Source organism: Esox lucius, chromosome 17, assembly GCF_011004845.1.
Source record: "Esox lucius isolate fEsoLuc1 chromosome 17, fEsoLuc1.pri, whole genome shotgun sequence".
NCBI lineage: Eukaryota > Metazoa > Chordata > Actinopteri > Esociformes > Esocidae > Esox > Esox lucius.
This window is the reverse complement of record NC_047585.1, coordinates 11,426,451-11,498,539: the sequence shown is the minus strand read 5'-3', so window position 1 is coordinate 11,498,539 and position 72,089 is coordinate 11,426,451. Positions and strand designations below refer to the sequence as shown.

The window sequence follows — 72,089 nt, the reverse complement described above, 5'->3', positions numbered from 1 at the left end:
TGGTTGGGTGCAAAATATTGCAACATCACAACAGAATACTGATAATAAAATCTATTGTCTAACTCAGTGACGGAGGGATCAAATGGATAAGGTAGGCTGCTTCAAAGCAAGGTGGCTTACTAAGATATGTTTGTCTTTAAACATGCATAACTGGAGCTATAGTTTATGCCGAGCATGGAAGTTAGGGTATTAAAATAAGGGAACTATTACATGGCTACTGTTTAATAAAATGTCCAAGTATTTTGTGTTTTTCAATGGTTTTATATTAATTTCAACAGTGGCGGTGGAAAAGCAACTGGTGATGACATTAATGCTTGGGCTCGCTGTGTGTAAAAAATTAATTAGCAAGATAACTGGCCATACCACAACCTCTGTTGTTGAATTAGCAATGTAGTTAGTCTGTTGTCTATCATTATTTTATAGGCTATGAATCTTTTGGCTGCTGAAATCACATATCTCTCTTTCTCACCTCAGGCAATACCTCAGTAGCACTGGCACACACACGTATGAAATGAGTACACTCACAGCCATAGAAACTGACACACACCCCCCACACACATACAAAGTGAGAGATCTTGGTTGTGTGTTCCTCAACCCCTGTCTCCTTTCCAGAATCTATTGGCGGAAAGGGTCCTAATCTATAAATCCATGGCACACTTAGGCCATATTCACAATGTGAATGCCCTCTCATGGTATGAATGCCCTCTCTCCATTGCTACTCACCAGAGATCCCTCCTTCCCATTGTTTGCCTCTGTGTTTAATCTGTCTGGGTAATAGACTAAGCTGCTAGTTTTAGTTGGAAGACCTCTTGGTACATTATTTCCACTAAAATCCAGAAGTGCCAACATGACTGAACGGAAATCTACGGACCCAGTCTAGCGTTGGATTTGATGGAGATCCCTGTTTGCCCTGTATTTTTTACATTAACCACAGTGTGTGATGCTGAAACGAGGACATGGAGTAAATTGCATCAGATGCTATCATCAATCTCTATCTGCCGGGAGCTCCGTCTTATAAACTGACCAGAGCAACAACATGCAGGTTGAGGCTGGAGTGTAGAATCTGGCCCTCACTCTCACAGGTCCCCTTTAAAAAAGATTGTTCGTGTGACAGGCCATGAAAAGGCCTGTCTGATAGACCTTTGGTGTCTTGCAGGACTGGGCTTTATCTCAGCGGTGCAACAAAGATTTCAGTGCAGTCGATAGTCTGTTCAATTGCACTACAAATTCTAGTTTTTTTAAAATAGCAAAGAATTTTTTGATGAAAAGGTTAAAATGAAATACAAAGAGCTGTAGATTACACTCCTGTTATACCAGCAGTTCTCTACCTATTTTACTGAGACCGAAAAGCTTTAACAGTGCAACCACTGAACAGTTCAATAATTGACTATACTTTCAATGGAACAATATCAGTGTCTTGAGGCATGTCATTTCAAAGCCTAAGTACAAAAATATGTAACATCAGTTAAATGTCCTACAGAAGGAACAGCTCTGTTAATTCTGGATACCAATTGGACATTTCCATTTTTAAATTTGTAAATCGAATCAGAATCAGTATCACCTTTGCTTATTATGTATAGATTTAAAAATACTTTGAATGTGACTAGTGTAACGGTGCCACTAGTGGTAAAGAACATACAGGGACCAGTTGACACAACTGGCATACTAGCTGTATATACTTTGGTGCACATATAAGATAATGTAGGATGAGATAATAGCAGTGAGTATATAATCTACATGGATTTACAATTGATCTAGACACATCATCAGTTTAAAATCATCTAAATGCGGGATGTGCAGTAGAATGTAGGTATTTAGTGCACAGTTTGAAGTTGTTTTGATGTGGTGAGAATAGTCTTATTAGTGTCTATGGGACAGATGGCCGGTTGCTGAGGGCCACAGCACAGGGAAAGAAACTGTTCAGATGGAGGGATTTTGGAATCAAGAATGACCTGTACTGCCCACCTGCCTTCCGTCTGCTGAAGGAGAGATGAAGTCCTGCATTAGACATTTAGCAATCTGGGATGAGTGGCTTAAGCCTAAAGCCAGCGTCTTCGGGATGACTCTGGGACCGAACACACACCCAGGCAGACCGCGCTCATGCTCTCCATCCCAGAGACGTGTCACAGTTCAACAGCTGCTATCTGCTACATGGTGATATCTTCCAAGGATCAATATCCAATTCGGTCTGCATTGCCTTTACCCGATAACCGCCGTCCACACCGAATTACTCGTCCTAAAATCTGTCACACCTCCATAGCCTTTGTCCATTTCGGCCTTTTGTAATGAGGAGATTGCCTTGCGATAGCTCCTCCCACCGCCTCTTGGCAGTCACATTGCACAATTATGGTACGGAGGAACCAGCAGGTGTCCATTTTCTGTCAGGTGGCTCATTAAAACTCCATCATGCACAGGGCTACTGTTAGGGAAGCAATATCCACATTATAACGATATAGACCATACAAGCCTCGTGAACACACAGGGACTGTTCAAGGTTTCAAAGCTATTCCTCTCTTAATAACGTACACGCCATCCAGCAAGAATAGAGAATTTCTGGAATTCCTTTGAGCTTTCAATCAAGAAGAACAACTTAACATGGATCTCTAGGACTCAACAATGCCATCCATCTAATGATTCATTCACTGCAGCGGTTATTACAGACGAAGAACACACAAAGTTTACAAAGCATGTTGACTACAGCAGGGACGTGTTTTTTTTGTAACAGCCCCATATCCAACAGGATGGTAGTAATTACAACTAACTATCACCCCATGAGTAGAGTTTATTCTGACACATGAAACAATATCACATGATTTATTAACACAGATTTTGTCAGCGAACAAGCTGACAAGTCTTAAGTTAAGACAGGAAGGGAGTCAAGAGAATAGTCGTCTAAATGATTAATTTTAAGGAATGATGATAAATATGGAACATTTTGCACATAACACGAACACCACTTAAATTGTCTTACCATTTGATCAGTGGAGTAGTTGTTAAATGTGTTTCTTTTATCAGGCATTTAATTGGCTTTTGAATATGATTAGTGGATGGGTAATTAGCCAGAGATAATTGTAGGAGAACCCCAGTAGGCTGACTGATTAAACCCAGATGGAATCACCTGGTAATTGCTGTGATAGGCCAACATTAATGTAGTGTAGCTCAGGAAAGAAAGTGCACATACCTCTCAGCACATCTTTCAGGCTGCACCAGCTGTGTTCATCCTCTGCACTATATTCACAACCAATAAAAGAGACTAAATAAACGATATACCTTTTCTCTGTGTCATCACATTTATTTATCACTGATGCATGGCTCACATGCAGCCATTCAAGTATTTTGAGAAGTTAATTGTGAGAGGTTGATTGTCACAGACATCAGCTAAAATAATGCCTCATGTAATAACACATTCTGGAACTTTCATCCTTGTATCCCCTGAAGTCTCTCGATGAGGTGTTATGAAGAAACAAAACCATTTCCGCAGCTCAGTGAATCATCAATCAATCTCTGATTATAATTATTTTTTGTCTTCCTAAACCCTTGTTAGAAGCATTCATGTTTGCAACAGATGATTAATTAAATAGATAACTAGATATGCAATGTTTATGGATTGGAACGATGAACGTCCTTTACAAGTAAGAGCATATGAAATGTTTTAAATAAAATAAATTGTGAGTGCACACTACTCTTGGAACTTGCTGTAATGGGTTAAATACAATAAATCTATATATAACATATGTTTTATGTCATTAGTTCAAGTGCATGAGTCTCCCATACAGTTATAGGAGTCAGTTAGGAGTGGAATGATGGAATATATGAATGTTTCAAAAGGGCCATACTTTGTCTTCATTGTATTATTTAAACTTCAATGTTGCAGTATTCATTGTTATGGGATTTCTTTTTAAAAAAAACATTCTATTTTCAAAAATAATCTGTGGTTTTCTTGGAACGGCTGAGAATCATAATCAAAGATTATTTTGTTGTGGTACAACATTGAGCTCTCTAGAGACTTGTGTACAGTAACCCAACTGAAACAGTATTTCTCTGTTCCTGGTGATCATTTTTCTGCATTCTGGATGAGCACAGATGGCTGCAGTTTCTCCTCACCATGACTATAAATTCCCCACACAGGGATTGGATACGTGTATGTTTCATTTTACAACCTCTATGCCAAAGGTCAGCAGAGGCATGATTATTTTGTGGTCCCAACATTTTTCTTAAAAAATCTAAAAATAATTTAAATTGACAAGGATTTTGCTAAAACAATAAAACACAATATATTCTCATTTATAAAATATTATAAACCAATGTTATGTTAACAGATGTATACAACTGTGGCTCAATGTATGCTAATCAGCATGCAAATCTCTATTCCAGCTCACTTGTGAATATGCAGTTCTTGATCTAATTTCATAAATTGTGTTTTATAATATGTTCCAGTCTGCTGACCATCCGCTCAGAGAAATATTTTCCTGTGGCTGAATTTAGTAGCATGACCTATGCCATCTAGGGATTTCTAGAAGGATTGTGTGCATTAGTGTGGTTATCCAGCGAAGAAAGAAGGTGTTCTAACGGCCTTGTAAGGCTGTCACTTACCATTCCGTTTCACCTGACACTCAACCTTTCTACTCATCCCTTAACGTTCTTGTGACATCAAAATATATCTTACTACTTCACTTTTATCTGGACCTAGCAAGGGGCTCTTTAACAAAATCATTTCAATCATCACATTATCCTCCCATTTCATGTACATTCAACCTCTCAACGGATTAGTTTGCTTATGCTAATGTAGCTGGTTTGAAATGGTTTTATGATCTAAGCATGCTTTGGAGCATGATAACAGAGGAGCTACCTGGTTTCATGCCTATAATGCTAAGTAGGGGCCGAATAAACAGACTAATCTTACGCTGTAGAACTCTTTGGTTCTATATCTCTATATCATTCATTATATTTTATCCAGTGACCCCAAACTACTAAAATGACAAAATCCCCACTTCAGCTCTGTAAGAGAAATCTTAAAGTCAAAAGTCTAATGTTTTTGTCCTAAAGAGCCATGCTGCCACAGAGAGAATAAAACAGAGATTGAAATACATGTTTCATAATGCCGTATAATCCTCATTGTAGATTTATCGTTATCTTCTGGATTGAATAGGCTGATGACTTATTGACTCCTTTTGGCATTGAAGAACATGTGGCCCATCTGCAAAGAACTGTTAGGATGAGAAATCATCTTTAATCCCTCATTGCTCCTGATTTGAACATCTTAAAAGCCATCTAAGCTGACTGTTGTACAATGGGCAGGCACATATACGAGGAGCTGCATCTCTCTAGATTATGACCGCTGTCAATGCACTTTGTCAATGGACTTTTTGTCATGGATTTTAATCTTTCTAATGTGGGGCTGGAATGTGATGTGATCTTGTGTTACAGGCGTTCAGATATTAGTATTTTTTTACTGGCTAATGCAAACCTCTGCCAGTTAAACTGGGAGACTACAGTTTCTTGAACTAGTAATAATTGACCGTAAGTTTGAGCCACTAAATGTCTGTTGGGGGAGGAATATACTCTGGACGATAGGGTGCTAGCTGCGGGTCCTGGGTCTCACTACACTGCACTCAGCGTTTTAGCTGTGTGTATAGTATTTCAGTGTTAGATTGCAGCTGCTATCAGACAATTTTAATCTATTGCTACATGGCTAGGCTACATTTTGCACATGTTCCACAAGCATGATACACAGGCAGCTTTTCCTTGTGACCAGGTGGTGGGGGGTTACCGGAAGATTCAAGGTCTGTGACGCGGGACACAAAGAGACTGGACTGGTCATAGAGTGGTGAAGATCCAATGGACATTTTCGCATTACTTTTTAGCTTGTTCAAAATAAAATCATTGTTTGGTATACTTCAGTTTCTGCCTCCTGTTCGGTAACTGCTAACAGTGCTCTTCCCCAAACAGAAAATAACCTGTGCAGACGGTTTAAAAAGTTACTCAAAATTCCTAGGTTTCATAGTTCACATCTAGGTGGCGTTAATTCGCACTCAGCCACTGACCTGTTCATGTCATATTGGACAAGCCTTGTCCCCAACAACTGTACACAGTACATAGAAGAATGGTACATCAATCATTCAAATTTGGCCTTTAGTAGAAGTGAGCTAGAGTTTTATGGAACTGATCTACTACTAGTAAAATATTATCATCATTTCAATTTAGCAAAATGGCTCCCATGGTAGCTGCTTCCAATGGTAATGTTATACATCCAAGCATAAAGGGGCATTTCACCATAGAACTACTACTTAAATTAATAATGTTAGCTATGATAGATTTATGTCAGAAAAACACAAGATCTCCTCAATACAGTCTTTAACAAGTGAATTGGAGTTTTGCAGAGGAACTTCCTCTGGATTGGTCTTTTCATAAAATACCACAAGTTCCAGTATTCATAGCTAATCTAGATAATGTCTCGCTAAGAAAATGGCAGTTGGCTAATACATAATAATTTTTCAAAGATTAAAAATGTTTATTTCTTTTAGTTATTTTGCACATGTGGTGTTTTCTGCCTGTCTGTAATAATTACAAGCCAGTGCAAAAAGTACTCTTTCACGTTTGGTTGACTTGGTGCCACCAACAGTAATGCACACACAAGAAACTCCAAAAGAGCTCACTTCTAAACACCATATCTGTGTTTAACTCGCTTGTATAACATACCAGCAAACAATACCATTGATCATTTCCTTTTGACAAGCTAATTCTATACCTTTGTGGTTACTTGGCAAGCACAGGTTTATCAGTAGAAATAAGAACTTTCCACTAAATTTGGCCATACCTTGAAGGATGCCACCATTGTATGCAATAACAGTAAAGTAACCGTTTTTAGAAAGAGTAGGCATTGTACAGTAGATTGAAAACAACAGATCTCAATAATTAATTCCCATAGCTCCTGTATAAAATAACCAAGAATGCCAACAGTATGCAGTCTACTGCAGGATAATGTTTAAAATAACCTCTGGAGTGAAGGGGTGGGACTATGGCAGAGCAGGAGATAATGGCTTCAAAGTTTTAGTCATTAGAAAGTGGAAATGTGTTGACAACTTGAATATTTATCAATATACTGTATCTGGTGACAGGAACATTGCTGAAAGACATCGGATGTCTCTATCAATCAAGGACATCCGCGACTGCATATAAAATTTAGTCTTAGCGAAATAAAACAAAACTAAATGTATTGTTGTCCGCCCTTCAATCCGCAGAGTGATGCATTACTGTGGCCTTTTTGGTGCACAAAAAACCAACCTTACTCCTTCTGGACAATGCGTGAAACTAATCTCTGTGTCCAAAAAACTTTCAGACCTGATACACACCGCCTAAGGTCCCCCCAGGGTGAAATAGTTCCCTGCTCTGCTCCAGGTTTGTACAGCATGGAGTCAGCAGGCTCAACAACATAAGATGAACATAATGACAGCGGTGCAAGTGTATTTCTATGAAGGCCAAGTTTGACAGTGTTTCACCAGGGTGATCTACTTTAGAATGTTCTATAGAAATCTTCAATTCAGGATTTTTTTTTTTAAAAGTATAAAGTAAACGGCCTAGCCCAGTTGAAACAGGTAGTATTGTGATGCGTTGTGTATGCCTAGCCCATTTGCAACAGAGCAAGGTGTTGTGTATGCATGTTTTCAACATCCACCAAGCTTTGTAAGCACAAAATGTTCTTTTTGCAATGTAAATAGATTTTATTTACAATGTGGTGCCGTGGTCCACCGAATCAATCCCCATCTGACCTTCACCCCATGTCTCCTCTTCACCTGTATGCCTATGATTCCTGTGAAAAAAAGCCTTGAAAAAACAAGTGTGTGTGTGCACTGTCTTCTACATTTACATTTTCTCAACAACTGATGTATTGCGTTGTCAATTGTGTAATTGTAGTCATTTGAGCACTGATGTAGTCAGGACATGTATTAACAGGTCTGGATTATTGGGTTCGGGTCTGGAGACTGGCTAGGCCACTCCAGGACCTTGAGATGCTTCTTACGGAGCCACTCATTAGTTGCCCTGGCTGTGTGTTTCAGGTCGTTGTCATGCTGGAAGATCCAGCCACGACCCATCTTCAATGCTCTTACTGAGGGAAGGAGGTTGTTGGCCAAGATCTCGGTGATACATGGCCCCATCCATCCTCCCCTCAATATGGTGCAGTTGTCCTGTCCCCTATGCAGAAATGTGTCCCCAAAGAATGATTTTTCCACCTCCATGCTTCACGGTTGGGATGGTGTTCTTGGGGTTGTACTCATCCTTCTTCTTAGGGCCTCATAGACAACTATTACAAAAGACTGCACCCTGTCATTGATTGCTAGAGGGGGCAATACACAATATTATGAACTAAGGGTATGCAGACTTTTGAACAGAGTTTGAATTAATTTATTTCTTTGTTGCCATGATTTGTTTTATGATTACGCCATTCTGTTATGACCTACAATTGAATGTGAATCCCATAAGAAATAAAAGACGTTTTGCCAGCTCACTCATGTTTTCTTTACAAATGGTACATACACTCACCTAAAGGATTATTAGGGACACCAAACAAAAATTGTGTTTGACCCCCATTCGCCTTCAGAACTGCCTTAATTCTACGTGGCATTGATTCAACAAGGTGCTGAAAGCATTCTTTAGAAATGTTGGCCCATATTGATAGGATAGCATCTTGCAGCTGATGGAGATTTGTGGGATGCACATCCAGGGCACGAAGCTCCCGTTCCACCATATCCCAAAGATGCTCTATTGTGTTGAGATCTGGTGACTGTGGGGGCCATTTCAGTTCGGTGAACTCATTGTCATGTTCAAGAAACCAATTCGAGCTTTGTGACATGGTGCATTATCCTGCTGGAAGTAGCCATCAGAGGATGGGTACATGGTGGTCATAAAGGGATGGACATGGTCAGAAACAATGCTCAGGGAGGCCGTGGCATTTAAACAATGCCCAATTGGCACTAAGGGGCCTAAAGTGTGCCAAGAAAACATCCCCCACACCATTACACCACCACCACCAGCCTGCACAGTGGTAACAAGGCATGATGGATCCATGTTCTCATTCTGTTTACGCCAAATTCTGACTCTACCATCTGAATGTCTCAACAGAAATTGAGACTCATCAGACAAGGCAACATTCTTCCAGTCTTCAACTGTCCAATTTTGGTGAGCTTGTGCAAATTGTAGCCTCTTTTTCCTATTTGTAGTGGAGATGAGTGGTACCCGATGGGGTCTTCTGCTGTTGTAGCCCATCCGCCTCAAGGTTGTGCGTGTTGTGACTTCACAAATGCTTTGCTGCATACCTCGGTTGTAACGAGTGGTTTTCAAAGTTGCTCTTCTATCAGCTTGAATCAGTCGGCCCATTCTCCTCTAACCTCTAGCATCAACAAGGCATTTTCGCCAACAGGACTGCCACATACTGGATGTTTTTCCCTTTTCACACCATTCTTTGTAAACCCCTAGAAATGGTTGTGCCTGAAAATCCTAGTAACTGAGCAGATTGTGAAATACTCAGACCGGCCCGTCTGGCACCAACAACCATGCCATGCTCAAAATTGCTTAAATCACCTTTCTTTCCCATTCTGACATTCAGTTTGGTGTTCAGGAGATTGTCTTGACCAGGACCACACCCCTAAATGCATTGAAGCAACAGCCATGTGATTGGTTGATTAGATAATTGCATTAATGAGAAATTGAACAGGTGTTCCTAATAATCCTTTAGGTGAGTGTACAGTGGAGAGAACAAATATTTGATACACTGCCATTTTTGCAGGTTTTCCAACTTATAAAGCATGTAGAAGTCTGTAATTCTTATCATAGGCCCCATCCATCCTCCCCTCAATACGGTGCAGTCATCCTGTCCCCTTTGCAGAAAAGCATCCCCAAAGAATGATGTTTCCACCTCCATGCTTCACGGTCGGGATGGTGTTCTTGGGGTTGTACTCATCCTTCTTCCTCCAAACACGGCGAGTGGAGTTTAGACCAAAATGCTCTATTTTTGTGTCATCAGACCACATGACCTTCTTCCCTTTCTCCTCTGGATCATCCAGATGGTCATTGGCAAATTCAGACGGGCCTGGACATGCGCTGGCTTGAGCAGGGGAACCTTGCGTGCGCTGCAGGATTTTAATCCATGATGGCATAGTGTGTTACCAATGGTTTTCTTTGAGACTGGGGTCCCAGCTCTCTTCATGTCATTGACCAGGTCCTGCCGTGTAGTTCTGGGCTGATCCCTCACCTTCCTCATGATCATTGATGCCCCACAAGGTGAGATTTTGCATGGAGCCACAGACCAAGGGAGATTGACCATCATCTTGAACTTCTTCCATTTTCTAATAATTGCGTCAACAGTTGCCTTCTCACCAAGCTGCCCATCCCAGCCTTGTGCAGGTCTACAATTTTATCCCTGATGTCCTTACACAGCTCTCTGGTCTTGGCCATTGCGGAGAGGTTGGAGTCTGTTTGATTGAGTGTGTGGACAGGTGTCTTTTATACAGGTAACGGGTTCAAACAGGTACAGTTAATACATGTAATGAGTGGAGAACAGGAGGGCTTCTTAAAGAAAAACTAACAGGTATGTGAGAGCCGGAATTCTTACTGGTTGGTAGGTGATCAAGTACTTTTGTCATGCAATAAAATGCTAATTCATTATTTAAAAATCATACAATGTGATTTTCTGGATTTTTGTTTTAGATTCCGTCTCTCACAGTTGAAGAGTACCTATGATAAAAATGACAGACCTCTACCTGCTTTGTAAGTAGGGAAACCTGCAAAATCGGCAGTGTATCAAATACTTGTTCTCCCCACTGTATTTCACGTGACAGGACTAAATCTAAGGTGTGATTGTGGCAATGTGTTGACCTGAGTCATGTTGGATAAAACCTATTGAGTCAATTATGGCTTCAAAGGCTTTTTGAAGAGGATCGTTGGACTTTTCCATATGAATTTTTAAATCGCAAAAAATTTGAATACTATCTGCCATGACTACAAGGTTAGACAAGAATTCTGTAAACTCATTGAGGAACATTGTGTATGGCCCGGGGGGCGTATATATAGTAGCTATGTAAAAATTATTTATCGGCCTGGTAAACTTTCATGAGGAAAACTTCGAAAGAATGAAAATCAGTGATATGTTTGAGAGTAAATTTATATTTACTGTCATAAATATTAGCAACTCCCCCTCCTTTTCGGGATGCACGAGGGATATGATCACTAGTATAGCCAGGAGAAGAAGCCTCATTTAAGGCAATTAATTCATCAGGCTGTAGCTACGTTTCACATAAACCAATAACATCTAGTTTATGATCAGAGATTAATTAATTTACTGCAACTGCCTTTGGAGCAAGGGATCTAACATTTAGGAGTCCCATTTTGAGATGCGAGGTGATACAGTCATTTTTATTTTTATTTGTGACCGAGGTGGAGGAAGGCTTTATTTTAATAAGGTTGTTTTTGTTAGCACTACCTTGTTTAACGTTTCTCAGCCTGGAACGAGTCACAGTGGCAATAGGTAAATCTGTACTAACTACTCTGGCTATGCTATCGACAGACTCCACTATGCTAGCAGGCTGGCTAACAGCCTGCGGCCTGACCTGCACCCTATCTCATGGTGAGGTTAAAGGAGTGAGACTCCTGTCAATGTTCCTAGATAAAAGAAGAGCACCACTGGGATGGGGTCCGTGGCTCCTCAGGAGATCAGACCTGGCACTATTTCTGGGAGAGTCCCAAAAAGAGAGCTAGTTGTCTACAAACTCTATCTCATGCGACGGGTGAATGACAATATCTCTGTACTCTCTATACTTGCCAGTTTTAGACTTGGCTAGCACTAGCCCCAGATTTGCGGCTACGTCGGTGGCTCTGCACCCGGTAAACAGTGAGTAGTTCTGTTAATTGTGTCCAAAAAGAGTCCCGGTGTAGTTGGGTAAGAGGTCAACAGATGAAAAATATGGCGTTGGTAAACTAGTAGAATTTGACCAATTTGTTTATATAGAGTAAATTTGAAAAAAGTTTGGCAGGTAGCGTACAGCACGTCAAAGATCCCATGATCTTAGTTCTAACTGGTCGATTAAAGGCTATGTGCATTATATCATCATATTGCATGCACATGTGAATAAACAGATGAGCCCATCCATTTTTGCAATCAATTTGAAGGCAATACAAGTTATATTTGCTTCTTATTTTTATTTCATAAAAAAAATGATTCCAAATTTTGCCCTTCGCATACATTGTACTTTAATATGAAACATCTGTGATAGGGCGCTACCAATATAGATTTGTTAATGTAATGCAAATTGTGTTTTAGCCACACCCACGTATTAACCCCTCTGGTTGAAAATGTATGCAAAACCATGTATAAGCCGCAGTTTATAAACAGGAAACTATGGTAATAGAAATAGATTTGCTAGGGAGTTCAACCTGATTAGTGAGTAGACTCAGATCAGATTTCAGTGCATTTCTCTTTGCCTTCCCTGACTTAGACCTCACCGCACATCACTGTAATCCAGCAGTTCTGAAAGAAAACAACACAACTAAGTGACCCATGCCTACAACCGAGTTGGGTCATCAAAATAAACCGGTCTTTTTTGAAACTACCAAGCTATCCGGTAACACCCCTCACCGCACCCTGCTCTGGTGAGCAGAACAGAATATTTCCAGCCAAGGCCTAGCCTTAAGCTCTGACCCAGTAGGAATTGGCGGCAAACCACCAGTGGGACCCGACCGACCATTTAGGAAGGACTGATCTGTTTCTCATCCCTCCCACATGCCCTGTTATCTTCACAGCAGGGACCCGTATCCCTCACACTGCCAATTCATTTCCACTGCTCGCAGAACGACCCTGACTCGCTCCATGCCTTGGCATAGAGAGCAAAGATTAGTCAACACATTTATGGCAATCAATCCTTGAGTGGTTTTACCTTCACTACATCAGCTATGCCCGCATACAGAAATTGGATACGTCAGGTTAGAGCCATAATGTAAATGTGGAAAACCCCCAGACTCTCCAGACACATATAATATGGACCAAGGCCGGAAAGTGATATGCACACAGACAGTTTATTTTTTCTTTCATTCTTCCTTTAATTAGAGGTTCAGCAACACCGTAAGGCCAAATAAAAGAATATAATTCCCTTGAAATGGTAAAGCCTAGGAGAATGAAACTTTGCATGATGGTACAGTGACAGAGTGATGTACTGTATATTCATGAAATGTACAGTAAGTACATCCATCTTTTCACAAGAAAACATTTTGCCTGAAGGACCCATAATGTCTGCCACGATGGATTTTCCTCCATTTTGAAATGGGTAGAAGGCACTTTGAACGCTAATCCTCTTGCTCTAAGTGACCAATCTGCAATGTAACTTCATTTACGGCTGTGGAGCGAGGTTTGGAGCAAGGTTTATCAACAACAGATTTTCCAGACTAGCATGCTAAAAAACTTGTCCGTCAGAGACCAATAAACATTAAAATAGGCATGGTCTGGCGCATAAAATCAAGTAACTAAGGCACAAAAATCTGTATTGTAACAGTACTTTTCCCAAACACAGACAAGTTGCAATGTTTTTTTGTTTTTCTGTCAGATTAAATCAGCTGTGAACAAGCAGACAATACCTGTAAACCGTCTGTATTAGTCTTTTGAACTTTTTTTCAATGCATCCACACATACACGCCCACACACACCCCCAATAAAATCTCAAAATATAATGGACAGCGCCAACCACAGCACCGCGATAGGCAGTAGGCCCCAAACCCCACAACCAGGGACAAACACAGGGTTAAAACTAAGAGACCCCTGCAAATTAAACGCTTCTATTCCTCACTCAAATTCAACTTTTTTGAAAAGGACAGAAAAAGGTGCAGTGGTCTCTTAATTCTTTCCAGAGCTGTATATTAGGCTGTGAAGCCAGATTTGAGGGGGAACCTTAATTATCTTGACCATTGCAGGCCTGCAGAGCAGTGTTCCATCTCATTAATATATTTCAAGACATTCATTGTCTTCTGTGTTACATATATATAACACTATACACTGCTCAAAAAAATAGTTAAGGGAACACAATCACCCCAGTATAACACCAAGTCAATTAAACTTCAAAAATATCAATCTGTACAGTTAAGAAGCATAAATGATTGTGTATCAGTGTCACCTGTTTTGGTGCAAATAAAAGTGACAACAGGTGCACTAAAGGTGCACATCCTTTAGGTGAGTGTATATATATATTATTTTTTATATATCTTAATGAACCGTACCTTGGTTCGATATATGATGTGGCCAGATGGAGGGTTGTGCCTGTGTAAGTTTGTCCCGGTTTCAAAGGTGGGATCAAACCACCTTTGCTAACAAGCCGTCTTCACAGGCCACATTCCCAGCCCTATATAAGATGCAATGTTTGAAACCACATTCAGATCAACCACACAGTAGCGTCACAAACCTCGGTGTTAGAATGGATCCCCATTTGACTTATGACGCCCATATTAAACATCTGTGCAAAACCTCCTTCTTTCACCTCAGGAACATTGCAAAACTCCGCCCTACCCTTACCCTCCCAGATGCTGAGAAACTTGTCCATGCCTTTATCTCCTCCAGGTTGGACTACTGCAATTCACTCCTCATCGGGATCCCAAGCAAGAATATCCAGCCGTTGCAGTACGTCCAGAACTGTGCTGCTAGGATCCTGATGGGGGTGCGGAAGCACCACCACATCACTCCCATCCTTAAATCGCTTCACTGGCTTCCTGTCCAATACAGGATTGAATTCAAAGTTTCCCTTCTGTCCCATCAGTGTCTCTATGGCACTGCACCATTATACCTCAAACAAATCATCACTCCCCTTTCTGCCTCACGTCATCTCCGCTCTGGACAGGCTAACCTTCTACAGCCTATGAGGACAAAGCTGCGAACAATGGGTGACCGTGCCTTCTGCTCAGCTGCACCAGCTCTGTGGAATGCTCTCCCTGTTCATCTAAGGGCCCCACAGACTGTGGACTCTTTTAAAAAGGGCCTGAAAACCCATCTTTTTAGAAAAGCCTTTTTTGTTTAATTGTGTTATTTTAATGTCGCTGTTCTATGCTTTTAGGCTAGTGCATTGTAGCACTTTGAGGTCATTTAATTGATATAAAGTGCATTATAAATAAAATGTATTATTGTTATTATTATAACACATCTTGATTGGTTTGACTCAGAAGGAAGATATTTGACACACTTACTCAGGGTTGTTTGTCAATATATGTTTTCAGTCAGCATTCAGTTTGGCCACATGGTGGCACTCTGGGAGGGGAAGAATCATTAACACAAGCTTTATTGCTTATAACAGCCATTTTGTTCACAGACTTTGAAGACATGGACCCATTGATGCTGAATACCACTTCTGTTGCCGATTGGTCCAGTGGTTCTGTAGAAGTAGATGTTTGAAATACTCAACATGCCCCGTTTTGCCCACTCGTGGAGTCAGGCTTGGCATGATCTGCTCAGTGGTGAGCTGGGATTTTTGTCAAACATGATAAGAACAGAAAGTGTTCATCTCAGGACAACCTTTGCAATTAGATTTGTTAGTGCAGTTTTCATTTACCATTTCAGATTTTATTCAATATGGAGGTTTTGAGGTGGATGCTGCCTTAGAGGCCTGTGCTCATCCACATGTAAGGTTTGTAATTATATAAATCTGGCTACATAGGAATTAGCCAAGCAATGTTTTTCTTGTAAGTTTTAAGGTTCTTCATAGATAAATTGTGTTTGCTGGGTACTATTACACAATTTGCAACTATATCACTACTTTTCCAAATGCCACTTTTCCTTTCCAAATAACTTACCATTTGTGCCATAGCTAAATATCACTGAATGTAGGAAAATATTGGCTACACTGTATTAAAAGGGATGTCATGGTCATATCCGTTACCTTAAAATAAAATAAATGTTACCTGAGGTGAAGTCAATACCTTTCTTAAATCCCAGAATAACTGAGCATTTTGAAGGAGCTAGGGAAGAAACTGATAAAGCCATGAATTAATGTGATAAATATTTTGTGCATATCTGCCATAAGCAGGGGCCATCCTGTTGTTACTGCATGCTGGCCCCATCACAAGTTTGCCTGTTGGTGCATAACATATAAAGATAAAGCTCTGGACACAGGCCAAGGCCTTTTTCAGAGGGAGACTACAAAGGGCTGCTGAGAATCATGTGTGTATCGTACAGTGACAATGCAAAGTTAGAATTATGAATCCCCAGGTCTATAAAAGCATGTGAAGAACAGATAACGAAACATTTTCATTGCGCACTGACCTCTTTTTCAGTTCTCTAGCTAGCCTAATCAGATGCCATTCCCCTGTTCATTTGGTATCATGACCATTCACTGCAGGGAATCTGGAACCTGCATCCAAGACCACGGACCAAGCACCAGATCCTGACATTTAAATAAAAGATGCCATAATCCAGGAGAAATGCTGTGCATCATAGAAAATCTGATAGCACAGCCTCAAGGCATCACACTCAAGGGTTACATTATTTGAATCTTGCCTGAAGACTCAGACTGATCTTTTCTGCTGCCCAGTTGTTTGCTACATACAGTATTTCAGTCTTAGACTCCATCCATTGCATCCATTGTCTGATGCATCAAAATGAGAGTGTCACCCAAATAAGGAATCAATAATTGGATCCTCTCTAATCAGTCAATGAGGAATTTCCTAAATGTTGCTTTAACCAAATTGTTTCTGGTTCCAGTTTACAGTTTCGTGGACCAATTTGATGGTTTCAGTCATTTTGTAATCGGGTAGTCCTTAGATTATCAGAAACAGATACGGGGAAGAAACTATTGTCTATGGGCATAGTGTAGCTTTTGGCCAAAGCGAGAAATTTGGGGAGCTAGGCAAATCAACTGCGCTAAATAGTCAGAAAATATTGACATGAAAGCTATACTGTTTCTCTGGTGTGGCTTTTCTCTCTAAGGGCAGTATGGATCTGTATCCCAGACTCACATGTCCCTTGTTTAATTGCACTGTTGAGTTGTGAGTGCTGTTGTCATGTTGGCACTCAAGTGCTGAATGAAACAAGCAGAATTTATGTCAGGTATAAGTTCCCTCTTGGCTTTGGGCACCTTGGATGTTTGAAATGGAGACCAATGTCGTGTAGCTTCATTGTCAAAAGAAAGTATTTGATGAATATTTCATCCCCTGCTGGCTGCTTAAACCCCTCTGCCTGAATACAGATGTCTCACAGCAATAAAACACAGCTAGCCATTCGTTCCCTCCTGTACCTGTGAATTGGAGCCAATCTCCAGCTGAGGATTTATTTCAATTTGTTCTCCTTGTGTGATTGAAATGTTACAGAATCATTGTCGCATAACCATGCAGTGAGCAACCAAACATGGACAACGAATCACAACTATCAACAAGAGCAGCAGACATGTTAAACACACCGCTCAAAAGCCGTAAACAACGCCTACGCACTTACAACACAACCCACGGTGTTGGTTATGGCTCTGGAGCAGTGGCGTCGTTAGGCCTGGGCGGCCGGGGCTATAGCGTTGGATCTCAAATTGACCAAAAAAAAAAGAAATAGCCCCTGATTTTTCATCTTTAATTCCGATGGCGCATTATGACAATGTAGACGTGTAGGCCGCTAGGGTGGGCTAAGCCCCGAATGTATTGGGATCCTAGCGACGCCTCTGCTGTGGAGTATCATCGTTAGCAGCCAATGGTCTACTTTTTTTTGTTTTTTCGTACTGCTCTAATTGTGTTGTCAGCACGATGCAGAAAATGGTAACCTGATCTGTTCCATCCATCACTGTCCCGGATGTGTTCTGAATAAACAACACGCGCTGACTGGTCATTCAGCCAAGTTCTGGGGTTGTTTCCAGCCACAACCGTTACATCCCTGGGACAATGAATCCACCGACTCTCTAGGGCAGCCTTATCACCTCTTTACACTGCAGTCGAGTCCATCCAGTGACACGTAGAGTAAATGGCTCTGGGTCCACACAGACTCCCTCTCTGGTGTCTTTTCATTCAGTATCTAATCCCAGTAGTGATAGTTCTTGGCTATTGCTTTGGGCTGCTGGCAAAGAAATACTGACGTGGCGTATGTTTTAATGAGTGTGGCAAGACGAGGGCTCCCAGTGGCCAGTGAGAAGTAAACTGTCAAAAATCATGAATCACTTGCCAGTCCTCCATGCCCCATGCACCTGTTTACCACACATCAAATCAATTAAATAGTGCCACAAACACAGCAGCACAACTATTAACTCCTCTGTCCTGCTGGAGCTACTCTGGCTTTGAGTGGTTAGCAGCTCTCCTGAGTTTTAAATGTGTCAAAGGGGTCCCGCAGTCCCTCCGTAGTTCCTTTCCAACACGCCACCTCCCCCACCTCCCTCATCTATCTCTGCTTCACCATCCCCTCAGCCCCTGCGGGGCACAATGGCATTATGAGGCATGAGAGAGCAGCTTCTCTCAAGCCATTTGACCTCCCGGGGGAAGGTTTTTCACAAATCCGCTATGCGAGAGGATGGAAAAGCATGGGGCATGCTGTGCTTTTACAAGTGGGGAGGATTTGTTGTTGTTGTTGTTGTTGTTGTTGTTCTCATTGCCTTTTTTCCCCATCTAAATTCTAAAGGGTATGAGCGGTTTTTCCCATTCATCTCTGCTGATGAATATTGCAAAGAAAGGCAACTTGACTGGTCAGTCAGCAGCATTCTGAGTGTTTAATAAAAAACAGTGAAACGCCAGGGTAAATGACACCAAAATGGTGCTGCCACCAATTAATTATTCATTAGGAGCTATTCTGGCCAGGCCTATATAAATTATTTCCCTGATGGCTCATCAGAATTACCATTTAAAGAATGCTCTGCAGGCAGCAAAAAAATATATAACAATTCTTATGTCCCTATCATTGTAACAGATGTAAGAGATGCAAATGGAATTGTGATCTTTTTTTCCTGGATTTCCATAGATGTAGTAATGTGATGAGGATGGATTTGGTTAAGAAGACAGAATAAATCGCTGGGATAGAATTAACCTAAAATGGGCCCTGTCCTAGTATTCCTTTCATACCCTACAATCAATGGGATGTAACATCTCAAATTCCAAGTATGGGTGTAAAACTGTGGGTCATCTGCAGATAATGATACACTGTGTGTGACTGTACTACATAGGGTTTTGCAGTTTATTTAAGGGATATTGCTAATAGGTCCATTGGAAGATAGTAGTTACCGTGACAACAATGTCATAATATATACAATGTCCTCCATGTCAAATCCACATTCCTCCCTTTCAAGTGGAACAGACACTCTGACTTTATTCACAATTGCACACATCGCACTTTGTCATGTCTCTACGGAAGCCAGGCAAATCCGAGTCCATTAATGACTGTGTAGTTGGTATTTCCAGCACGGCTGATCAAGGACTCTTGTGTTGTGAGTTGGAACACTGTAGAAAACCAAACCTGCACCACACTTTGACGACACTAGCACCCGACCATGTAAATGTAAAATACAACCCCTTTGCATGGAGCAATTCAAAGTCAATTTTCCCTAGTTCGTCATGCGGAAAATGAGGACTGTGATAGATCAGATACGAATGAACATCACAGACTGCATACTATATCTACTTTATGATGACATGTCACAATTTGCAATCCCTGGATTGCCAGGGCATCGGCTGCCGCTCAGCTCCCTCCACAGAACGCCATCTCTTGTATGATTTCCCTGGTAATGTGTTCTGCTGCATTCTCAATAAATTCAGAACACAGACACCGGATCATCTTGTGAATTCATTGGTTTTTAAACCACAAGTATGCAGATCCTTGCTGTCCTGAAATGGTGAACCAGATGGTTTGCTAATCCTGAGAAGAACCATAAGGCTCTAGACTTAATAATGATCTGTACGCTGGTATGGTTAATGGAATGTTTAATGGTTAAACCCAAACCCACAGTGGTGAGAGGGTTGAGCATAGTGAGAGATTCCAGCAAGCCGAGTTCCAGGGAGGCGAAGTAGTTTCAGAGGCTGGAGATGACAAATATTTGAATATCAGTGCAAGTATGTGGTTTAATGGTGGGATGCTACAGTACACACTTCAGACAAGTTGGAATTATCAACATAGATTTTTTGAACATGCACTGTAATTGGGTAATTTTCTTTGTGATTGATGGAGCAGTTAACTGAACGGTCTTTGTGTCCTAGAGAAAGCAAGAAAGGGTGTTTGACTTTGGCAAGGCACTCCTGATTTATTTAAAGAAACTTTTAGAGATTTCTTGGAAAATCTCAAGAGGTTGCCATGTGAAAATAGGCCCAGACCTCAAAAGTTGTTTTAATGGCCAAAGTTTGCAGTATAGATTTTGTCCACCGGGTGTCACTACTAAATAATACACAACAGTTTAAATGAAGGCACTGGTGAATAGCGTTGTGAATCATTGTTTCGAACTCTAAATTGTATGGAGCAACAAACCTGTTCAACTGGGTATAGCTTACTGTATGTCTGGTTCATTTTCAGTTACATAGTGATGGCATGAACGCCTAAATTCACCTGAACATCAATGCTCATGCTTTGTAGGTAGAATATTGCAGATTCACATTCAGTAGGCTGCAATGCTCCCTACTGAAAGAGTGAATTCCTTACTTTACATGACAGAGTGATGTTTGTTCTAGACAATTCATTTCCATGTGACCTTTCTATAACATTGAGCCCAGCTGAACATGACCCTGGATGCTGTCGAGTTGTTACACTCGTACCGGCACGTGAATCAGCAAATGGGGCGTTGACAGTCATGGCAGAGTTAGTTACGGGGCCTGTACCTACCAGACTAGACTGGGTGTTTTTGGACCAAAGCCAACCCACTGTAGTGGACGAGCAGTGCTCTTCTCTATGAGATTCAGTCATTCAATAGGCCAGCCATCTGGCTTGTCTCAGAGGTGCAGTGAGACACGGAGATCCAAAATGGAAAAGGTCACACAGCCGGGAAGAAAGGCTTTTCATTTTAAATCGTTAAATGTTTTGCCAGTGCACTAACTGCAAAGAGCAACATTCAGAGGCACACTGATGCTGCGTTTCATGTTCTTCCCAATTATTTTTGGCATAAATGCTCCCATACAGGCAAAAATAAGTGTTAAATTACATTAAAAAAATGCATGGAAAATACATTGATTGCCAGTTTTTTGGTCCCAAATATAGTATGTTATGGTATACTGGGTGGATGTATTTCTAAATTGTGGGTATTTTTACATTCCATTCACATACACAGATGGCAACAGCTGTAACTATCCTACATGCAGTGCAGGCTCAAGCCTTTGGGGGGCTCTAAGCAAAATTAGATTTGGGGACCCGTCTCTCCTGGCAATTAGGGGCTCCCTGGTGTTTGGGGGGCCCCCTAGCAGTTGGGGGCCCTAAGTGACCGCTTATGACGCTTATGCCTATAACCGGCCCTGCCAACACGTTAAGTGTCCTTGATGCTCAAAACGATTGAACCGGACAATGTGATGGAGTCTCTTGAAAACATGTTCTGAACTGAAGCCAAAACCACGTGATACGGAGAAGCTGCAAATAGAGGTACATAGGTGTGCTGAGGCCCTCGCCTTGCTTCACATATCCTGATGATTGCTCTGCGCTCGTCATGTTGTTTGCAAATGATTTGCAGAGATTTGATCGGTGGCCCAGTCTTTCAGAAATTGATCTACCTAACCTATTCCTGTGAGCGTGTGTTCCGGCCTGAAAACTCTGATCTATGATTCTGCTGCTGGAATTGACCCCCATCGGATAAAGCGCTCCAAATTGCCTGCCTGATATACGACTGGCCCTTGTTACCGCTTTCGTACCTGTCAATTTGCTCTATTCTCCTCAAGGTCAGCTTTCTGGCATGTTTCTTGGACAGAGCAGAAGCAGTTCTGCCGTTTACTGATGTTTTTACGGTTGCCTTCTGCCTGCCTAGAACCTAGCTTGGCTCCTCCCTCTTTCTCAACCTCCTCTCCTCTCCACGTCTCTGCCTCTCCCCCGTCTACCAACTAAGCCCCTCTTACACCTCCTGCCCACCACTCTGCCTCTACCAATTCGCCTCCCTTTAACACCTACGCTCCTCACCTCCCATCTCCATCTCTCCAACTCTCCTCCAATCACGTCTCTGCAACATTTATGAACCTTCCTGGAACACTGGAGAAGGGCTGGTAAAATAAAAATGCTGATGACTGGGAGGAGTCAGTCCTCGAATGAGATAGGAAGGTTTATAAATAAATAGGATGTGTGAGCAGAGAGGCATAAGGCTCCTACTGCTTTTTTCCGGTCAGTATATCCTTAGCTGTCTCTTTGCTATAACAATGGCATGTGTTGTGTAATACTCTTTGATATTAGAATGTATCTAATATGTGACCTTTTTAGGACTGTCCAAGTTTGTGAAAAAAGCCCATTCAATTCAAATCCGACTCCAAATCAAAAAGAAATGAAGTCGTCTATCTGATATCAAAGAATAGTCGTGAAGAGATTTTATTTAATAATTTCAAAGCAAATGTTATTTAAGAATTTTGTGAATTGATTGATTACATGAGGCATATGGTTTCAATTTGATTGTTTTACTCAAGAAAGATAATTTTCAGATGCAGACAAGATAAGTATGAACAGAGAGACCTGGAAGTCTTGGAAAAGGTCATTTTATTTGGTTATACAAAAGTCAATGCAAACTGAATACAAGAAAAACATTGATTCTATTTTCCTTACAACTGTATCCATCAAAACATCTAATGTTCAGTAAATAAAACACGACTAAATCAAGTAATCAATGCAAACCAACCATTTGTCTAACAACATAAAATGATAAAAAAATTAACAAAACAATCAGTCAAGAAACCAAAATAGGGAGAATTTTAAAAGCATGTTGTTCTGTGTTTTTTATTTCCTTTTGAAATGTCAGGGGATGAGTTGATCTTGGCTGGGTGGTGACGCAGCTTTTTCAGCCAATGGCAAACCAAAGGGAAGTTGGTGGGTGGAAACCAAGTCTGCTCTTTAATTAACATCATTCCCTACACTATTTAGTGACATTTTTGTTGACCATGTAGAATTTTAGCAACCAAGTAATGACAACCATTTCTAAATTGGCCGTTTACCCCAGCCACAAAATGTAATTCCCATCTAGACAACCAATGTGGGATGGGGTAGAAATCAATAAGCAAATGTCCAGTGGTAGGTAACCAATACTGTAAAACACAATCATTCTACCATTGCTGGAGAAATATAATGGACACGTGTGAAAAAATCACACATGTAGAACTAATTTAGCCAGACTGGTGCTGGGTCTGTGATTGTAAATGTGTTGTTGCCTCTGAATGACTCGACAGTAAATTCACTGCCTAGCAGCTGTGTAATTGTGGGACCATGGTTTAAATCCGTCTCATGGATTTATCCATCTAAGTTTGGAGGTGGTTAGTAAACACTTATGGTTAACGTGCCTCGACGTGCTGTGGCGACCCCTTGTGGCGGCTTGGACACATGTAAGCTCAACTCAGGTAAAAGGCAAAATAGAGCACTTTTTCCAACGTAATGTATACGTTTTCCGGGAATAACTCTTGCTACTTGAGCATGTGCTTTTGAATACACATATTTTGACAATCACTTTATTCGAGGGCCCTGAGAGTAGGACATCACAAATAATTGGTGAGGAAATAGGGATAGGCAGAATTGAGGCAAAGGTATATCCTTCGGACCTTCCTCCAGGCCTTGTTAGGTGTGGCAGAAAATGGTGCCTGACTCTGGTAGAGAGAGAGAATGGATAGTAGAGAGAGAAAGGGAGTCAGAGGGCTTCTGTCCACCAACTCTGACTATTGTTTGGCTGAGAGGCCGCGGCCTGTTGTTTAGGATAGACAGCGTTGAAGTAAACATAGTTTACTTTTGGCCATGCCATTGAAGTGGGGTTTGTGGGTGTTTGTCTTGCAGTTATTGCATACCTCCCCACTGAGTGTCTGAAGGCCTACTGAACAGTTGGTGTGACTAGGGATATGAGGAGGGTGGCCTGGGCATAGGCTGTCTTGCCGTTTTGCGTGATGAAGGATATGGAGGCATCTATAGGTTTGGGGATCCAATATTGTCTTTTTTTTCGGGGGGGTGGTTCTGGGTGGATTTGAGAGTCAGGTCACACCATGTAGGTAACCCACTGCTATCTTCCTTTACACCCCAAACCATCGGGTTCCGGGGTAATCTGTTGACTGGGGAGTGAATTCAGGCTCCATTCAAGACACGGCAACCTGCCCTTCTCCAGTCCAACCAGTATACATATCATGTATACCTTTTCAAACTAATTCAGACTGACCATTGACCAATAACAGAAACCTCAAACTATCTAAGCCCCCACATTGTCCCAGAGATGTGTGTGTGGGTGTGTTGTGTTGTTGGGAGCAATGCACATACGGCAGACTTTCCTGAAACAGACAATAGACTCTTGCTCACCGTAGTGAAAATAGATCATCCAGTATATTGAACATCACACATCCATTTAGATGGCTCCTAGGCTCCTCTCGAAAGACAACTTTTTCCTCAAAAGACAACCCCACGTGGCTGCAGTACTATAATTCTATCACAGATTCTAGCAGTCAGTTGTGCGATACTGTAACAGATGGAGAGAGACAGAGAGAAAGAGGGAGGGGGAGGGGGGATATCTTGTTCTCTTAATGGAGGCACTGAAAAACACCATAAAGAGAAAAAAGGTTCTTATACATTTCTGTGTATATTTGTGTTATGTGTGTATTTATGTTTTGTGCAAATAATTTGAATACCTTTTTAAAGATGTTTTTTTAAACAAAACTCAAATAATATATATGGCAAGTTCTCTATGGGAAATCTGCAGTTTCTTAAGCCTTTTGGAATTCTGTTATTCTGATTGAATAAAATGTACCCATATATTCTTAAAGATCGAACATATTCCGCATAGCTTAGTCCAGCTGGTGTACACTCATCCGTACTTAACATATAAGCTCAATGTCTAATATAAACATTGACTCCAATGTTTGTACACTGAGTAAATGTAAAAACCACCACACAGTATGGACTCAAAACACAGTTCAAACTATAATATCTTGGACTGTTAGCCCTTGCATCCATGTAGCACTTCTAATGAATTTCAGAGTATTTACATTTCTCCAGCCCAATATCCCTTAGCTTTTTACCCAAACAAGAATAGGGAGAACACTTTGTTATTGTTTTAGGTGCTGATTGCCGCTTTAAGCTTTCAAAAACAATTGGCTAGGGAATCAATTACTTAAGAAGAGAATGAGCAGAAAGCAGCACTGGTGGAGGCACATGATTGGCGCCAAGCGCCAAGGGCAGTGCCAAGTGGTGGCAGATTCTTCAATTCTTTTTTATTTTGACAAACTTACATCCAGTAGTAACTGAGATTCCAAGACTTTGGAATTTCAGACAATTTAAATAATTGCTGGGGTTGCTTAACTAGGGGTTGCTTATACTGTATATTTTCGCTTTATTTGCTTATAGTTCTGTCAACCATCCTAAGATGTTGTACTTTATTAGAGGACCTCTACACACTCTTGTGAAGTGCTTTCTGAACAAATACATGTGTAGTCCCGTAAAGTACTTGCTACCCCTGTGCGTCAGTATGTTTCCTGCCTCGCTGTTGGTGGCTCTCGCTTACAATGGGCCTCCCATGGTAAAGCTACATGCCACAATACCATACAAACACAATGCATACAAACGCAGCGACAGGGGCTGTTTTCACAGGGTTTTCCCCCATAAACACACTGTCATTTTTTTAGAGCTTGTTCGCATGTCAGGGTGTGTGAACCCTCTGAGAAGTAAAAAAAATAAATTGAATCAAAGCTTCTTACTGAATAATTTTTCCGGGATACGGTGAGGTTCAAGTTCAAGATGACCATATCATCGAACACACATTCATACTAACTAAAGCTCTCCAGCTCAATGCAGGCTACTGTTTGTCTACCAGTGTGGTACAATAGGAATCGTAATGTTGGGAGGTTACATCAAAAAGGGACGTCCGGAATAGGTATTGAAGAGATTTTGTAATCCACTCTTGAAGCACTGATGATCATTTCAAAAGGGCATTCAAGGGCAATGCTCATACTGTGAGCAAAGTTGAGTCTGTAAATGTTTCATTTCAAGTGTATGTTATAGAAATACATGACAGCCTAAAACACTATGTGTCTTCAGATGTTAAATACAGTACATGACTTGACAAGGGTTTCTAACTTACGGGGTAAACTGGTGTATTATTGTTTTCTAAACCGTACTTATCATGGCTGAATATCGATGAGACCATTTGCACTTATATTTAGGTCATTTAGTCGGATATCACAGTAGGTGCACACACATTTTCCTACCTTTTTGACAAGAACAATATTGGTTTAGAACAGAGGCAGAAACAAGGAAATAACTTCTGCCTTCTGGTTCATCAAAAAATAGAGATAGGTTTGAAAGCAGGCTGGTCTGTCTTTAAATTTCCAATCAGATACCTTTATTTTTCCCTGGAAGGAATGTCCTTTGTGGAATGGCAAGAATAAGTTGTACAAAGGTTTGAAGCAACTCATATCATATTATAAACCGCAATGCTGTCTTTGGTAGTGCTACTGATTGTGTGTTTCTGTGTACAATTTTGTCATTTTTGCCATAACAAGTCAATGCTTTACTACAGTAAAAACTGAGTTCAGACTGGTCTGTAAGGTATCTAAACTCTGTTGGAAATAATGACTTTGATATCTACTAATCCACAACAGGTTTTTAATAGGATTTCAATTGGAAAAATGTCATTAATTAGGCCAAATCAACTTAATACAGGGCAGACAATGATGTGAACATAAAAGGCAGGAAAAAAAAATCTTAGTGTGGCTGGAATGCCCATTTGTCCATTTACTACACATATAAAAGCTCAATTTGAACAAATAAGCCTTCCATAATTCCCCACTCCATCATAGACCTCCACCAAAACAAATGGTCTGCTTTTCTAACCCGGACAGATTTTGGGCGGAATAAATCAGGGCTTGCAGAGAAAACATACTGGAGGGTAGCTCTCCAGGAAAATGGTTGGACAGCCCTGGTTTAAACACAAGGAACTGTTTTAGTGGAATTTGTTTATTTATTCGGACCATTCTAGTAGTATTCTGTGGCATTCACTTTTTCCAGTATGTATTGCTGTTTATTGTACAGTATAAGCTACCTGTACAGTTTTCTATAATGGATAATGTGACTCACGGCTTGTCAGTGGGTTAATTGGCTTTTGTAACAATCGATGCTGCCAATGACCCCGCTGGGCTAACATCCAGGTTTCCAACGGCAAGGGGTGGATAAAGAGGGACTGGATTTACTCCTCTTTCACCTGTGAGGCCCTAGCTGGAAAATAATTGCAGCTGACATTTCACCTTGATAATGGAATTATATTTGGAAAGTTGCAGCTGTAGGCCGGGGAGGTCTGTGTAAATCTGAAAAAATATGACTGTGTAAAAAACCATGGAGGTTTTCACACAAAAAAGCTGATTAATCAAAGACCTGCTCAGAAAGAGTTTTGCTTATTCTGTTCTAGACAACAAAGGTGTTTGAAATGTGAATCTCTTAACCTAAGGAGGCGGTTGTATCCTCTGCTGATCTGATCCTGCTTTGTGTTGGCTGAACGATAATATTATTTCACACTGAACCGTCATAGGATGTTATTCTCAAAGCAATTTACAGATCTCTTTCACACCAGATTTGAACATGGATTTTCAGATTTTTTGCATTCGGTAGGAGTGAAGGTATAACACATATAGCTGCTGTATAGTTAACAGGGCCTGCTTGTCTCAAGCTTATTTATGAACTACGTGCTATGTGTGGTCAAAGGGACTGAAACTAATGAGACCCACAACCTGTCACTTGGTTCAGGACCAAGGCTTTTTTAAACAACCCTCTCTTTCATTAATATAGAGCAGCAGGTTGGTGGAGCAAGTGAATGGTAGTGATAATATCCCTAAAGCTTATTATTGTGGAATGTTCATTCTATAGGATGTGGTTGTTCATTCCATAGGGAAATGTAGTAAAGTCAGACCAGGGGATTTAAAGGCTAATCCAGGATCTTTTGTATTTTTTTGCATAGCTGCGCTAATCAGATGTAATCCTATAGATAAAATCTTGTGCATTTTTGTTATGGTGTTGGATAGATCCCCTTTATCACACACACCATTCAGTGAGCTAGGTCTGGGCCAGGATATGATAGACTGCATTTGAAGAAGTGGAGTTACACTGCTACTTAAAAGTTTTGTATGTGAACCCAGAAGGAATGATCATTATTTTTGTACAAAATAAGTAAACTTGTCTAATCTTTATCTAAACCGGACACAAACAGAATCATATTATATATATTCATTGTTTATTTAACAAAAGTGGTTAGTTTAACAACAAGAAAAGGAACTAGGCAAGCCTAGTTCAGCCAGCCTGCAATTAGAAGGGATGAATATTGCTGCCCTCACTGGATTCAAACCTGGGTCTGTGAGAGGCTGCATCTTTAACCATTACGCCACAAAGCTAGATGTAAGCGGAGTGATAGCACCTCGACATTAGATCATTTTGTCATGCATTAACATCACGCCAAGTTGTAAAATTTCGCTAGACACCATTAAGCATTGTGTTAAACTGATTAACATTTCTTTTTACATTTCAAGTTTACCTACACCAGAAATGGCTTTTGCCAATGGCTGTTTTAACAGCTTATTAGCTAGTAATAGGCTTATTAGTATCTACTTACTGCTGCACAAGGGGTTGTGATCTACTATATATTACCCCAAAAAGCATGCATGGATGCTTTCTTTGAAAATCCACCGGAAATAATCAGAAACTATTTTATTTTAGGCTTACTATAACTTAGGTTGTGGCCAGATAAGTTTTTGTCTGTCCTGAACAAATCCTAATGCATAATTTGCTTTGACTGCCTTAAGGCTTGAACCCCTGCATGAGAGCCCATATCTCTAACCACTACACTCTTTAACAAGGGACAGTCAGGCCCGTCAGTCACTCACTCAGTAAGAAACATTCTTTGTGGCCGGCTTCACTTACGTGGTCCGGCAAAAACTAAAATGTAATATGTGCAGAAATATGTGAACCTCTTCATTCAATATGATTCAATAACTTGTCTGTTATAGCCATTAATCGGTATGTGACATTTTTTTGGCATTTTCGCCTACTCCTCCTTACAGAACAGCCAATTGAGTGAGATTTGAGGGCGGTCAGGCATGTACTGCCTGCTTCAGGTCCCACCACAGAATCTCGATTGAATTAAGATCAGGACTTGGCCAATGTAAAACACAAATATTTTTCTCTTGAGACATTCTTTTGTAGATTTTGTGACCAAAGAGGTCAGTTTTGGACTCATCTGTACCTAGAATGGACTTCAGAAATCTTCAGGTTTGTCCAGGTGGTTTCCTCATGTTATGATGGGGAATCGGGTTCTCTTTTGACAGCTGAGGCTTCTTCCTATCAACCCTTCCATGAATGCCATTTCAATTCAGTGTTCTTGTTATAGTTGAAGCATGTACAGTAACCTGAGATGCAGCAAGGGAGGCCTACAAATCTCTAGATGTTATGTTTAGACTGGCATTTACCTGGTTTATTCTTTTTCTTTTGGCTCTTCGGGATATTTCCTACACACATGATTTCCTCTAAATAAACATATGGAATGTTGAACTGTAAACCTGGATACTGACAGAACATTGACAAGCAATGCACTGATTTTAATAACTTGTAACTATGTATTGCATGAACATCCCATCATCAATCACCTTTAATGATTGCTAAAATGTCCATGAAATTAGGTAAATCAAATACTATTAGTTAGAGCCCATTGTTAGAGATAGGAAATAGACCCCTTGCTTCCAGGAACTAGGTGACATTTGGTAGCAATCTTCCATATTACCAATCATAGTATGTTCCGGTGATGAATCCCTTTTGGCAAGTAAAACACACCACACAGCCAACAGACACCCAGATTTGCTGAGAAGGGATGATGTCATTGTCTCAGAGGCTGTAGCTATCTGTAATTGCAGGGACTATGTCATGTGATTAGAGGGATAAGCCGGGTCCACAAGGCATTGGGATTCACACTGAACATACCAGCTAGAGCTGCATGTATGACAACAGTTCTCCTTAGAGAGCGGGCAAGAGGAGAGCCCTCTGTGATGATGTGGTGGTTTCATTTACCAGCAGACCGCGCTGGCAATGGCAAATCTGTTCTTCTGAAATAGAGAGAAGACAGGAAGACATTTCCCTAACAAAGTGGAAAGGAAAAACTGGAGGGGTGATAAACCCAGAGGTGAAATAATTGCCTATGTTTAATTAGCTATGAATACACAGAAAGCATTGCGTATCCAGAGGTTGTTACCTGAATGACTTAATGAAAGGATGTTCTTCCAAAGCCATGATATACAGTACTGTGCTGCACACACTGAGATAAAGGAATAGTGTTTACTTTAATCATCTGATTACCTGGCTAGTAGCTCGTGTGTGATTCGGGTGGACCTGGTGGAGGCCAATCCCATGTTAACAGTGACTCTGCCCCTGTTTTTTTGCCGTCCTTCCGTAACCAAACTGTGATGGCCTAAATATTTGTGTTCATAGAAATTTCAATTGGAATTGTTAAAGTAGTTCATAGGGTAGTACGGTTTGTGCAACTACAATTATCAGTTTTTCTTCTTCCTTAGTATCAGCGTGACTCTATTATCGTGGAATTGCCCTGAAGTAGACAGTCACATCCTCCATCCTCCCTGTGGGATATCACAAAAGGTCTCATTAGATTCGAAAGGAGTGAGGGAAAACCAACCAACAAAGAGTGTTGTTCAAAAGCCGTCAGTGCTATGATATCACTTGGTGATTTTCTACCAGGAGACGGTGGGACTGTGTGTTTAGTTGACCTCCTGCAGCGTTCAGGGGTGTTTTCTTACCCAAGCCCTGACCATAGAGAACAGAATAACACCTGGAGTGGAGTCGGTCTAAAGCCTCGCCTGAAGCTAACCTCTCAAGTTATCAAAATGAGGCCAGAGGTGAACAAGATGAGTATCTGGTAAGGGGAGCCAGCTGTCTGATTGCTCTGATACATTTTATAATCTATTTTATGTGATTCTTTTTTGTAAGATGCTATCACATCTGCACAAGCATTAATGGGTGTCCTACAGTTGGAGATGTCACGTAATACAGTTGATCTGGAGTGGAGACTCATGACTGGGAGGCGGAGTCAACATTTTAGGGGCATGGCTCTAATCCTCGAACAACCAATGAGAAATTGACTGAAATGACCTCACCAGTTAGCACTTTAGTGATTTGGCTGGCCCAGCTGTTTGATCTGGCCACTGAATGAACCAAACTTTGTCAACTTTATTTCCACTTCACAGACAGGCACTTATTCTGACTCTGTCTCAATGTGTCTGCCACAGGGCAAAGGTATTTAAGGGTCTGTTACTGTACATTGGAGTATTTCTGAAATTCTGCAAAGGTCTTCTGCTTCTCACACAAAGCCATCTCAGCCTGCAGAGCTAATCTGGATCTAGAACGAGCTGCAGGCAAGGTAAGATGCAACCCTTTACATTCATATGTACATTAGGCTACTCTGCATAAGCTCTGAGATGTCAATTTGCCCTTTCTCATTTGTGTCGGGAAAGAAATGTGGGAAAGAAGATAGGGATTTGCTTGAAAGCGTCTAACTGGTACAATTAATGAGACCAAGTGGGTTTTTTCTGTGGTGGGGGGAGACAGAAAAACGTATTTCTTTATTAATCATACCTAGAAAAAAAATGAGAGGAGTGGTGATCGCCACGATTGCTCACTTTGAGATGATTATTTTGGGATGGCCTTACTACAAAAACCATAGGCCATGACCTGAACTCACAAAATCATTCCCAGCCTTAAACCTAAATCCTACTGCTTTCATCATAACAGGCTTTAGCAGACAGTCCTGAAACCTAATATTGGTCCAACATCCCAGCTTTTGTCCAGGCCTCTGATCCCTACTCGTTTCAGTTAGTCACATATCCATTTGGGGGCAATGTCACTTTAACAGCCAAAGTCCTGGGGCTTCAAGGTTCCCTCCCATACCTAAAGCGGGATGTTGTCTGCTAGGGATTTATCCTTGTTTCAGTTAGGATATAATATAGGTTAAGGCCCTGTGTTGACACTGGCAATGTCCTCTACTGAGGAGTACATGTGCCGCTGGCACTCTGAAAAGGCATGTTCAGTCTCAAGTGGCAATGTCAGTCTGTTCACTTTGGCTTCTTATTATAGACCTTTAGCCAATCAGGGGGTCATTGACATCGTCCCCTCCACCCCCACTGTTCCATGTACTGACTCATATTTCATCCACATCCGGACGAACTGCATCGGATAAGTCTGTACTGCATATTCAAATTGAGTTTTCAATTCAAAGATTACAGCCCACCGGATATTCAAAGTTTTCGGTCCCAACTCCACACTTACTTTTTTCATGCAATTATGGCCTTGATGCGTTTTGAAGTAATCAATGTACAATAGTGTGTTATTTGTATTATATGTATTTTAGCCATAAAACATTGACTGAATACATGTTCTTGTCTGCGTAGGTGTGGTTGCGACATTCATGCACAGCAACGCGTCTTGCGATGCGTGATCTCCCAGCGTCTGTCCGCTGTCCTGGCACACGCGTGTGGATTGAGAATGTATGCCTACTATTTTCAGACAGAGGAATTTGCGTTGCTCTTTGTTCCTAGTCAGGTGGTAAAGACGTCAGCTGCAGACAGACACCCAGCACACTGCATTCACACCTGTTAGACAGTGCAGCTTGTTCAAGTGCTCTTCTGATATGTGGAAACCCCTGTACAATTCAGTCTCAATGTAACTGCAAGCTCTAGAAATACTGCCGTGCCGATAACTTGTGATCGGGTGTAGCGCTGATTTGTCGCGTTGATCAGGAGGCTGACAGTTTTTCACAGCATCATAGCAGTACGTGAAATAATTCTGACACATTCATTAGTGTCTCTCTTCTTTGCTTGTAGAAAGTTGATCAGTCGTCACTCATAAACCCACTCCAGCTGTTCCGGTGTAAAAGTTATTTGCAACATGCCAAGCTTGTAGTGTGTAATGTACAGTTAAAAGAGCATGTAGTATCCAGGAGTCATCATCCGATAATGTCGAAAATTTAAGCTGAAAAGAACACTGTCTTCACTTATTTTTCTCCCTCAACAGATTGCTCCCTCTAACAACGGGAACTTTGTAAACCAGCTTCGGGATACACATTTGGTCGTATTTGGCTTTGATCTTAACCTAGTACAATGAATTACTTTAATACTTCAGTGGCATCATTCCACATCTTTAGCTTCAATTTAAATATTGGGAAATATTGAGATACCAATTCCAGACGGGTACAGTATGTAGTGGGAACAAGGATCTTAGGTGAATAAAGTTCATTTTCAGTTAAATCAACACAATGATTTTGCTGTATTTAATGAGGATTTCCAGGGGGACCATGCCTCAATTCTGAATTTTAAGGATTAAAAATATACTGAATCTGTTTGGTCTGAGGCGTGCTGATTATTATTGTATTCTGTGAAACACTGTTTGATTCGGTGGCAGCTGACAACGTTGCTTTGGCTTCCTTCTGGTCTCTTGTGCTGGTGTTTACAGAACATTTGGTCCCGTCCAATTAATATATAAAGGCTTTCTTAGACAAGGCCAAGTCAGACATATTCTCTGTTTCTTTTCTGGAGGTCTCTTGTTCCAATTTATAATTAACTGCATGGATTTTTGATTGATTGCTTAGCAGTCAGAGCAATGGTCAGTGATCGAAAGGTTACGAGATAAAATCCCAGAGCTGGCGAGTAAAAAGAAAGAAAATGTTAAACATGGAAGAAAGGTTTATCATCAACGTGCTCTCCTTTTCTGCACATGGAAATTCTTGGTACACCATGCAAATATGCAATATGCTGTAACTCAGCTCAGGAGTAGGGCCATCCCAAAATAGCATTGTATTCAAACAAAAAACACGTACGTCGTCCTACATAATCCTACGGTAGGTCATTGACTCATTGTAGGCGAATTTCGAATTTCGGTCAAGACCGTGTTAGCAGGGGGTAAACGTGGTTTGAAAAAGACACCTCGCTTTCCTGGAAATGTGCAGTATTTAATCACTGCAACCGCATCATTCTAGCTTAACACTCAGTTTAGCGTCACTGCTTCTCAAACTCTGGAAGGACATGTCATACTGTACTGTACGCCCAGGATCCGACGTACAAACCCGAAACTGCTATACGGTTTCTCCATCACGGAGAGACTTGACTTCCGTTGGATCAAGAGTCGTCTCCGCAGAACCCTCCGACGCTCTAAATCATCGCCCTCTTTATGAGAGCATCGCCCCGAGCTCCATAGCAAACAGGGTTCCACCTGTATTCATGGTTTGATCAATGTGCACCACGGTCGGCCTCCCCAGTGTGAACTGTACTGTGAGCCATTCGACTGTGAAGATGGGCCTGCATTCATCAGATTAGGAGTGAGAGGCCGTGGGAGTATAATGTCCTGCTGGATGCTGGATTTACAGTAGGTGTAGAAAGCAGCCCTAGAAATGGCACCCACACCGTCATTATTGCGCTTTTTAGTAGGAATACTGTGGGCAAATCCAATCGATCTATTAAATTGTGAAATACAGAGAATGGCGTTATGGATTCTGGATTTTACACACCTAAATAATTATGTAAATGGCCTGAAGGTGAAGCTATTTAATTCAGCATTTGCACGGTCATGCAACTGATATTAACTGGTTGTATCATATATGCCTTTCCCTCTTTAGCAAAATTATATTTAGTTACTTTAAGTTGGCTTTACCATGAATTCCCAGCAGTCTATTACCATGGCACACCTGTGATGTCTTCTGGAAGTAAGATGCAGTATACGTGGATGTAATGCATCCACCCTTTAAATAAACACATGCAGCCTTATCTTGCAGAAGCAGCAAATGAAATCCTGTGAACCTGTACCTCGGATATATGCACCACAGTTAACAGACCATATAGTCTTGAAACTATTCAAAATGAAATAAACAATAAGTGAAAAAGTAATTTAGTTATCTGCATAGATAAGACCCATTTTGCTCCTGGAATGTACAAAACAGGCACCACGCATAGCGATGCATCTGACCTCGACAGTGTGAAATCTGAAACAGACTTCTTTGAACACCCACGTCTACCTTTATCTTTTCACATTGCAAAACATTGTTAACACAGATTGATTAATAAAAAAAAACTAACATTTGCATAGTGCAGAGTGAACAACAGTATGCCTCCCCTGAAGATGGTCAGATTACTGGGTTCAAGCATTTTTTAAACCATGACACATTTCCGAAAACATTCATTGTCTTTCTCCAACAAGTGCCTGTTGCGTTGTAGGACCCGGCCTTTGAGAAGTTTTGTGAGCAGCTGTCATGCCGCCTGCCTTGGGAGGACCTAAAGGTTACATTCCCCCGGAGGGAGGTTGGGGCTGGGCTGTCGTGGTGGGAGCCTTCATCTCCATCGGCTTCTCCTACGCCTTCCCTAAGTCTATCACCGTCTTCTTCAAGGAGATTGAGGTCATCTTCGACTGCACCAGCAGCCAGGTGTCCTGGATCTCCTCCATCATGCTGGCGGTCATGTACGCCGGAGGTGAGCTGTACAAACCACATGAAGGAACACTAGTTTCGGTTTTTATGACCCAAATTCATTCATAACACACTACAAGAGCACTCTGAGCCCTTGTAGTGGCTCATATGGAATGGATTTTTCTGTTCCTGAATACATTAGAAATTAGAAACAGGTTATAGAATAATTTCACATGCTACTGAACATGTTGGAATTACATATGGAATGCGTAAGTGCTTCGGCGGGGAACGTTGCAGGGATTCTGTGGTGTGCAACAGAATGAGGAATCCTTAAAGTAACCAGGGGAGGATTTTGAAACAGACCTTGGTCCCAGAAACTATTTTAAATCTAATATGATTTCATTTGACTGAGCCTCAGCAGGATTTGGACCAAAGACAATTTCATTGGTTCCATTGTGCCAGGAAAGCTCCATCAAGTGCAGCTAAAACACTTTATAGAGAACAAACAATAGGCTACTTACATCCAGACCTGGTGTTTTTGGCAGTGTGAAGCCACAGCCTAAGAGCACATTAGTTACATTGTCATTTTTTAAGTATAACAGCTGCTTAACAAGAGTCTAGTGTCCTACTACAGCTTAGGTAGCCAATGAAGTGAATGGTGATCCTTTTAATGTGTCCCAAACACCTTACAGCTACAGTAGGTCATTAAACACGTGTTCTAAAACCATGTCCCACCACATCATCATACAGTTCTCAAGCTGGTGTTTGAGACTATGGAAACTTGAACTAGGCTTTCTTTCAGATTTGTTTTCAAGCAAAAATGTGCACAGGCATTGTATACGACAAGCAATTAGACAATGTCTGCCGTCATCCTTTTAAAAGGTACGGTAAGCACAACTTTGAATGCCATGGCACATTTTAGGTGGCCTTGTTTTCTTTTGGAAATGATTAATATGCACTTGCACACAGTGGAAATGGGGTCTTCCACTGCATTTTTCTTCCTCAATTTGGCCAGTTTCTCGAAAGGTCTTATGACATTTTTTCTAGCCATCTTGCAAGATATCAGTTTCCTTTTGGACAAGACAAAATGTTTTTGTTACTTTTCATTGTGTTAATGATTATTTAAGTTTACTTCAATGTTATATAGCCCTGACTAAGAACTTTTAACAATTTTCTCAGGTAGACTAAGACTTTCTCATAGTACTGTGTCTAGTAGATATATATACTATACACTACTGTTGACAAGGCTAGAAATAATGAAATAATAATTATTGTCCTTCAAACTTTGCTGCAAATGGAATCATCCACTTGCAGCAATTATAGCCTTGCAGAAATTGGGCATTCTAGTTGTCAATTTGTTTATGTAATATTTCACACCATGTTTCATGAAGCAACTCCCATAAGTTGGATTGGCTTGCTGTATTATACGGTCAAGCTGCTTCTTCAAAATTCCTTTTACCCTGTACAAATCACCCACTTTACAACCACCAAATCACCCCCAGACCATCACATTGCCTCCACCATGCATGACAGATGGCATCAAGCACTCCTCTAGCATCTTCTCATTTGTTCAGCATCTCACAGATTTTTTTGCTTGTGATCCGAACACCTCAAACTTACATTCATCTGTCCATAACACAATCTTCCTCTGCCCAGTATCTGTGTTCTTTTGCCCATCTTAAGCTTTTCCTTTTATTGGCCAGTCTGAGACCACTGCCTGGAAGGCCACCATCCCGGAGTCACCTCTTCCCTGTTGACGTTGATGCTGAGTACTGTTTAATTACGCTGTCAGTTGAGGACCTGTGAGGCGCCTGTTCTTAAACTAGATATAATGTGTTTGTCCTTTTGTTCAGTTGTGCACCAGGGCAACTATTCTGATTAGAGCTAGTTAAGGGAGTAGTACACAGCGTTTTACGAGATCTTCAGTTTCTTTTCAATAGCCTTAATTTTAGAATAGACTGACAGGTTTCAGAAGAAAGTTCTTTGCTTCTGGCCATTTTGAGCCTGCAATCAAACCCACAATTGCTGATGCTCCAGATACTGAAGGTCAGTTGTATAGCTTCTTGAATCAGCACAACAGTTTTCAGTTGTACTAAAATCAATGCAAAAGCATTTTATAGTGATCAGTTTTCCTTTTAAAATGATAAAATTGGATTAGAAAACACAACATGCCTTTGGAACACAGGACTGATGGTTGCTGACAATGTAACTATTCCATTACAATGGTCATTTACAACATAAACAATGTTTACACTGTAATTAATTTGATGTTATTTAAAAGGACAATGTGGTTTCTTTCAATAACAAGAACATTTCTGAATGACCCCAAACATTTGAATGGTAGTGTATATTTTGTTTTCAAACACACAAATGTACATAGAAGTCTCTGTTAGGGCTTAGCCAGGATTCTCAGTGTAGCTTTCTGTGAGATGAATACACTATCTTTTGCTCAGTAGACCATTAATGCACCTTTTCTTCCCTAACACACAGCTCCCGTAGTTTTCCAGCCATTGACTCTGTGGAGTGAGGTGAATGGGCACCAGATCACCATTAAGTGCATTGTCCAAAACAAGACGGCAAGGGCTGAATCAAACCACTGTCATTGAAATGAATCAAACAACGTCTCCGGGAATACTTATACTCTTCCATTGAAGCTTTGTTTTTAACAGTGCAACAGTATCCGTCTCTAGAGTCTGTCGATGGTTTTCCTTTCCCCAGTTTGCTTGTTGATGTTCTGATCAGGCATTGTTCCAGGTGACATCTGAGGCTGAAGTGATGAAATGGCTTACGTTATTGTGACGCTGTGGGTCTGGACTGGCTTTAATGACAGGTACTGAGCTGAATAAAATGTTAGGTAATGTCAGACAGGTCTGCCCAGTGAAGCATCGCTACATCACTTTTCATCTGCATGACATTCAACACGCACAGACAGAACAGCAATATGAGGGACTCCTTATGCTCCTTGTCCCTCCAGACGAGGTCTGGGGCAAGATAAGAACGCATTGTTAGATAGTAGGACTGACTAGGGTACATAAACAGAACAAACTGGCAATCCCGGGCATGAGGAGGGTTGTTTTAGGAAAGCTATATATTTCCCATTCTGATGATGTCCTTTAAAATTTGAAAGCAGCAGTTTATATATTGATATATTTTCTGGATAACAATTAAGTATTGTATCTTACTATGATAAAAAATAACATGGTTCAAATAAACAAGAATAACTCCTTCAAAAATATTTATTTCTCAAGCAAGTATTTCGTTTTGACTGTTTGGGAGGGGTCCGATTGGGGAACATAATGGGATGAGCCTAACAGTAGCAATATGTTACTGGAAAACTAGGTGTTACTGGCAGAGAGGAGGATAAACTGTCTTTGTTATGGGTTTATTAAATTGCTTTTAACAGTCAGGCAGTATTAAAACCCCAGCATGCAAAACATGTATACATTTCAGACTTTGTTTTTCAAACAGTTCTTACACAAGAAAATATATTAAGCTCATTCTAAGGAGGGCAGGCAGTGTCTGTAGGTTTTTGCTCCTTCTTGGAGAATGATTGATTAATGAAGGTTATTGATTAGTTAGGAACTCCCCTCACCGGGTTGGACACCAACTTAAAGGGGAAAACAGAAAACAACAGACATTTCCAAGATTTCTTGGAATTAGACCCCCTCTGCACTAAAAGGTTGTATAAATTAACACTATGAAATATATACAATAAATACAACTTCATAGTGTTTTCAATAAAAACATAATTCAAAATGTTTTCTTCTAATCAGGGAAATTCATATGTGGAAACAAGGTGTATCTACAATGGTATTCCGACCTCATTGTGTAAAATACAGAAATAAACATAGCCTTCACTGCCCCTTTAAACATTGTTATTAGTTGCACAAATCTACAGCCATTTTCAGGCAGCTAAGAACGTGTAAGAAAAACTACTGTACAGGTAATCAAAACACTGAACTCTAAACTCATAAGAGGATTAGTGCCGGTATGTTTTGCTTGTAGTAGCACAACCTGTATACACAGTTTATAGGTCAAGCTTCACTAATAGCAGCACTTTCTGAATAACTCTTGAATGATTTCTGAACCATATGCCTACTTCAGCATGGAGGGGACCAGCATTGTGTGAGTGTATGAAAATATGTTCCATTCAGAATGATAAGCCGTCAATACCCTACTGGCGTACAAAGCCACCTTGGCTGCTCCCCCACTGGACAAGTGAATCAATGCTATTTATTGTTCAGCAGCACATTGCCTCAAAAGGTAGCACTTAGCTCAGGTGAAAGCCAGGTCATTGGGTCATTAGGTACAATTGTCACAGACCGTTCCCAGTAGTGTCCAGTTCACCATATTTGAGCTCCATGTGTTGCCTGTTAGCTTGGCTCTGGATACATGACTGGCTCAGTGTTAGTAAGAGGAGCCCATGACTGCTGACCTGTTCGGGCTGTTCGGGCTGACCCTTCACAGGCCCTGTCAAACCCCTACCCTAATGGCGTCTACCAAGACCCAATCCAGGCAGGACTTAAAAGGAGGGTCAAGGATCAACGGTATCTGTTTTGCTAGATTTTAGTTGAATTAATCAATGAGCCATCGAATCAAAGGTAATTTGAAAGCCCTTTTGTTTACATAAACATTTCCTGTTGTTTCCTGAACGAGACCCCCAAAAGTCCAAGCCTCACCACAGTGGCAATCCATAAATTCTCAGCTTGAATGAATGCACTCTGTGAATAATGTCCTCTCCTGAATTTCTCACCTGTCTCACATTGCCAGGTTTAGTGATAAGCTATTCCTCCTCAGACTTTTCTCTCCTCACCAGCTCATCTTCGGAGAGGGATCGGACAGGCTCTTTGTTGGTGTTTAGCCTCGTCTGTATTGGAATCTAAGAAGCCATTGTCGTGCTTCGAACTGGCAAATGAGTCTGGACAACCTCTAAACAAAAACTGTCACATTCCATTTAGGTTCCTTCAGTAGTGCCGGGATTTGGCAGGGCAGCTGAAGCATCTTCCACGTGGGTCTTCGCTCCCATTTAGGCCGTGTTGTTATAGGCCAGACAGACGGTGGGCATGCTGCCAGCTGAACTCTGCATGCCGTCCAGGCATATGTTTCTACATTGTAGTCAGCTAGCTGTGGTTGGGCTGAGTCTTTGGTCCATGGTTACCTTTAATTGGTGTTGCCATAACCTCTGAGCATCAGTCCGAGCTAAGTGGAATATTTCATATAAAGTCACCAAAGCATCTGGTAGAGTGGATGCTATGGGATATAGTTCCTGTGGTAGACTTTCAGCTGAAACTGAGTACATAATTAATTTGAAAAAGATGGGAATGTTTACTCCCATCTATAGACAACAACCTGTTTTTTTTTTGACAGCGGTGATCGAATGAATGGGATTGAGTAAGGCCCTTGCTAATGTAATGTTCCATCTTGCAAAATGGAGGGATGGCATTTCCTATAACATGAGACCTATGGTAGGATACCACTCACTAAGTGTATCCTACTCTTCTGTTTTTATGCTGTGCTAAGTATGCTGCTAAGAGTTAGCCCACATAAAATGCAATGTGCTATGGTTTCACTCTTAATTGCATTCAGAGTGCTCTCAACTTCTTTTTTTTTCTACACAAACAAATACAACCCTGCACACACACAGAGTAGAATGAATCAGGATTTTACAGTAGCCCAGTTCCGATGGGCTCTTTTAGAGACAGGGCAACTCTTCTTTTGTTATTCTCGGCACATACATTAGGAATACACAAACCGTAGCGACGCCTCACAATCTCTGGTTTCATCAAGATTGTCTTGTTTTGTGTGAGATTGCATTACGAGCAGTGGCTAGACCAGAGAAATTGGTGCAGTGCAGCAGTAAAAGATATAATTGCAGAAGTTGTGTGGATGCTCTGGCTTCACCAGTGATGCTCAGAGCTGTGGCTTTGAGGACCTCTAGTGGCCAAATATAATCTCCCACAAGTTATCCCAACTTAAGATACTTCAAGATTTTTAGGATGTGTCCTCCTAATGAATGCAATTCATAATGTTAACAAAGGGAATTCAAAATGGTGTAATGCTTAGACTATTCCCATTGTTTGAACCATCATCCAAGTTTGCTGTTGTCAATTTTGATGAATGTATTTGTTTCAGGTCCAATCAGCAGTATCCTGGTAAATAGGTTTGGGAGTCGTTTGGTCATGATGTGTGGAGGACTCCTGTCAGGCTCAGGACTTATCGCTGCCTCTTTCTGCAACTCAGTGGAAGGGCTATACTTTTGTGTGGGAGTTGTGGGAGGTAGGCCTATTTCCTCACAATTAGTTGCTGCTTTTAATGACCTTTACTGCACTCCAGGGAACACTTCAATAACTCTACCATCACTTTCTAGTATCCCAAATGTCTGGCGTAAAAGAGATGTGCATGTGAAATACTATATAAATTCAGTATACATACCTTCATCGTGTGTATGTATACAGTACCCCTACTCATTCAAGGGGTATTTCTTAATTTTTGTAGAATAATACTGAAGACATCAAAAATGTGAAATAACATATGGAATCATGTAGCAACCGTTTAGTGTTATACAGATCATAACATTTTATATTGTAGGTGCTTGAAAGTAGCCACCCTTTGTCTTGACGACAGTCGTACGTTCCCACCTCGAGTGTTTCTCGTCTGAGGCGGAGACGTAAGGGCCCATGCTTGCACACATAATAAAAAACAGGTATGGACTGGGCAGAGGTGTGGGGTGCAACTAATGAAATAACAAGACCCTACAACCAGAACTTAAGGTTAGCCCCTACACAGGGCAATTTAGTTACAAACCAAAATAATTCACAACACACCCATATGCAAACAAATCAAATAGAAATCAAACCAAGACACAATAGGGAAGGTTAGATTGTTATATTCTTGGCCATATTCCAATTATTTCCCTTAAAAAACTCCTGGGTTGCTTTCACAGTATGTTTTGGGTCATTGTCCATCTGTAAAGTGAAGCGCTGTCCAATCAACATCGCTGAATTTGGCTGAATCTGAGGGGACAATGTATCCCTATACAGTTCAGAATTCATCCAGCTCCTTCTGTCTTCTGTCACATTATCAATAAACACTAGTGACCCAGTGCCACTGGAAGCCATGCATGCCCATGCCATCACACTGCCTCCACCATGTTTTACAGATGATGTGGTATGCTTCGGATCATGAGCTGTTCCAAGCCTTCTCCATACTTTTCTCTTCCCATCATTCTGGTACAGATTGATCTTAGTTTCATCTGTCCAAAGAATGTTGTTCCAGAACTGGGGTGGCTGTTTAGTTGTCTTTTGGCAAAGTCTAATCTGGCCTTTCTATTCTAGAGGCTTATGAATGGTTTGCACCTTGTGGTCAACCCTCTGTATTTGCTCTTGAGAAGTCTTCTCTTTATGGTAGACTTGGATAATGATATGCCTACCTCCTGGAGTGTTCTTCACTTGGTTGGATGTTGTGAAGGATTTTTCTTTACCAGGGAAAGGATCCTACAATCATCCACCAATGTTGTCTTCCGTGGACATCCAGGCCTTTTTGTGTTGCAGGGCTCACCAGTGTGTTCTTTTTTTCTCAGAATGTACCAAACTGTTGATTTGTTCCTGCTATCGCTCTGAATTTAATTTATTTGCAGTCTAAGGATGGCCTGTTTCATTTGCATTGAGAGCTCCTTTGACCGCATGTTGTGGGTTCACAGCAACAGCTTCCAAATGTGAATGCCACACCTGGAATCAACTCCAGACATTTTACCTGCTTAATTGATGAAGAAATAATGAAGGTATAGCCCGACCTGTCTATGAAACAGCTTTTGAGTTAATTGTCCAATTACATTTGGTCCCTTGAAAAAGAGGGGGCTACATATTAAAGAGCTGTAATTCCTAAACCTTTAAACCAATTTGGATGTAAATACCCTTAATATAAAGGGAGAGACTGCACTTTAAGCCCATATTCATTATTTAACTGTAACTTGAATATACTTTGGTAAACAGCCAAAATAACAAAGCTTGTGTCACTGTCTGATTATTTCCGGACCTAACTGTAAATGCTTCATAGAGTTCAAGTAACAGAGTTCAAGTATTTTTCTCACTGGCCCGATGGGGCAAGTTGGTCGAAAATCTACTGTCCCAAACTGAATTAAAAACAAGAAACCAGGCAAGCCTAGTTCAGCAGGGCCCACAATAAGAAGTGATGATTGTTGTTGCCCTCTCAGGATTCAAACCTTAGTCTCTCACATGAGAAGCAGTGTCTTTAACCACTACACCACAGAGTTATACATTTGCCCAGTGTCGTTATATCCTCTTGACATTATATAATTCCTTAACACAGTAACATCATGCTGTTTGAATATTTAGCCAGACACCATTAAGCATTGTGTTAAACTGAGTAACTTTTCTTATTAAGTTCATCTCCACCACAAACAGCATACAGCTCCGGAAAACATTAAGAGACTACTGCACCTTTTTCTTTCCTTTCCAAAAAAGTCGAAAAGGAAGGTTTTGAGTGAGGAACAGAAGAGGTTAAAATTAAGAGACCACTGCAAATTGAACGCTTTTGTTCCTCACTCAAAACTTTTGTTTTCAACTTTTTTGAAAAGGAAAGAAAAAGGTGCAATGGTTTCTTAATTTATTAGCCATTTGTGAATGACATTGACACAATAACTATGAATGTAGGTGACGATAACTGACTTTTTTGTAAAGTTAAAAGATGAGAGAATTGTGTAGCCAGCAAAGTGTTTGTCTGTACTAAACAAATCCTAATATCCACCACAACTGTTTTATTTTACATTTCCTATTATGTAGCTACTGAATGTTGTAGCTAGCAAAGCTTTGGTCTGTCCTGAGCAAATCCTAAGGCATAACATGTTTTGCCTGTGACAGGAATCGAACACTGGACTTGTTGCTCTGTAGTCTGCGTTTCTAACCACTACCCTATTTAACAAAGTGTATCAGTCTGGCAGGAACTCACTCACTTAGTCAGTCAGTCAATAAGAGAAATGTGCTCTTATGCAGGCTCCGCTTACGTGGTTTGGCAAAAAAAAAAAACATGATACAATTGTATTAGTATTGTATGTACAGTGGGGAGAACAAGTATTTGATACACTGCCGATTTTGCAGGTTTTCCTACTTACAAAGCTTGTAGAGGTCTGTAATTTTTATCATAGGTACACTTCAACTGTGAGAGACGGAATCAAAAAACCAGAAAATCACATTGTATGATTTTTTAATAATTAATTTGCATTTTATTGCATTACATATGTATTTGATCATCTACCAACCAGTTAGAAGCCCGTCTCTCACAGACCTGTTAGTTTTTCTTTAAGAAGCCCTCCTGTTCATTTAATACAGGTAATACATTTACTCATTGCCTGTATAAAAGACACCTGTCCACACACTCAATCAAACAGACTCCAACCTCTCCACAATGGCCAAGACCAGAGAGCTGTGTAAGGACATCAGGGATAAAATTGTAGACCTGCACAAGGCTGGGATGGGCTACAGGACAATAGGCAAGCAGCTTGGTGAGAAAGCAACAACTGTTGGCGCAATTATTAGAAAATGGAAGAAGTTCAAGATGACAAGTCAATCTCCCTCGGTCTGGGGCTCCATGCAAGGTCTCACCTCGTGGGGCATCAATGATCCTGAGGAAGGTGAGGGATCAGCCCAGAACTTCAAGACAGGACCGGGTCAATGACATGAAGAGAGCTGGGACCACAGTCTCAAAGAAAACCATTAGTAACACACTACACCGTCATGGATTACAATCCTGCAGCGCACGCAAGGTCCCCCTGCTCAAGCCACGCATGTCCAGGCCCGTCTGAAGTTTCCCAGTGACCATCTGGATGATCCAGAGGAGGAATGGGAGCAGGTCATGTGGTCTGATGAGACAAAAATAGAGCTTTTTGGTCTAAACTCCACTCGCTGTGTTTGGAGGAAGAAGAAGGATGAGTACAACCCCAAGAACACCATCCCAACCGTGAAGCATGGAGATGGAAACATCATTCTATGGGAATGCTTTTCTGCAAAGGGGACAGGACGACTGCACCGTATTGAGATGGATGGGGCCATGTATCGCGAGATCTTGGCCAACAACCAGTAAAAGCATTGAAGATGGGTCATGGCTGGGTCTTCCAGCATGACAACGACCCGAAACACACATCCAGGGCAACTAAGGAGTGGCTCCGTAAGAAGCATCTCAAGGTCCTGAAGTGGCCTAACCAGTCTCCAGACCTGAACCCAATAGAAAATCTTTGGAGGGAGCTGAAAGTCTGTATTGCCCAGTGACAGCCCCAAAACCTGAAGGATCTGTAGAAGGTCTGTATGGAGGTGTGGGCCAAAATCCCTGCTGCAGTGTGTGCAAAACTGGTCAAGAACTACAGGAAACGTATGATCTCTGTAATTGCAAACAAAGGTTTCTGTACCTAATATTAAGTTCTGCTTTTCTGATATATCAAATACTTATGTCATGCAATAAAATGCTAATTAATTACTTAAAAATCATACAATGGGATTTTCTGGATATTTGTTTTAGATACCGTCACTCACAGTTGAGGAGTACCTATGATGAAAATTACAGACATCTGCATGCTTTGGAAGTGGGAAAACCTGCAAAATCAGCAGTGTATCAAATACTTGTTCTCCCCACTGTAAATATAAAATAATCAGAATATTGATTCATGCCACAGCTTTGCATGTGATGTAAGACATGACCTTATATACGCAAATGCTGTTTAAATATGATGCAACATATGATTACTTTTTAATGAATAGTTATCAAAATATTACTGTAAATATCATTATCATCTTTTCTTGAAGATACTTTTGCTGTGAAGTATAAAAGCTTGATAATAAACTAATTGAGTTAATATAATTATGGTTACATAAATATGGCACAATACACATTCAAACCAAAAAGTGAGGTAGTACCACTAGTTGGTTCGAATGCTTCTTATGTGTTACTGTTAGTATGCACATGCGCAGACGTTTGACCACAATACTTGCCACATGCTGCAAGGACTTCAGAGCATGTTTTCGGTAGTTGTTCGTTCCCTTTTAAAATGACCCTGCCTTATCGGCTTTTGTTGGGAACACTGAACATGTGCAGCAATACGTTTCTTGCCAATATTGTTTTTGATCCACGAAATCTTTTTATTTTTTTTAAAACTAAAATGATCGCATTTGCTTTGCCTCATACAATGCCTGCTTTACTGAACTGTTATGAACCATGATTTGTCATTACAGACAAGCCATTGAATATTATTGCTCAAAAATACGACACCGGTACTGTACCATACCGAAAGGGGTAAAGAAGGGATACAGACACATTTTAATGCGAGAACAAGCAACAATTTTAGTGGGAAGAGTGACAAAGATGATAAGCAAACGTTTTAATACAAGGCATTAACGATGTCCCCGGGCCACCAGGCCATCATTAATGTTGAACCCTGGACACATCTCCACATCAACTGTTCAGAGGAGACTGTGTGAATCAGGGAAACCAATTAGAAGGAGAGATATAAGAAGACATAAGAAACATAAGAAATGGACATTAGACCAGTGGAAATGTGTCCTTTGGTCTGATTTTGAGACTTTTGGGTCCAACCACTATGTCTTTATGAGACGCTGAGTGGGTAAACAGCTGATCTCTGCGTGTGTGGTTCCAACTGTGAAGAATGGTGGAGGAGGTGTGATGTTGTTGGGGTGCTTTGCTGGTGACACTATCTGTGATTTATATAGAATTCAAGGCATTCTCAACCAGCATGGCTACCACAGCATTCTGCAGCGATACACCATCCCATCTGCTTTGCGCTTGGTGGGATTATTTTTCAACAGAACAATGACCCAAAACACTCTTCCAGGCTGTAAGGGCTATTTGACTATGAAGGAGAGTGATGGTGCTGCATCAAATAACCTGGCCATTTGAGATAGTTTGGGATTAGTTGGAAAAGCAGCCAAGAAGTCCTCAGCATATGTGGGAACAGCTTCAAGAAAGTGGGAAAAACATTCCAGGTGACTACCTTATGAAACTTGTTGAAAGAATGCCAATAGGGTGCAAAGAGGTCATCAAGGCAAAGTGTAGCTACTTTGAAGAGTCTAATATATACATTTATTTAGAAAAGTTTTTAAAAAAATCGGTTACTACATGATTCTATATGTGTTTTTATATAGTTCTGATCTCTTCACTACTACCCTACAATGTGGGGGGAAATAACTTGAATGAGTAGGTGTGTTCAAATTTTAGACAGGGACTGTGAATATGTACTTAAATAGTGCCTTGCAAATGTATTCAAACCCCTGACCAATACTCTCATATACTGAATTGCATGTAGCGCGCTGAAATGTTGGTCTCTTTGGAAAATATAATAATAATTGACACAAAGAAAAATATTATTGTATGATGACATACATTTTATGTTGGGAAGTATTGGTAAAAAAGTATAATATTTTATACTATTCAAACCCCACACATTAGTATTTGGGAGAGCCACATTTTGCTGCAGTTACAATTGTTTTGGTATCTACTAGCTTTGCATACATTGTTGGAGTGAGATTGGCCCCTTCTTTGCTCCAGGTTGTTCAGTTTGGTCGGATAACACTCGTGGACATACACTTTCAAATAGGGCACAGATTCTTAGTGAGATTGATATAAGGACTTTGACTCAGATTTTTTCTTGAGCCACTCCAATGTTGCTTTGGCCAGGTTCTTGGGGATCATTGTCCTGCTAAAAGGTTAATTTCTTCCTAAGCTTCAGTTTATTAGCAGACTTAAGTAGGATAATTTGCCATAATGTAAGTTATTTTACCATACAAAACCAATGGCTATACAATGATTGAGTTTGAGTGTCAGTGTTTAAAAATGAACTATCAAATAGAATAACATTTCAATGTACCATTTGTAATTCAGGAATATGAGAGAAATGTTTGCAATATATATACTGTATATATTATCAGTTTTAATGTATTTTAACAGGTTTGGGATTGGCATTCAATCTGAACCCAGCCCTTACAATGATTGGGAAGTACTTCTATCATAAGCGTCCCATTGCTAATGGAATCGCTATGGCAGGCAGCCCAGTGTTCCTGTCCACCTTGGCCCCTCTCAACAGCTGGTTCTTCGACCAGTTTGGCTGGAGAGGTAGCTTTCTGATCCTTGGAGGCCTTCTTTTCAACTGCTGTGTGGCCGGCTCTCTCATGAGACCCATCGGACCAAAACTACAGCGTGCCTTGAAAAGCGAAGTCACTGCTGAAGAGAGTATGACTTGTGCGCAGAAGATGAACAGCTTCATCGATCTCTCGCTATTCAAACACAGGGGATTTGTGCTGTACCTCACGGGCAACGTCATCATGTTCTTCGGCCTCTTCTCCCCACTGGTGTTTCTCAGTAATTTTGCCAAGAGCAGGGACATCCCTAAGGAGAAGGCAGCCTTTTTGTTGTCCATTCTGGCTTTTGTGGACATGGTCGCTAGGCCCTCCATGGGCATTGTGGCCAACACCAAGTGGATACGGCCCAGGGTGCAGTACTTCTTTGCCCTATCTGTGCTTTACAACGGGGTGTGCCATGTCCTAGCTCCCATCTCTGTGGACTACACAGGCTTCGTCGTCTACGCCATCTTCTTTGGCTTTGCTTTTGGCTGGCTGAGCGCAGTGCTGTTTGAGACCCTCTCAGACCTGGTTGGAACCCAGCGCTTCTCCAGTGCAGTAGGACTGGTCACCATCGTTGAGTGCGGTCCAGTCTTATTAGGACCACCTTTGCTAGGTGAGTAGTCTATGTGCACATATGTATGTAGTTGACTTATTTTCCATTCTATTTTAAATAGTGGAGTCATGTAACTTGTTTATTGCAATAAAAAGCAGAAGTGTTCACTTTTGATGATAAGTGAGTTTTAATCTTTTGTACTGCACAGGGAAATTTAAAGATATATACAATGACTACCAATACACCTACCAGAGCTGTGGGGTGATATTGATCATTGCCAGCGTGTTCCTGTTTGTGGCAATGGGTATCAACTACCGGTTGTTGGACAGAGAGAAAAAGGAGGAGGAGAGGACAGCTAAACTGGAGGGAAAAGAAGAGGTGTCCAACAAGGACAATGCTGACAAAGAGGCCTGCTCTCACCCCAACGATGGGGTGAGAGCAGTTGACGATACAAAAACTGCCGAAGATACAGTCTAACCTTTGTCAACATTGAATTTGCACATTAAAAGTCCTAGTCAGATAGCATTGTTTAATGAAAATATTAAGAAAAATGTTTTCTCAGCCCTTTTTTCCACTTCAGTTATAAATGTATTATTAGCATAATTTAACTGGAGCAAGATACACTTATGAAAACATGCAATCTCTACCGAAATGTGTAACCACCATGCACCAATATCCTGTACAGCTGCCTTTACACAGACAGGACAATTTTCATTCCTTTTCCCACTAATTGGTCTTTTGACCAGTCAGTTTTGCTTTTTTGAGAATGATTGGGAAAATATCAGAATTGGACTTTCAGTGTACACAACAAGACATTCAATGTTCTCCTTGTGAAATGTTGTGATATTTTAGATTATTATATGAAGTTAATGTCTATGTTTATACTTTAATTAGAGTATCAGAATTGCACTTCAAGTGTCTAAAGTATTTTTCTGTAAAAACACTTAATGGCTTTAGTTCTTTTAGGTTTCTCTATATCCTGTAACATTTTGTTCACACTGTGAACTTATTTTTTTAAAGCATGTCTCCAGTATCTGATGTTAATGTTCACTCTGATCTAGCTGCAGGAATTTGCTTGTAGTTGCACTGCAAAATGACTCCGTATCACTGTTATGTATTGATTTCATTTGAAAGTATTTATTAAAATAATTCTGGTAACAAACCCTTTGAGCTTGCATTGAAGTATTTAATGAGAATGAAAACAAGCCATTGTGCATGCACAAAGCAATGATTTGGTCCAATAAAACTTAAATCCATAGGCATTAACCTATTTCTGTCTTGTGAGGGTGCCCTGATCCATAAGGAACAGACCATATTTGATTATCTTCATAATTTTCATATGCTCAAGGGACTAACTTTGACATCTGCAAAGAAACATGCTGATGGTGACCATGGTGTGAATGACACCTTTTTATAATGAATGTATTTTTCTTAAAAAAAATATATGGAATATTTAATTCATAAAGCAGTGACATCATGATATAATGAAAAAACCTATGTTCAAAGGAAGTGAAATGCAATGAAAAACAAATAAAAGTAATGAGCACGAACTGTAATTTTTGCATTATTAATAACTATTAATAATTATTAATGACCAATATGAAATGTCATATAGGACTGTTTTAATTAGAAATGCTACAATTGCTACGGATTACAATGATACAACTTTTACACTACACAAATTCTAAGTGAAAAAGAGATCTGCCTTTACCCTGCAATAGACCAGAGAATGTCAACATGTAGCTGCAGAGCAAATAACCAGGATTTGCGTTGAACTATCTAAGACATTTCTAGATATGTTATGGTCTGTTAGTTGGATTCAGTTATTTAATCATAGCCTTTCGCGCGACCATTTGGGAAAATACATTCTTCACGAGCCTTCCCGTTTAGCACTATTAACCGTTGAAAGCCAAGTTAAAACCGTTGGCTGTCTTAAACCACTCCAGGTAGGGTGCTATTAGGCAAAATATATTTCACAATTGCATATTCATTATTTATATACAAATAACTAAATATCCGCATTTTGTTTACCTATGTAAATGTTGCTAGCTTTATAAAACTCAAAAATATTGATGTTGTTAGTCAGCAGTTTTTAGCTAACGGTCCAATGATCGTAGTTTGTACCACTGCCGGTTTGGGCATATTTCTAGATTTGAAGTAGAGTAACGTGGTAGCCAGGGACGTCGCTATGCCTATTTTAGTGGTCTTGCTAGCTAAACACTTCAGAGAAGACTAAGATCCGTCATTTGTAATACAAATAAAAAGCAATTCTAATTTAATTCGACCAAAATAGTAAGGTGGCCAATAATTGGGGACGGTGGTTTGAAGTTGAGGTATTGCAACGTATTCTGTTCACGTGAAGGGAGATCCGGTTATTAAATGTTTATTATTTTAATTATGATCAGTTTTGTTAAAAAACCTTCTTTTGATAGATTTTTACACCCTTTGTTAAAATACCTTCCAAACGAGGCTTAGACCCCCCAAAACGAGGCTTAGCCCCTACATCCATGAATTTCTAGTGATGTCCCTGGTTATAGCCAATGGCCCTTGCTTGCAAACCACAGTAGTGTATTGCAGTTCTATCAACTGTAAATTACTAATTCGTTGTCAGGATGGAGAGAGAAAGAGGATTCAACTTCAAGCTGCTGGTGCCACCAAGAGTAATCCCTCTCAAAGGACAAGTTTCTACCGTCAAACCACAGGAAATTGGGGAATATAGAGAATGTTCCACACACACTTTGCATCAGCAGCAGGTAGCTACAGTAACGTTAATATGTTTGGTTATAAAATTATTGTTTTATATGTTGTCAACATAGATAACCTCACATTATTTCTAAGGGTTACAAGAAATGTTTGGACAAAGAGTCAAACCTGCCTTTTTCATCTACAAATATGTTTGAACCAGCTAAACCTATGAGATCAGGTATTTTATTACAATATGCATAAAACCATAGAGATGCTATTATATTTTACCCCAATTTATATACATAATTTTAATTGCAGAAAGCTCACACTTAAGGGCTTGTTTGTCAGACCTATATGAAGCATTAAATGTGTTTTTATTAGTCAACGAAATAGGTTCAGGCTTAATTCAGACACTGTTGGCAATAATGATTTATGCAGAAACATAAGTTGTACCTCCAGGTGAAAATTCTGTCCTAATAGCTCCTCCCTCAAAAGATGTATTCCTGACAAAAGTTGTGGCGCAAATGGAAAATGAGGAAGTAAGTAAACATTTTGCTGGGATAACTGCTAAAAGATGAATAGTACATGATGAATGATGTGACATGGAGCAGGTGATACTAAAATGAGTTTGCGCAGTAAAACTGCTATGAGGGAGAAGGGGATGTTTGCTCTACCTATTGCATTGATTAACAGAATTTGCCTGTTACTACATTTGTAATAATCAAAACAGGTCTGTAATGTTCTATTAGTCTTTGAAAATGTACTGCATTAACTTGTCTTCTGTGAATCACAATGGTCATGTCATTACAATAAAATACTTAATAAATTATGCAACTCAAATCAAGCCACTGCATGTTGAGTGCAAGCAAATAGTTAAGTGTGAGCAAATTATTTAAACACTTGGGAGATTTAGATAACATAGGCAATGAGAAAATGCAGAGACAATGTTTCAGGGTTCTGTGTTTTTGTTAACAATTTTCTAGACCAATTGCCAAAACAGTCAGCTATATTCAAAACTTTTTGAGGAAGTTCAGAAAGTAAAATGTTGGAAAGTAAAAGTGGAATCAGAGGCTGTGCAGAAAGACCGGAAGCTGCAAGAAAATAAAAGAACAATTGAAACTCAACGTAAAGCCATTCAGGAATTGCAGGTAAGCACTAGTAAATATACAGGCATTGCATAGGCCTGCATTGGTATGAGTGAAATTCCATAGTGACTATAAAACATTTATTGTCTTTAATATTATTCCATCCTTTTATATTTCAGTTCGGAAATGAAAGCCTCAGCATAAAGTTAGAGGATCAGATCAGCGAGAATGAAGATCTGCGGAACAAGTATGTGTTTGAGAAATAAATTATGTTGTTATCATCATTCTTCTTTTCTATGTGTTGTTTATTTCTCAATCAGGAATAATGCAACAAGGAACTTGTGTAATGTACTGAAGGATGCGTTTGACAGATCAGAAGAGAAAATCCATTTATGTGAGTTAAACATACTGTCTACTGAGCCTAAGTTTACTCTTGGGGCTTGTTCTTTCATGCAAAGTGCTGACATTCTTTAAACCAAATCTCTTAGTTGAATCTGAAAGAGAGGAAACCCATCACTTGTTCATGGACAACAGTGAAAGCATTCAGGTGAATATGATCATTTCCTGTTCTTTTGATAAAAATAATATCACGTTATCGTAACTAATAACAGTAACATGACATTAAGTGAAGTGTAGTAGGATACAAAATGTTTATTTTAGTTCATTGTTACAGAGGATGATTGCTTCCTTTGAGAGTCTTCGTATTCAAACAGAAGCGGATCGCCATGAAATGCTGAAAGGTATTTATTCTTCAGATACCTTTCAAATACCTTTTTATATTATATATAATTCTCAATGTGCTTATCTTGTTATTTAGTCACAGATTTTACACAGCAGTATATGACTTTGGACATAGTCCAATAACTTTTAATTGGATCATTTTACACAGTCAAAGAGGGTCTGCAAGAATTTGAGGATCTAAAGGAGAAGTTTGAGAAGGAATTCAGCATGAACAAGAAGAGGTTAGGTCAACAAACAGCAGGAGGCTAATGGCAGAGGACAGTGGTTTTCAAACCTTTTTTCAAATGACCCACTTCTTTAAAATATCAAACCACTGTGAGACAAAACAAAAAAGGGCTTCCTCAGTATGCACAGTATTATTATTATTCATAGTAGTAGGAGTAATAGGATTAGTATGAGTTTTGTGAAAATGGGAAATTAGCTAAATGGGATTTGTAAGGTTTGTAATGGAAGTCTTTGCATATGTCCTATATTCACAATACTCACCCCATTATTATCAGCATCATCAGTTTTAATTGTCTTTATCGTTGTCAGAGTGGAAAATCCCAAAGCATTTATAAGTAGTTGTGAAACACAAAATGCTTGTTTTACTTAGCTCTAGATATTCCAATGAGGTGTTGATCCAGAATGATGGCTCAGTTGGTAGAATGAGCTCAAGGTTTCTGGTTCCTGCTGGTCTGGCTCTGATATTCACTTTATGATAATAACAGATTTTAGCTATCTGTTTTTATCTATGTTCAACTAAAGGTAAGAAGTGAAAGAGGTTAGAAACCATCAGAGATTTTCATTATTTTGTTTTTGATTTTACATAGAAGGCAAAGTGCAGTGTAGTCATTAGAGTGTAGTCACCATACGTTGATTGTTTTGTTCTGCTGTAGTATGTAGGTCTGGTCAACTGAGTGTAGTGTAGTGTTTTGCCTGATGGCTGTGAAGTATTACTGTAGGTAAAACTTCCCTTTAATCTTGAGATAAAACCTGGGGGAAAGTAATTCAAAAATGTGGTCTGTGTTTAAGTGTTAAGACCCAGACTTGTCCTAGTAGACTAAATGTTACCCAAAACATGCCTTTTTGGAAATGGGCCATGTCTCTTGTTATCACAAACAATATTAACTGTTTTGGACTGCTATTTTATATTATGTTGAATATGCTAACTGCAAATATCTCCAACAGGTTGTGATGCTTCAGATGGAAATAAATAACAAAGAAAAAAAACTTCAGGAAGTCCTCCTCAACGTTCATGAAATCCAAGAGAGTTTGTGAACAGTTACACAAGGAAGCAAGTAAGATTGTCCTTTACAGAAAACCTAATTCATTTAGATTATGTTCATGATAAAGCCAGAGCCCCTTGTAGCGAAGGAACTGGATTTTGACCCGTTTTAGATTAATTCCAAATGGTGAATTAATTAATGTAACAAGTGAATTTCATATATGAAGAGGGTATAACAATTACAGTACAAATATCAAAGATCTCCAGAGATTCAAGATGTTTGCAAGAGCAAAGATGCAGGCAGAAGTGAGGAAAATGCAAGAGAGCTTCCCCAAGCCCTGCTCTGGTTTATATCCCAAAAACTAAAGTTGTAGGGGTTGGATAGCTAACCTTAAAGATAACAAGACAAGGCCTGAAGAATATACCCTCTTATCAACTAGAGATACAGATACAAGTATTTGCTACACTGCAGATTTTGCTGTTTTTTTTACCTTACAAAGCATGTAGAGGTCTGTAATTTTTATCATAGGGACACTTTCTACTGTTAGAGACGGAATCTAAAACAAAAATCCAGAAAATCACATTGTATGATTTTTAAATAATTACTTTGCATTTTATTGCATGACATAAGTATTTGATCACCTACCAACAAGTTAGTTTTTCTTTAAGAAGCACTCTTGTTCTCCACTCATTACCTGTATTAACTACACCTGTCTGAACTCGTTACCTGTATAAAAGACATCTGTCCACACACTCAATCAAACAGACTCCAACCTCTCCACAATGCCCAAGACCAGAGAGCTGTGTAAAGACATCAGGGATAAAATTGTAGACCTGCACAAGGCTGGGATAGGCTACAGGACAATAGGCAAGCAGCTTGGTGAGAAGGCAACTACTGTTGGCGCAATAGACTCTGTGCACCAGCGTTGTGACGAACTTCCGCTTTTGTCTAGAAGTCGGTATTGCAGTTTCCGGTTTACTTTCTAATACTCATCCGCATTAGTAAACACCTAAACTCACAACAAAATGAGTGATGCTGTTGTAGGGAAAAAATATATATAATGTACGTGACTCATTTAAGTTTCAAGGTACAAGTGGGGCATCATTTTAATCAGGAGAATGTCCTCTTTTTAATAAAATATGGCTTGCGCCATTCAATGACTTCAAACGCTAGACTAGAAATAGTCAAAAAAGGCGATTTTTTATATACTTCCACGTAACGCAGGTTTAAGCGCAATTAATACCATATAGGAACAGATGTTTACTTCCTATGCATGTTGTTATGTTTTTTTTTTTTGTTGTGAAATGAGGTTACAGTAGTAAAATAAAAGAGGAGACCTGTTTTGGTGCTTTTTTGAGGCTATGGAATTTTAAGCTTCATTCAGGTTAGAAGAGGCTGAACAAAGGTTCATTTCAGTTCACTTGCTATGGGGACGCGCTAGCGTCCAGCTCAAGCCAGCGTTCTTTTGCCGTTTTTTGAGGCATTGTGAATTTTTATGCGTTCTGTTGTCCTGCCTAATACTACACTAAAAAGGAACACGTCGCTAACTAGCTTAGCCGATAGCCGGCCGGCACACCACAGTAAACAACTTACCCTCGTAGTTGTGCAGAAAACTCGATAGGTAGAGTTTGAATCCCTTGTTCCGCTTGCTTGTTGGAGCAGGGGACCAGGCATCAACAATTTGATGGACATCACTAATGCTTATTTTAGGCAGGTCTTGGAGACATCTACTAAAAACTGACATTTTGGGCGACGTGGGTGATCGCCTTAAGTAAACCGGAAAATTATCTGGCTAAAGCGGAGGTTCGTCCATACGCTTGAGCCTATTGTTAGAAAATGGAAGACGTTCAAGCTGACGGTCAATCTCCCTCTGTCTGGGGCTCCATGCAAGATCTCACCTCGTGGGGCATCAATGATCATGAGGAAGGTGAGGGAACAGCCCAGAACTACACGGCAGGACCTGGTCAATTACCTGAAGAGAGCTGGGACTACAGTCTCAAAGAAAACCATTAGTAACACACTACATCGTCATGGATTACAATCCTGCAGGGCACGCAAGGTCCCCCTGCTCAAGCCATGCATGTCCAGGCCTGTCTGAAGTTTCCCAGTGACCATCTGGATGATCCAGAGGAGGAATGGGAGCAGGTCATGTGGTCTGATTAGACAAAAATAGAGCTTTTTGGTCTAAACTCCACTCGCCGTGTTTGGAGGAAGAAGAAGGATGAATACAACCCCATGAACACCATCCCAGAAGCATGGAGGTGGAAACATCATCCTTTGGGGATGCTTTGCTGCAAAGGGGACAGGATGACTGCACCGTATTGAGGGGAGGATGGATGGGGCCATGTATCGCGAGATCTTGGCCAACAACCTCCTTCCCTCAGTAAGAGCATTGAAGATGGGTTGTGGCTGGGTCTTCCACCATGACAACGACCCGAAACACACAGCCAGGGCAACTAAGGACTGGCTCCGTAAGAAGCATCTCAAGGTCCTGGAGTGGCCTAGCCAGTCTCCAGACCTGAACCCAATAGAAAATGTGATTTTCAAGATTTTATTTTAGATTCCGTCACTCACAGTAGAAGAGTAGCTATGATTACAATTACAGACTTCTACATGCTTTGTAAGTGGGAAAACTTGCAAAATCGGCAGTGTATTAAATACTTGTTCTCCCCACTGTACAAATGCAGCACAGCCGGATCATTTGTAGACCATTCTTTTACAATGGTAGATTACTCTTGCCTCACAAAAAAAAGTATACAGATGTGAGATATTACATGTGGCTGATTTATGAATATCGGAGTAACAACATTTTACATCACCAGTGCCACTTCCGTATGATGTATGTAGGATGTAGTAGGATGCTTGTGAAAGTTGGTCCATTGTCTTTTGGATATGTATTTTGTATGTTGGCCAGCTTTCAAATGTTTTTATGGGTCCTATCATTTAATTTGGCATTATTCCTAATCATTTAGTATGATCTCTGTGAGCTGTTACATATTTGTCATTATATTTTCATTATTTGATAACTTTGATAACACAGTTATTTTGATTACTGTGCTATAACATACCAGTAACTCTCAGACTGTCTTCATGGAACGCTGTAAAAGATGTGAACTTTTTGATCACCCCCCAAAAATATTAGTGCATCCAAAGAGGATACACCAAAGAAACTGTGTAATAACATTCAACAATAAGTCTTTAGGAACTACACTTGTAGCCTGAATTGACTCTGTCAATGGCTGGATGCCCACATCTCATCTCGACTTCAGTCTTCAAAAGAAAATGGCTCCAATTAGACATAACTGGAGAATTAAAGTGACAAAATGCCAGGGAATGTGCACAAATTGGCAGTCTAGTGCACAATAGGGCAGAGCAACGTGGCAAGAGCCTTTTCTCCACAAGTCAGAGAATTAATATCCTCAATAGGATCAATAGCTTATTTTTAGGATCAATAGCTTATTTTTATTTTGTAATCCTGCTAATTGTGTTTTATCACATCATGAACACATTTTGTACGTTTTTGTTTTATTGATCTCAGTATGTCAGTCTTAGATTTTCCTGTCATTTTGGTTCTTTTGTGTGGTTGTTAGAACATCTTTATTAGCTTGCGTATTCCAGCGTTCTCAGTGAGAACATGGTTGAACACAGATTATGCCATTATACAGAGGAGGCCGTCAATGATAATGATCATTAGCCCACCAGATGCACTCAGACCCCAACGGGAGAGCAAATGTGTGTGTGCTCCTCACACAACCTTGAAAGGTGTCTTCTGTGTCCTACACCTGGATTGGTGTCAAATTACCTATTGTGCGTAACCTAACAAAGATAAGCTAATTTCTTTGGCCTTTTTGTTCAGCCTCTGCAGGTTTTAGTTGGTACTTTTATGCATTGTGAGGCTTATTTTGACTGCATTTCATGACTATAATATCACAAAATAATGAGTCATACTTTGCACTCAAACAGAAGGGGGAGTCTTGAACTTTTTTTTTAACACAATTATTTATCCAATTCAAAACATTTCAATGAGTTGTAAGATTTCTTCTGCAAAACATAGTTTTCAAAGTAATTGTAGCACCTGAATTTTGCCAAGCGTTGTTTGAACTACAGTTGGAATCATGTTTTGTGGCCAGATGCAACAAAGAAATTTACTGTTTGGCCATGCACCCATCAACAAGTTTGGTGACAAAAGGGGACTGCATACAAGGAAAAGTAACAGATATCCCCAGTAAAATATGGTGGTGAATCATTGATCAATTATTGGGGCTGTTTTACTACTAATGGTCCAGGGACTATTGTTAAGATTGATGGCATACAAACATACAGAAGTGGTTGCAGGCCCAAAAAAATCTGTTATTCAAAGTCCATCTCAGTCTCCGGACTTGAATCTAACAGAAAACCTGTGGTTTGAATTGAAGAGGGCAGTCCACAAATGCAAACATGACCATCAAGGATATTGAAATGTGCTGCATGGAGGAGTGATCCAAGTTCCCTCCAAAAGTGTGTGGCAACCTAATCAAACTTTACAGGAAGTAGCTTAGTGCTGTAATCCACTCCAGGGGATGCTTCATTAAATATTGATCTTATGGGTGCCAATCATTTTGAAACCAATGGTTTGCAAAAAAATCATACTGCTTAATATACATTTATGTATTTGAGGAATCAGTGTTTTGTAATGAAAATGTAAATGGACTGCGCCTTCATCACTAGGTGGCGTTTCTGCAATGTTAACTAACATTCTATAGACATCGCAGCCATTTTGATGACCAGAAGCTGAACTGGGGCTAAGTACAGTATCAGGGCTGGGAAATATGACAACATTAATGAATTAGGCTAATATTTAGTAGGTAACAGTGTTGTAATAATCATTGTAATAATAATTTAAAACATTTATTCATTCATCTTCTTCCGCTTCATCCGGAGCCGGGTCGCGGGGGCAGCAGTCTAAGCAGAGATGCCCAGACTTCCCTCTCCCCAGACACTTCCTCCAGCTCTTCCGGGGGGACACCGAGGCGTTCCCAGGCCAGCCGGGAGACATAGTCCCTCCAGCGTGTCCTAGGTCTTCCCCGGGGTCTCCTCCCGGTGGGACGGGACCGGAACACCTTCCCAGGAAGGCGTTCCGGAGGCATCCGAAACAGATGCCCAAGCCACCTCAGCTGACCCCTCTCGATGTGGAGGAGCAGCGGCTCTACTCCAAGCTTCTCCCGGGTGATCTCTAAGGGATCGCCCAGCCACCCTGCGGAGAAAGCTCATTTCGGCCGCCTGTATCCAGGATCTTGTCCTTTCGGTCATGACCCAAGCTCATGACCATAGGTGAGAGTAGGAACGTAGACTTGACCGGTAAATCGAGAGCTTCGCCTTACGGCTCAGCTCTTTCTTCACCACGACAGACCGATACATCGACCGCATTACTGCAGAAGCTGCACCGATCCGTCTGTCAATCTCCCGTTCCATCCTTCCCTCACTCGTGAACAAGACCCCTAGATACTTAAACTCCTCCACTTGAGGCAAGCACTCTTCACCAACCTGAAGTGGGCAAGCCACCCTTTTCCGACTGAGGACCATGGCCTCGGATTTGGAGGTACTGATTCTCATCCCCACCGCTTCACACTCGTATATTTAAAACATTGTTTTAAATATACTTTGTCATATGGCAATGTTGTTGTTATCTTGCAAAGTCTGTTAACAATAGCGCACAATGCTAATATTAGCTAGCTAACATGTTGTGGACACTCCTCAATATATTTAAGATATCTAATGAATACATATAATATATCTAATTAATGTTATATTTTATGAAAACTCGATTTTGTGACATGCAAATGGTGATAAAAAGTTATTTAAAAAGAAAGTAAGTTTGTGTTGTTTATTTTTTGCATTCACTCTTGCTCAGTTTCATTAAGTGAATAGATGAATACTTATTGAGTTGACCATATAAACATGGTATTATATAGTCAACTCCAATAGAATGGCAAGAAATGCACAACAAAAGAAAATCTTCCCCAGATTAAAATCCTGCAGCGCACGCAAGGTCCCCCTGCTCAAGCCAGCGCATGTCCAGGCCCATCTGAAGTTTGCCAATGACCATCTGGATGATCCAGAGGAGGAATGGGAGAAGTCATGTGGTCTGATGAGACAAAAATAGAGCTTTTTGGTCTAAACTCCACTCGCCGTGTTTGGAGGAAGAAGAAGTATGAATACAACCCCATGAATACCATCCCACCCGTGATGCATGGAGGTGGAAACATCATTCTTTGGGGATGCTTTTCTGCAAAGGGGACAGGATGACTGCACCGTATTGAGGGGAGGATGGATGAGGCCATGTATCGCGAGATCTTGGCCAACAACCTCCTTCCCTCAGTAAGAGCATTGAAGATGGGTTGTGGCTGGGTCTTCCAGCATGACAACAACCCGAAACACACAGCCAGGGCAACTAAGGAGTGGCTCCGTAAGAAGCATCTCAAGGTCCTGGAGTGGCCTAGCCAGTCTCCAGACCTGAACCCAATAGAAAATCTTTGGAGGGAGCTGAAGACTTCTACATGCTTTTTAAGTGGGGAAAACCTGCAAAATCGGCAGTGTATCAAATACCTGTTCTCCCCACTGTACATATGGTGCTTAGGGACCCTAATAGGCTAGATGTGTCTGCCTGCTCACCATCCCAGATATTTTTCTACTGCATACTAGTGATGGGTCATTTGCGAACGATTCGTTCTTTTTGAGCAAATCTTTTTGGTTAATCGTCAGTCATGATTCATCTCATCTCGTTCACCGGAAGTGAACGGTGATCCATGGCTCTTTCTGATCTTCGAATCTTTATCACCACAAGGAACGATGAACGATGATTCAGACAAAAACACCACATATGAGTTTAACCATTTATTAGAGAACTTATGTACAGCCCTGTACATGCAAGTCTTGGCATTAGGTTCTGCTACTTCAGGGTAACTCATTACCATTACATGATTGTGGATAAGATACTACCACAATAACATAATTTTGTTATTATTTATGCAATTCCCATGGCAATGAGCAAAGTATGCAGTACTGATTCCCCCCCCCCCCCCCCCCCACAAGAAACACGAATCGAACAGGTGAAGGCAGGGCTGGTGGGTGAGCTTGACACCTGTGGGGCTTTATAAAAAAGTGCTACATAAAGGAATTACGTTTTTTGTTTTTCTATTGTTACTTAATCACATGCATGTTAAAACACATTACTGTTTTTAAAGGCAAATAACAAAATATATTTTATTATTTTATTATTGTAATGTGCATATTTCAGGTTTGGGGTATATCTTTTCAATTCCATAAAAATAAATAATTTAGGTAATTTTCAGTGGGCTGAAAATATTATTTGAATGTTTGAATATAGTCTATATGTAATCAGTCTGCTAATGTTACAGCCAGTGGTGACCAAATACAGTTAGTAATTAATGTATGTAACATTAATGTAACATTAACCAATGCTGAACATCTGATTTGACTAAATTATCAATTTCACTACTATATATACCTGGATATTCCTTTCCTCTGAAATGATGGCCAGTGACCTCTGTCTCTGTCGGGATATGTCTGAGGCATTTCCCTCCTCTTTTCTTTTCTGTTGCTTCTCAGAATTCTCTTTCTCATGGGTTTTCATATGTTTAAACAAATTGGTGGTGTAGCAGTAGCGAACAACCTTCCTACACACATCGTAGTTCACAAGGTTTTCATGTACAGCTGTAAAACATCTCTGCGCGATGTGTCTCTTTCATCTAGCCATGGCATTCATGCATGCAATGAATGTAGGCCTGTATCTCGGATTGGCACTTGGTGCCGGTAGCCAGGGTGGGCAATGCGTATTTACATTGTATTAGTGCCCAGTCATAAGCAACAGCTGTGGAGCTGGAGAAGCACTTTTCACCACACAGGACATTGTTTGCACACTGTGACAGTTCGACTCTTTGATGAAATGTATACAAACTAGGAAAGAGAAACTGAAACTGGTATTGATCCTGTTGACGCTAGAATCGATCTTCAAATATGAGATGTAGTATCTCTTGTATCGATATTTTGGGATCGATCCGCCCACCCTTAGAGTGCATGTGTGGGAGTCTTTTGTTGGTGGTTGACTTTCAGTAAGTAGTTCAAACAAAGGATATGTCAGAAATGTCTTTACTTCAACCATTCAATACAATGAAAAATATTCATTTTTGATAGCTAGCTGTTTAGCTCACATTTGCTAGCAAGCTATAGTAACACCAACCAGTGTTTGCAGCTGTTTGAATTTGAGTCAATGAGAGAAACTTACAATGCAATATATGTAGTGTTCCTTAGCTGGCAAGGTGATACTGTTAAGCTACAGTAGCGAGCAAACCGATGGCTGATGGGTGATTTCCTGATGTTCTCTAACAAGCTATTGTTTAATTGCCATAAAAAATTGTTTTATCCTTTACATTTCTATATAGGCTATTGTAGATCATGTGTATGTTTGGTCTGCGGCCCAACAGTCAGATTATATTTTGTTACACCAACGCCAAAATTTGGGCATCCACTGGATTAGGCCATGGTATAATAGTAGAGAACTATTACATTATTTCATGGATCTTACTAGATGTTAGCATTGTCGCTGTGTCATAGTTGCTTTACTTTTGTACAATATGATTTACGACAAGAACACAACTTGTTTATTTGACAGAGCAACATCAGGAAGCCCTACAAAATTCTAAGCAAGAACAAGAATCCCTGTTAGAAAGTCTCCAAAGAGCAGAACAACTCAATAAAGAACGTGAGGTTAGTATGTTGCTTTGTTTTCAATCTGAAGATATAAAAAACAGCTTGCAGTACAACATGCACATGCTATTGGGACATGCTAGTCATTTTACAATTCAGTATGGTTATTTTTTGTGGCTGTGGGCAGACAGTATATAATGATATAAAGAATAGCATGCTGTGTTCTTTTCAATTCTTAGGAAAGTAGAAAAGCTATTTTGACAGCATTAGAGCTCAACAAAAAGGATAATGCAAAGGTCGTTGTCGAGAAAGACACCCTCTTGGAAGAGCTCAGCAAATTAAAAGAACAACAAGCTGACACATTTTTAGAAATTCAGGCCACCTCCCAGGAATTTCAAACATTATTAACAGTTGAGAAACAAAGGTGGGAGCTTTGAAAAGTAAAAAAGAAAATCTCAAATTAATTCTGATTACTTCAAATTTTAACTTTTGTTTTGTTTGTAAGGGCAAAAGAAATTGAACTGCAGCTTACCTTAGTTACCGAGGAACTTAAAAAGGAAAAAAAGGAATTTGGTAATGTATAGCTTTGATCCAAACATGTTTGAGTTTGTTTATGCAACCAACGATTAAAGATCAGTTTTGTTTTCTAGGAGAGATGGAAAAAAAGAAAGATAGCCAGTTACAAATCCTTGAAGATGAACTGGTAAAGATTATGTTTTTAAAACTCAAATTGACACCATCATCTGTTGTCAGCCTACTTACAGAAATAGGTATTATTTAACTCATTTCTTCAGGATGTTAAAACTAAAGTCATAGAGTCCCAAGTGGAACAGATTAAAGTTGTTGAGATCAAAACATCAGAACTCACCACAGAGCTTGAAGAGAAATATGCAGAAATTAACAAGTTAAAGGTGAGATGATATTCAGATGATCATTGTGTGAAAAGATTTGTAATATTCATTTTGAGAGAAAATCGTAATCTATATTTTAATATTGGAATGTGTTGTATTCTTCCAGAATAAGATGGAAACTATGTCTCTTGACAAAAATGTACTTGAAATGGCTCTTGAAAAGGCTGAACAGATGCAAAATTATTTAAAGGAAAAAGCCAGTATGACTGATGTTCGATTTAATTCATCTTATATGTGTTTCCAGTTATTGTTTATAGCCTGGAAAGATGTTCAGGAAAGAGAATTTTTTCTTTCACACAGAGTAAAATACAAGACATCGAGGGCCAGTTATCAGCCGCAATGAGAAGAAACGAAACATCCATGAAGAATATAGAGAAACTAAAAGCAGACATTGTACAATATGAGTGAGTCCTTTGAGGTTAAAACATCACGTATAAAATAACCCAAGGGATAGTTTTCCCTTTAGATAATGCTGAATTTGACTTCTTCCCCAGGGTGAAGTATGAAGAGCTATCAGTGAGTTTCAGTCAGCTGCAACTTGAGAAGAACAATATTCTGGAGCAGATTCAGAATGAATCCTCAGAGGCAACCATTCTTGCAGCACAAGTAAAGGTCTGTATGAATCAATGTGTTGCTGTAAGTGTAGAACAGTGTTTCTTAATCCTGTTCTTCGGGAACCAAAGGGTTGCACGTTTTTGTTAGCACTCACACACCTGATTCAAATGCTAGCCTTTTGTTAGGCTAGCACTCACACACCTGATTCAAATGTTGCCCTACCACTTACCACTTACAACATATCATCAAGTCTTTAGTTTGAATCAGGTGTGTTGAGTGCTTAGGCAAAAACAAAAACGTACACCCCTTTGGGTCCAGAGGACCAGGATTAAGAAACACTAGTGTAGAGTAAAATAGCAGTTTGCTGATAATTTATGTTATTGTGTTGTAAATGGAATATTGCAGCAGAGTGAAGCAAAAGAAATGAAGTTAAAGAAGCAAATTAATACAATTGAGGAAGAAAAAGACCTACTAAGGTTAGTGAGATTTAATTATGTTTAAATGCATTGAATGTTTATACAATGCATTAAAAGTTTCCCAAAAGTGTTCACTTTTCAATAGGGAGGAATTGAAATCTGTAAATGCCCGAATTGAAGAGCAAGGTCAAGACACTGACAATCTGCAGAAAAAGCTTACTGAAAGGGTAAACAAATCAACAGTTTCAAACATATCTGCTTAGATCAAATTTTGACAAAAAGAACTGTATGTAGTCATGTACATTTGCAAATGCAGGTCTGTTTCATTTTAAATAAGTACACCAAAACTAAGTAAACCTAAAACTAAATCATTTCTGTTTGACTTCATTTCTAGTGTGAAAATCTCCAGACTGAGATCTCACAAAAAGAGAAACAGATGAAAGCAGTGGAGAAAAAGGTGATACAATAAGTAATACATCTACAATTTGATTATTTTGTATTTAATTATCTTATCAAACACTTTTCTCTCTAGCTCTTTGACCTGAATATAAAATTAGAGAGTAAAACTAAAGTCCAAGAGGAATACCAAAAAGAGGTTTGTGTTTATTAAAATATAATAATGATGAAAATGTTACAGTATCTTGCTTGTCTATGTGTTTTTCATTTTCTTGTTCTCAGAACAAAACTTTGAAGAAACAAATCGCAATTGGGACAGCAAAATCCAATGAACTTGAAAATGAGGTACCTTATGCCTTCAAATGATTTCCTAGAAGAAAGCTGCTGCATTGTAATGAAGTTGGAATGCAGCTTGCTTATTGTATCCATTATAGATAAACAAATTGAAGGAGGAGTCAGAAGATCTTAAACAATCAAATGAAGAGGAACGTAAAAGATTGCTTGATGACCTTGAAATGAAATCAACATCTGAGGCAGAACTTCACAGAAAGGTTCACAATGGAAGTTAATGATAGGTACATTTTCAGCTTGGTAGATATGGCAGAATAATTACTACACATCTTTATCCCTGCAGTTACAAAAACTACAGCACACAGCTACAGAGGCCCTCGATAGTAAAGAAGATGCTGAAATCAAATGTCAGAACAAGATAGCAGACATGGTTGCCTTGATGGAAAAGCACAAGGTAAAGTTAACTTCTGTCCATATTACACCAATACTGCTAGCATCATGTGGGTTTTAAGACATATTCCTTTTATATCAATATTACATTATTTCTGGGCAACAATAAAGTATGTTACTGTTATTGTTTTCACTTAAAATGGCCAAAAAGAAGTTAAAATGTTTTGTTAGCAAAGTCAGGCAATAATCTTGCCACAACAGTCTGCTGGTCCTTTAATTGGACAAGGGAAAACTGAAAAATTCTGTTATTGCTAGAGAAGTTTGGAAGTTTATTTTTGGTCTATTAACCAATTTACTGCATAGTGATGTCATTAGATAGGCCAACAGTTCCTTCCCGGCTACAATGTTCTATTTAAACTGTTTTAACACAAAAAGGGCTTCTGTTCTGGCCCACCTTAAGTCCTGCCACAATCTGGCCCTCAATGCAAAGAAAACCAAGGAGCTCATTGTGGATTACAGGAAGTCTAAAAGCTGCAGCCACGCCCCAGTCCTCATCGAGGGTACTGAGGTGGAGCATGTGTCCAGCTTCAAATTCCTGAGTGTCCACATTCTTGTCAACACCTCAGCCCTGGTCAAAAAGGTGCAGCATCCCCTGTCCTTTTTGAGGAGGCTGAAGAAGGCCGTCTGTCCTCCAGGATCCTTGTGAACGTCTACTGCTGCACAATCGACAGCATTTAGTGGTTGCTCCTTTGCCAACCGGAAGACCCTACAACGGGTGGTGATATCACTGGTGCCCAGCTCCTAGCCACCGTGGACCTTCAAGCGTTGTCTTGTGCAGGGCACGCGGCCTCATCAGAGACCCTTCACATTCATGCCACAAACTGTTTGCCCCCCTACCATCAGGCATGCGGTACCATTCCCGCATCAGCAGGCTCAGTAACAACTTCTTCCCATCTACTGTAACCCTGCTGAACCCTGTGACCCATCACTAACCATACCCACCTGCCCACCGCTTAGTACTGCCTCACAGGGACCTTGTTGCACTACTCCTTTGCACTACCTCGCTACCTCGGAACCTCATTGCTGCTATTTCCGCATTTCAATTGCACAGTCAGAATTGCCATTTGTACTTGCATTTGGCTAATCGCACAACTATTCATTCCCACTTGCACATACATTTACTTAATACTTGTAAATTTCCTTCCCTATTTGCCTTCATTGAATTGCCGTTTTGCACTGTATTTGTATTATCTATACTGTACATTCCACTTGTTACATACACTTTACTTAATACTTGTACATTTCCTTCCCTATTTGCCTTCATTGAATTGCCGTTTTGCACTGTATTTGTATTATCTATACTGTACATTCCACTTGTTACATACACTTTACTTAATACTTGTACATTTCCTGCCCTCTTCCATTTGACCTTCTGGTTAGATGCTAACTGCATTTCGTTGTACTGTGTTTGTACTTCAATAACAATAAAGTTTAATCTAATCTAATCCTTATTTTCAATGTCAAAGTGTAATGAGACTTCACCATATTGTTTTCCATCAGAAACAGTATGACAGAATGGTTGAAGAGAAAGATGCAGAGCTTAATGAGAAGAAGAGGAACAATATGGAAGCAACAGCTAATAGAACATCAATGGTATGAAACATGATATAGTATGATATGGTATGAAAATAGAAAGTAGTGGGAGTTGTTCAGTTGAGTGTACTGCACTTCTTGGGTATTTTTGTGATTATTTTCTTAGGAACTCGAGCTGTCACAGAAAAAGATTGAGAATGACCATTTGAGGGAACAACTAGAGAAAGAAATAATGGAGAGGGTAAGGGTTTCATGTCACATGCCGTACACCACGCCAAAAAAGCAGTGTTATTAACAATTGTTGTCAGTTTACTCACAAATTATATCATGTTGAGTTTTAGGAAAGCTTACTTAAAGAGATTAAAGACCTCAAGAAAGAGATCAAATCTCAGAAATGTTGCATGCAGCTGGAGACACAGGACAAACAGGTATATATATTCAAATATTAGTGCATCACAACAAGAGTTTGTGTCATTTGATGTAGTCTGACAAAATACTGTTATTGATGTTTTATTCCACATTAGCTGCCTGAGCCAATGTCCAAAGAAGTGAGATGTTCTGAAACTCCCAAAGTGTCCTCCATCATGAGGCATGTGTCTCGGGTTGCTAAGGATATGCAGAGAAAACAGAGAACTCCGAAAGTATCTGAAACCCCATTCCAAAGCTCAGACAAAAAAGTTGCTGTGACTCCCAATATAAATGTATGTGATTATTATAACCAAATTGTGTTCCGTTCTTAAGCGTTCTGAAAAATGTGCCCTTTAAATCAGTTTGCATGAGCACTGTGTAATAGGCCTACGTTAACTGACATGCTTTTTTAAAGGAAATTGAAAAAGAAGCCCCAATTACTCCATCTTGGAGCTCTATAACCAGAGTTGGAGCAACTCCACAAAAGGTATTTTGTGGTTTGTGTTCAAATTGCAGGTTCGAGGTTATTCCATCATAAATATAACCTACAACCTATTATGACCACTGTTCTATGCATTAGATTAACTGACCAACTAGATTCATTTGTTAAAGGAAACCAAAAGCAAGACCCTCAAAACTCCATCTTGGCATTCCACCAGTGCAGTTGGCTCAACACCACGGATTAAGGTATTGGAATGTTGTTAAAAAACGTTGTGCAGTATTCTTTTAGTATTTCTATTCGATATGTGAACCATTCCCCCTGAGGATTCTCTAAATCCAATGTTTGTGTGATTGAGTGGCTTTCTCCACAGTCTTACAGAATCAGAACTCCTCCATCCCTGGAGAAGTCTATGCCCTGGGGCAAGAGCACCCTAGAGCTTGACCCCAAGTCTGACAGCTCCGAACATAATGATTTATTGGTAAACAACGTTTCAAGATCTAATGAACTCACTGCTTTCACTTTGTGCTCAAAACATTACATTGGCCAAAATCTCTGGATTTCTTTTCAGATTTCACCCTATTTCATATGACCAAAAATATGTTCAACTCATAACTATAATGCATACTTACACTTTATATTTTAATTGTAGTAATACTTTTGCTATTATTACATGTTCTAAGTTTGTTGCTTTTCTGGTTCTTAACACAGCAGAGCTTTGCGGTGGTAAATGAGCCTTCCAAGAGCAGCCTGCAGTCAAGTGTCCCAGCTGCACAGCATCATAAAGGGGATCTATTCAGGAAGGTAGAATGAGTCAGCTGAACTTACATTTCCCCCAAATACTGTACTTACTTTGCAATAGTTATTCTGCATTATGAATTACATTTTATAATAATATTTTGCATAATTTGGTTCAGTCAGTTCCATTCAACTTCAGTAAATTAAGAAAAGTAGTTATGCTCAGGGGTTTTTACCATTTCCAGGTCACTATTAGTCTTCCACTAGATTTGTGCCGTTTCACAGTACGAGTGGACTCATTTGTCCTGTTTCTTTTCTATAATGTTTCAGATCCAGAGCCCTGCCATTCATAAATCACCTGGGAGTGCTTTAAAGCTTGCTGCTATGAAAAGGATGCGTGATGCTGGTTGGACAGCTGTCACTGGTGCCAATAAGAAGAAGAAAAAAGCTGTAGAAAAGATCTTTGCATAAGTAGCAAGTCCCATATTTTCCAGGGTAGGCAATTTAATGTGTGTGTTGTAAATGTAGAGATTTCATAAGTTATTTATATAATACTAAGTATATAATACTATATAATACTTCTATAATACAAACATTTCATTTATACCTATAGTTTTTTCATTCGGTGAAAATGTATTGAAATAGAAATGTTAAAGGCAGTTTGAACTATTTAAAATGAACCAAGCATGCTATCTTGTTTAGGCGTCAACATTACTCACTTTGATTATAATATTCATGGCAACATCTGTCAAATTCTTTTTTTCTTTTTACAAAACTTGAATAATATAATCTGTTTATGAAATTAATGTTCCTTGATTTAAAAATATGTTTCATTGTTATTTATTATATTCATTAGCACTTATATGACTAAATAAAAAAAAATGCTAATAGACAACATTGTAATGTATTTGCCTGTACTAAGATGATTATTCTTTGCACAAGTCATCAAAGTTCTATAATAAGCAGAACATTTTACAAAGAAATATGTAAAGAAATTTACATTGCAATTGATTTGGTGAAGTAAAAAAGGATTTGTAGGGTTATTGCCTAAATTTGTGATTACACGTCATCGAAGTTCTGAAAAGTATTAAAAGTAGCTGCCCCATAACCAGGGTTCTCTCGTTCTTCATTTAAGAATTCCAGGCGGAACTGCGATGGCTGTGGAACCGGTAGATGGTTATCAAAATTGTCTTCATCCTCCATATCAGTTGTTGTCATAGTTGGATTATAGATTGGCGAACCATCATAGAGTCCTCCAGAAATAACAAGAGTGTCGTCTGCTGCCAAGGGTACACCCACTGAAAAAGCATGTGAAGTTACAAAACTCAAGAGATATGCAGTTGTAGCACAGATATGTCAGCTTGTAATGGACATTGTATTTATGTATAAAACAAAATTATTACATTTCCAATTCAAGACTATGAACTGTCCTGTGCCAATAGTTTTAGGTATTAGTGAGAGAGATCAAAGAAAGATTTTGAGAAGAATATTCCCTTACCATCTGAGGTATTATGGAGAGGTTGATGTGAGTATTGCCTCGTCTGTTTGCATCTATTGAACAAGAACATAAATATCCCCAAAACAAACACTCCAAGTAAAACACTGAAGAAGATGGTCATGCCCTTTTCTGAATAGTTTAGTCCAAAACCTGTTGGAATAAACCAGGAAAGATGTTAATGATTATAGTCATTCCCAACTACCAATCTGGAAAGACACAAGAACCAGCAGTTACCTTCTGTGACATTATGGGTTGCGGTTGTCATCCATGTAGTAGTATTTGTGGTTTCAGACTGATAATTAGTAGATTGTTTTGGTCGGGTAATTGATGGAGTATTTAGTTTTTCGGCTGTCTTAGTTGCTTGGGTGGTGGGTGCAGGAGGGGTCAAAGTTGATGGTGTTGACTGGATAGTTATGGATGTGTTGAACGTTTCAGGCAGTACTGTAGCAGTTGTTGAGTTGAACTGTTGAGTGTTTTGTGTTGTTCCAGTGCTATTTAGACTTGAGCTAAGGTAACTTGTCGTAGGGAGAGACTTGTCAGAAGTGACATTTAAGGGAATGTCAGTGGTTTTGTTCTGGTTGGAAATTAAATCACTGTATGTATTATTGGGATATATTCCTGTTTTGACAGATGAAGCAGTTGTTGCCAAGGAAATGGCTAAAAGAAGACTTGCCAAGCATAGAGGGCGTTTATGACCAGAGTCCATCCTCTTTCCTTTTTTTCCTATAGAGAAACACATAAGAACACTAATATAAGGATCCAATAACCTCTGTGAGAATTGACCAACA

The 72,089-nt window shown here is 40.0% G+C and overlaps 2 protein-coding genes across 3 annotated transcripts; both read left to right on the top strand.

Annotated features, from left to right (window-relative positions):
• Nucleotides 1-31,277: 31,277 nt before the first annotated feature.
• slc16a1a (solute carrier family 16 member 1a) lies at nucleotides 31,278-50,403 on the top strand. Of its 2 annotated transcripts, XM_020055142.2 has the most exons (5): nucleotides 31,278-31,517; nucleotides 35,359-35,610; nucleotides 41,679-41,822; nucleotides 48,516-49,301; nucleotides 49,450-50,403. In XM_020055142.2, the coding sequence occupies exons 2-5, from the start codon at nucleotides 35,394-35,396 to the stop codon at nucleotides 49,716-49,718; spliced, it is 1,416 nt and encodes a 471-aa protein (XP_019910701.1). In that variant the 5' UTR covers nucleotides 31,278-31,517; nucleotides 35,359-35,393; the 3' UTR covers nucleotides 49,719-50,403. The 2 variants fall into 2 exon arrangements, with proteins under 2 accessions (XP_019910701.1, XP_019910702.1); XM_020055143.2 differs by lacking the exons at nucleotides 31,278-31,517; nucleotides 35,359-35,610 and adding an exon at nucleotides 35,641-38,376.
• Nucleotides 50,404-51,295: 892 nt separating this feature from the next.
• sycp1 (synaptonemal complex protein 1) lies at nucleotides 51,296-70,825 on the top strand. The gene is made up of 31 exons (XM_034287200.1): nucleotides 51,296-51,994; nucleotides 52,386-52,465; nucleotides 52,910-53,074; nucleotides 53,191-53,258; nucleotides 53,332-53,405; nucleotides 53,500-53,558; nucleotides 53,685-53,751; nucleotides 53,901-53,973; nucleotides 63,606-63,726; nucleotides 63,906-64,090; nucleotides 64,172-64,239; nucleotides 64,317-64,369; nucleotides 64,461-64,577; nucleotides 64,878-64,981; nucleotides 65,072-65,189; nucleotides 65,538-65,608; nucleotides 65,694-65,775; nucleotides 65,943-66,005; nucleotides 66,081-66,143; nucleotides 66,227-66,289; nucleotides 66,379-66,495; nucleotides 66,579-66,689; nucleotides 68,186-68,278; nucleotides 68,385-68,459; nucleotides 68,560-68,646; nucleotides 68,743-68,919; nucleotides 69,042-69,113; nucleotides 69,239-69,313; nucleotides 69,439-69,546; nucleotides 69,777-69,869; nucleotides 70,134-70,825. Exons 1-31 carry the CDS (start codon nucleotides 51,964-51,966, stop codon nucleotides 70,272-70,274), a joined length of 2,874 nt encoding a protein of 957 aa, XP_034143091.1. The 5' UTR covers nucleotides 51,296-51,963; the 3' UTR covers nucleotides 70,275-70,825.
• Nucleotides 70,826-72,089: the final 1,264 nt, after the last annotated feature.

Excerpts from the sequence above, each read along its gene's own strand:
- slc16a1a (XM_020055142.2), top strand. The coding sequence starts at position 35,394 with ATGCCGCCTGCCTTGGGAGGACCTAAAGGTTACATTCCCCCGGAGGGA. Across the intron at positions 35,611-41,678 it reads GGCGGTCATGTACGCCGGAG|GTCCAATCAGCAGTATCCTG; the intron begins GTGAGCTGTACA and ends TATTTGTTTCAG. Across the intron at positions 49,302-49,449 it reads ATTAGGACCACCTTTGCTAG|GGAAATTTAAAGATATATAC; the intron begins GTGAGTAGTCTA and ends TGTACTGCACAG.
- sycp1 (XM_034287200.1), top strand. The coding sequence starts at position 51,964 with ATGTTCCACACACACTTTGCATCAGCAGCAG. Across the intron at positions 53,259-53,331 it reads AATGAAGATCTGCGGAACAA|GAATAATGCAACAAGGAACT; the intron begins GTATGTGTTTGA and ends TTTCTCAATCAG. Across the intron at positions 53,752-53,900 it reads TCGCCATGAAATGCTGAAAG|TCAAAGAGGGTCTGCAAGAA; the intron begins GTATTTATTCTT and ends CATTTTACACAG.